The following is a 72,089-nucleotide window of genomic DNA, read 5'->3' as shown; positions in this document are numbered from 1 at the left end:
GACGAGCTGGCAGCGACGCGGATGGAAGGTGGGGACGCGGGCTGAAGAGGAAGGATGTGGCCTTGCTTGGATCACGGGAAGGAAGGAGACGCGGGCGTTGCGGACGAAGCAGGGACGCGTGAAGGCTGATCCGGCGGGAACACTGCGGGAGGAAGAAGAACATTAGTATATTTTTCGTAACACTGTTCATATGAACAGTGTTTTCTCGTAACACTGTTCATATGAGCAGTGTTTTCACGTAACACTGTTCATATGAACAGTGTTTTCACGTAAGACTGTTCATATGAACAGTGTCATCTCGAACACTGTTCATATGAACAGTGTTTTCAGCCATGAATAGAAATTTTGGAAATAAATAGTAATTTCAGCTTTTGTTCATGAGATTGGAAGTTAAAAAGTTCTTTTTCTTTGTGATGAAGTGAGAGTGGGAATCACCAAGTTCCGTCCAATCAGTCATATAGATAAAATAAATAATGTGATATGAAATTTGGGTTGTAGACGGATTCGTCACGGGTCATCTATTCTCACTGGAGGTCAATTGCAAATCTTTTAAGTCATGGGTCACCCAGCACCTTATAGTTATGATATAGCCAATTTAGATTTGCCCAAAATTATTTTCAAAAAGCACAAAAGAAATGGACCCGATTCGGACCCAAACCCGACTCGGACCCGACCCGATCTTCAACCGGGTCAGATCTGGGAAGGGATCCTTTTTTAGTCAAATTTGTACTTAATGTGCATTTTATCTCTAATTTATGAAAATCTGTGCCAAACCCAAATATAATATTAATCCAGTGAATTTATCATTATCGGTTAGAAATAATACTAATTTAGGTGACATGTAGGTCGCACTTTTGTGCTCTCATCACACCCCCCAACTAGCTTATTGCTAGTCTCTAGCAATTTAGTGTGAAAATGATAAAATGAGAGTGCAAAAGTGTAATTTATTATTTAAAAATAGTAAGATAAATACTCATTTTCGTAGAGCATTACGATTGCACTTAGCACGTGCAACAAGCCTTTAAACCCCTAGGTTACCCTAGTGGACGAGTGTTGTCTCGTGAGGGTTTGCAGTGAAGTTACCCACAAACTTCAATCCCAAAATAAAATTTATTTTATTAAATGAAAGTCTAATTTCAAGTACATAACTGATAAGAATTTCAAAAGCACACAAGGTTTTAATTACTAAGTAGCCCAAATTCTAGGTTAGTATGCAATTTAAGTTGAAGTCATTAAGTTTTCCGTTAGAGAGTTGTAAAACTTATTTATACTTGAGTGCTCAGTGAAGTTTGGACCATGCACAAGCTAAGGTTTTGGATCTCCAAAATATCGCTAATATTAGTAGTTTCCAAGAATTGGTCGGACAAGACCTATTTGCTGATTCAAAATCATCTTTTCTGCAGGATTTCGAGAGCTGTGGATGTTTACTTTAATACGTCATGGGCTTTATATGTAATATTCCAGTTTACTCGAATTTTTACAACGACGGCTTTCACACTATTGTCTTTTTTTAAGGTCAATATACATTTTTTTGTTTTTCATTTTTTTTTCTTCTCTCTTTTTTTTTTTTTTGAAAGAGAAATGATAATGTATATATTGTGCACTTTTACTCCTGTGATGATTCCTCCATGTAGCGAGCAATTAGTCGACAATTCTCACACCAGTTGGCATGAGGTGTCGGGCATCAAGACTCCCCTACGGACCTATGCTCGGGTTCTTCATCACAAGCCCGCTGACCTTTGACAATAGGTAGCCCTTTTCGATGTACCTGACTAAATCCTTTTTTTTTTTTTTTGGATCAGAAAAAGATGGTTCATCAGGATTCGAGATTGCTACCATATTCTCAACACAATGTCGAACCTATACCTTAGAAAGTGCAGGCCAGATGTGTTGTGAAATTCAAAGCACTAATTAGCTTACAACTCACTAAAAGGAACTTAATAAAAAGAACTCACTTTGCACTACTTCCAACTAGTCATTGGGCTCTTAGATTTTATATACCTTGTGTGTTGTAAATTTTTTTTTTTTCAAAAATTTTACCTAAAAACTCTTTTTTTTTATTTTTATAAAATTTAAAATGCTTAAAAATACCCCCAAACCTAAATCTAACATTGTCCTCAATGTTAAAGAAAATTTAAAGCAGTAAGAGGACAGAGGAGAAGTACCTGATATGGGTGGGTAAATTGAAAGTTGGGGCAAAATCCCCCAAACCTGCATGTTAGTAATTTATTGATGATTTTTTTTTTTAATAAAAGAAACTTACATGTTGGGTTGCCTCCCAAAGAGCGCTAAGTTTTATGTCTTCAGCCAGACAAAATGTAAATCTCCTTTTTTTTTCAACCATTATCTCAGAATGGTTTTGGAAGAGTCCGATGAAGAACAGTCGGCTGATGACGATCTATGCTCATAAGGGGAACAGAACTAAGAGGCGCATGCTTGACCCCTTCCTCGGAATGGGCAAGGTAAGCTTCTAAAGGGTCCTTATTATAAGTTTGTAAGAAAATCTCCTGAACCAGACTTTCAATCATGTCAACTTCATTGATTTCTTTATCGTCTGGTGGTTGTTTACTTATGTTGAAGACATTAAGCTTGACTTTCATGTTGCCAAAAGATAACTTCAGCATCCCATTTCGACAGTTGATCACAGCATTTGCTGTGGCTAAGAAAGGTCTACCTAAAATTATAGGTGTGTGACTGTCTGGATGTATTGCAGGTTCAGTCTCAAGGATAACAAAGTCCACAGGATAGTAAAACTCATTTACTTTCACTATTACATCCTCTACAATCCCCTTGGGGTACTTCACTGTCCTATCTGCTAAGGAAAGGGTAATATTTGTAGGCTTTAATTCCCCCAAACCTAATTTTTGGTACACATAGTAGGAAAGTAGGTTTACACTGGCTCCTAAATCTAATAGAGCTCTTTGGATGATCGTCTCTCCTATTTTTATTTCAATGGTGGGGCAACCAGGGTCTTTGAATTTCGGGGCAATCTGTTGTTGAATGAGAGATGAGGCTTGTGCAGCCATAACAGCTTGCCTAGGAATGCTGGTTTTTCTTTTGACCATGGTGAGGTCTTTCAAGAATTTTGTATAGGAGGGAATTTGTCTTATGGCATCGAGAAAAGGTATATTTATCCGAACAGTTTTAAAGACTTCCATGATTTCATCAAAGTTAGATTGTTTCTTGGAGTCCTGAAGTCTACTGGGAAAGGGAACCTTGGGTTTGTATGTTTCTATGGGTTCTTCCTTTTGGTCTGATTTATCCTGTTCTTGACCCCTCTTCTGAATAGGGTTCTTATCGGATTCAGTTTTATTTTCTTTTTCATTTTCAGGAAGTTGGACTTTATTGTCCACTTGCTTGCCAGACCTTAAAGTGGTAATTGCCTAGACTTCATAGGTCGGATTTCCATTGATTTGATACTGACCTCTTTGATCTTGATTTTGTTGTCTACTAGGGTTAGGCACTGGTTGACTAGGTAGTTCACCTTTCTTCCTATCCCCTAGAGAGTTAGCTATTTGGCTCAGACTAACCTCAAGTTTTGCAATTGCTTGCGCATGGAATTGGTTAGTCTGGGCTTGGGCTGTATTAGTCTGTTGTTGTTGCTTGATAAAATCTTGTTGTTGTTTCATCATATTAGCCATCATGGTTTCTAATTGTGAAGGTTGCTGTGGGATAGGGGCATTATAAGGCGGTACAGATGGAACCAAAGGTTGGATCATTTGTGGTGGACCTATCCTGGGGAAGTTGTTCTGAAAACCTGGTGGACCACCTTGATGCTGAATAGGTTCATTTTGCTTGTATGAGAAATTTGGATGGAACCTATTATCAGGGTGGTAGACTGGACTGAATGAATTGGGAGTGGGCTTTTTGAAGGCACTATATGAATTTAGAGCATTTGCTTGCTCGGCCTTTATGGTGGGTAAACTAGGACAACACTCCACTAGATGCTCAGAACTGTTACATAAACTTTGTAACTCATGATCCACTTTCATGATGGGATTTAACTCTTTATATGAACTTGAGCTAGTGGAAACAGTGAAAGCATCAAACTTTTTGCTTAAGTTGTTCATTCCAGTCACCAGATTGGACATGACATTTTTGAGTTCTGGGTCTGCTTTCATTTCATAATTACTTAGTTTTCTAGACCTGAACTCATCTCTATTTACTTCCTCACCATAGCTACTCCAATTTTGGGCGTTCTCGGCTAAGTCAATAAGAAATTCATAGGCTTGATCCGGGGTTTGGTCCATGAACCTACCCTTGTGCATGGACTCAATCATGTTTCTATGTGCCGGAGTTAGTCCTTTGTAAAAGAAATGTACTAGATCAGCCTTGTCAAGCCCATGGTGCGGGCACTTGACTAACAGATCATGGAATCTTTCCCAAAGTTGGGAAAATTCCTCCTCAGATTTTCCTCTAAAAGTTCTGATGGCATCCTTAATTTTTTCAGTTTTTACCATGGGATAGAACTTAGCCATGAACTTCCTAGACAACTGTTCCCATGATGTGATGGAATTTGAAGTAAGGGAATACAGCCATGCAGCCGCACGATCTTCTAAAGTCATGGGAAACAATCTTAATTTAATACCCTCTTCATCTAAGTTTTGATTTCTAAACGTTTGACATATTGTCAAAAATTTGTTTAGATGAATATAGGGTTGTTCACTCTCGAACCCATGAAACTTGGGTAACATGTTTATTGTTGCAGCCCGAATTTCAAATTGGGCTGCATTATTTATTGGCAATACTATACATGTAGGTGGACTAGCGGATGCAGGAGCGAATAATTCATTCAGGGTTCTAATATGTTCACCCATTGTAGAGATCGACGGTTGGTTTATAGTTCGCAAGTTGTGATGAAAAGTTCTATCAATCTCAGGATCAAATGGGGTTAACTTATCCCTTAATGACCTTCTACCATGCATACATTATCACAACTTAATTAGATTTGACTCCTACAATGAACGAAATCCTAAAAGAAGAGAAGGGCTAGACACAGATGACCACAACCAACACCACACAACAATTTGACCCTATTAGTCTTAGAACTAAGTGAGGTTTAGTAGCTTCTTAAATCTAGTTGCGCAGAGATGTATCAGGTTAAAAGGTTCCTGAAATTCTCTCCTAGATTAGACAGCTCCTAATCTCCCTTTCAGATTAAGCTTGAGCTTACTAGTTAAGCAATCCAGTAATCAGTGACCAGGAAAGTTCCGGGGTGTGTGGTGGTGCCAGAAGGGATACACCGATACCACAATACCCGTAACAGTTCTCACTGTTGTAAAACTTTCCTAGACATCACCAATTACTAAATTCTCACTGGAGTGGCTTTCAGCCGCTTCTTTCCAAGAGCCTAATTGAGCTCGAAAACCCTAAGGCCAACGTCTAATTTGATTTTAATTTAATTTGGCTTAGGATAAGTATGCAAGGTGGTGATTTTTGGGCTAAGGACAGGTAATGACTTCCCGACCTTATCTTTTTAGTGGGTTTTGCCCTTAATTACTTTATGCAAATGCTTAATACTAAATGCAGCAAATAATCAATATATTTTTTTGTTAGATGTATGCCCTAGAAGCCAATTTGGCTGACACATTGTTGATTCTAGGGACATAATTTTGTACTTGACTATTTATTATTGAATAAATAAAAGGCATCCTTTCATTCATATTGTTTATGTGTCTATGAATCGTCCAAAAAATTAATAAGATGATGATACATATTCTCAAGAGTTGAGAATTTGAGCCATGTATCATTGGTGATTAATTTCTAAATGCTCCTGATCAATGGATCATCACGAGGACGGTGATTGATCCGATCAGTGCACAGATCACTCTCCTTCTGGATGGACGAGACTTGAGTCCACAGTGTAGGGACACTGAAGTGATAGTGCAGGTGCTTGTTAGAGAACAAGGGTACTGAGCGTGACCAAGACAAGAAGTCACTTGGATGTCTATCCACTCGTCAGTGACTTGCTTGATGTTGCAGTAGTGTGACTGGTCCTTTGACCTGCGGTGCTTCGGCTACTCACAGTGAGGTTATTGTAGTTTGACTGCACACATACATGGTCTCTAGCCATATGGGTCCATGCAGTGTAGATTGGCTGCAGTAAGTTCACTGTAGGAGTAGGGTATGCACCTATAAGGAATCTATCGACCTTGATAGAAGAGGAGTGATCCTATGTGATTTGTTAGACTGAGTTCTAAGACCTTGGCCAGGGCAGTAATATAAAGTGGAAAAAGAGTTTTCCATTAGCGAACTCAAGTCGAATAAATCTTGACATATGACAGACGATGGGGTTTGACGAGTTGTCCATGACCTCCGTCCTGTAGGGATCCACGATAGTAGGACTGTATCACACGTTAACTGCACCTAGAGGTTCATCTTTCTATTCTACTGGGTAGCCACTACATGCTGCTAGGTGTCACTGGTGGATGGTGGGACTCATAGGGATTATCTTGATGATCGATAAACCCTAATGAGTTGAGTTGGAATCGTTCCAACCCATTGAAAGGAGTTTTCAATGATATTGAGATAGAGATCACAATATATCTCACTACCAGTCAGAGTAGAACCTATGGGGTCACACACACTAGAAGTATTGACCGATCCGATGGTTGAAATCGTGATTAGGAATCACAAGTAATCAATTTGATTGATAAGAAGTTGAAGAAGGAAAGGGAATTAATTAATTGGACTTGAAACAAGAATCCTACTTTGGGTAGGATTCCTAGAGTCCTAATTGGATTAGGACTGGGAATCCTAGTTGGAGTAGGACTGGGATTCCTACTTGGAATAGGATTCCTACAATCCTAATGAGATTAGGAACTTTGAATTAAAATTGGATTCCTACTTGGAGTAGGATTCCTAGAAATCCTAATTGGATTAGGACTTCAAATTCAAATAAAGTCCTAATTGGATTAGGACTAAAATTAAACAAATCCTAATTGGATTAGGATTCCTTAAGTCTAAATTAATTATTAATCTAATGAATCAACATGACTCCTAATTGGATTAGGATTGAAGAGTTCAATTAAGTCATGATTCATTCAAGTCCTAATTGGATTAGGACTAGCGTAGATTGAACCCAAATTTGGCTAATCCTAATTAGATTAGGATTAAACCATGAGAGAGGCACCTAATCCTCTTTGGAAGAGGATTGGGTTAACCAAGTAAGAGGGGCATCAGCCCCTCTTCACTTAGTTGGTGCGACATGAAGAGAGAAGGGGGCCGGCGCCCCCTCTTGGAAAGTAGTCAAGGGCTCCTAACTTGTAGGAGCCCTTCATCCTTATTAAAGGAGGACTAGGGCCGGCGCCCTAGATGAACCTTTCTCCTCTTCATCACGTGGCCACCCCCTCTCCATCTCTCCTTGGTTCAGCCGCCATCAGCAAAGGGAAAAGAAGAGGAGGCGTCTCCCTCCTCTTGGTCTTCTTCCTTGGCTTCAGCGCGTGTGAAGAGAAGAAGGCTGCGAAGGGATTTGATCTTCTTCCTCTTCTTCATCCTTCTTCTTCCTCCTCTCAAGTGCAATCAAGAGTTGATTGAAAGAGAGGACATCAGCCATCAAAGCTATCTCTGCAAGGGAGCTAGCACCCCGGTGAGATAGAGAGCTTGGATCGTATCCTGCTTCGTGTGGATACCCGTAGAGGCCGGACGTTTGAACGGCTTCAAGCGAACCCTCTTCCAAAACCACGAATTCAGATTTGCGGTGATCATCTACCCGCGCAAGGTGAAGATTTGATCTTCCTAATAGTTTTAAAAGTTTTAATTCTTACCTAATTACGAAAGGTCTCGAAACAACGTTCATGCGATGAACGTCGAACCCGTGCATGCCGATTCCGCTGCCATCTGATTTAATTTTTGAAATATCAGCGGCATGGGCGGGTTCCCAACAGTGGTATCAGAGCCTAGGCTTCGTAGATTAAGGTAAGAATTAAATATCCAAAGGCATATTAGATCTGAAAATTAAATGATCATGCATGCTGAAAAATTCTGCATGCAGATTTTTCAGGGGTGCTGATTTTTTTTTCATGCTGATTTTTATGTGATAAAAAGATGATTCTAATTGCATTGTTAATGGGATTACAAAGTTTAGAATCATGATTAGCATGATCAGCGACCTATGTCATGATATAATCAGTTAGTTTTCAGATCTGAAATTATAATTGTAGCATACGGTGATGATCATAGGATTCAAACCCTTTTGGTATCAAATGTAATGACCTGCGATGTGATCTGCGATGTCATGTAATTTTTTAGATGCTTGCATGCATCTTATTTGATGTTTTGAGAGGCCTGCATGCCTCCTAAAAGGAGATGTAATTTATTTTTATTTTTATTTTTACATCTGGTTGTATTTCTGTGATGTGATGTACATCAACGATCAAGTTGAAGCAAAGGCATGAGATGACGGTGATCTAAGCGGTTGATGGCGATGGGATCAAGAGTTGATCAAGGATCGAATCAAGGAAGCTTGGAACCAATTCAAGAGTTGAAGACCACTTGATCGACTGATGTGCATGTGCTTGTAATACGACCTAATTAGAATCCATGATCATCACCTAGTTAAAGTTTAGCTTTAATTATTGCCGCGATTATAACTGCCTGCAATGCGCCGTTTGCATGTGATGTGAATGAGAGTCGGGTAGATAGGTTTACATGTGATGTAGCAAACCCAATTGAGACCTAAATCAAAACCTCCTCAATCAAGTCGAGAGTGAACCGACATGAGCAAGTCATATTAGATTAATTGATCTAATTGGTGTCTAGGAAAGCATGAAAGGTGGTTACTTAATTAGGACCTTACTCTCTGAGTAAGGGGAGCCTCCCACCTGCTTACCTGGCCAATTGTTCGATTACCTCTTATGAAAGGCTCAAGTTGCAAACACTAAGACCTGATTAACCAATATTAAGTCAATAGGTCTTCCACTGTAGTAGAGCTGCTAAGGCCTTTCTGATGTTGACTTGTCTCGGCTGGATACAGTGGTCAAGTTGCATTGGGGGGTTGGACCTCTCTATAGACATGAGATGTTGTAGGGTAAAGGTGGGGTTGGGCACCAATAACTGTTAGGTGAGGACCCAATGACGACTTTATTCCTACGGTTATACGGTGGGTCTGACTTAACTAAGAAATGGGACCAATAACTGTTAGGTGAGGTCTTCATGGCTTAGAGACCAAGTTACACTGCAACATGCTTGAGAAGCATTGTACAAGAGTTGTACACTCATCCATCTATGTGTCACCAATAACTGTTAGGTGAGGTGGCATATAAATCGGTGGGACCGCAGTACCCACTAGAAACCCTAGTCATGTGGGATTTCCGTTTTCCTACCAGGGGAGTGTGAGGAATTCGAGAAAATAGTGGGAGTCACATTTGTTCTAAAAGACCTTAGGACAGATTAGGATCAAGTACAAAAGTCTAACTAGAATCTTTACTCTCTGCAGATACAATGTCGGCTTCAAACCCTTTGACCCGTATTCTTGAGACCAACCGACTGACCGGAACCAATTACAAGGACTGGCTTAGAAATCTCAAAATAGTTTTGGACTGTGAGAAGATAGGCTATATACTTGATTCAGATATCCCCACATTACCAGCACGTCCCACTGATGTTCAGCGTGAGATGCATAAAAAGTGGTTGGACGATGACATTAGAGTAAAATGCTATATGATGGCATCTATGTCTAATGAACTCCAATGCCAGCATGAAAATATAAAGACTGCTAGGGACATACTGGCACACCTACAAGAGTTGTATGGTGAGCAGAGTCGCACAGCTCGTTTTGAAGTGTCCAAGAGGCTTTTCAAAGCGAAGATGCGCGAAGGGCAGTCTGTCCATGATCACGGTCTGACCATGATCAAGGACCTAGAGGAGCTTGAGAAGCTCGGTATGGACATGCACAAGGAATTGCAAGTGGATTTGATCCTACAGTCACTTCCTGATTCATTTGGTCAGTTTATAGTAAACTACCACATGAATAAGATTGAATGCACTAAGACTGAACTAATCAACATGTTGGTAACTGCTGAGGGAGCCTTGAAAGGTTCAAGGGGCAATGTCCTCGCTGCTGAGTTGACTTCTGGTTCCAAGAGAAAGTCTACTTGGAAGAAAAAGAAGCCTGCTAAGAAGCAAAAGAAAGACAAGAAGCAAAAGAAGGAAGTTCAAAAGAAAAAGGCTAACGACAAAGGAAAATGTTTCCACTGCAATGTCGAAGGCCACTGGAAGAGAAACTGTCCTTCATACCTCGAGAGCCTAAAGAACAAGAAAGGTGACATACCTTCAGAAGGTATAGACTTGCTCATAATTGAAACTAATCTAACGGTTTCTTCTACTTCTAGTTGGGTTATAGATTCTGGTTCTAGTGCTCATTTGTGCACTACCATGGAGGGTCTAAAGAAAAGTAGAAGGCTGGCGGAAGGTGCGGTAACCCTTCGGGTTGGCAACGGGGCAAAAGTTGCTGCTGTGGCTGTGGGCACCTACCATCTACGACTACCGTCTGGATTTAGTTTAATACTTAGAGACTGCTATTATGTACCTGTTGCTAGCAGAAATTTGATTTCTGTTTCATGTCTAGCACAGGAAGGTCATGTTTTTACATTTGACAAAGACTGCTGTTCTATTTATTTGAGAAATAAAATAGTCGCACGTGGTTTCATGATTGACAGTCTCTATCATTTACATATGGATGTATCTGTGAATGTTACCGAGCAAGATGTGAGTGCCAAAGGATCCAAAAGATCCAGAGATGAGATAAACCAAAGATATTTGTGGCACCTCAGGCTTGGCCATATTGGAGAGGACAGAATGAACAAAATGGATAAAGATGGGCTTTTAGGCTCATTGACTTCCGAGTCATATCCAGTTTGCGAGTCCTGTCTTCAAGGAAAAATGGCAAGACTGCCCTTTGTAGGACATGGGGAGAGGACCACTGAATTACTTGCCCTAGTACATACAGATGTATGTGGCCCATTCGATGTGCTAGCCAGGGGACGTTATTCTTACTTCATTACCTTTACCGATGATTACTCACGGTATGGGTATGTGTATCTTATGAGACACAAGTCTGAGTCTTTTGAAAAGTTCAAAGAGTTCAAGAATGAAGTAGAAAAACAAACTGGAAAACCTCTTAAGGCTCTTCGATCAGATCGAGGAGGAGAATACCTTAGTAGGGAATTCCGGGACTATCTCAAAGAAAACGGCATAGTCTCACAATGGACACCTCCGGGTACACCTCAACTCAACGGGGTGTCAGAGAGGAGGAATCGGACCCTATTGGATATGGTCAGGTCCATGATGAGCTTCACTGATTTACCTATGTTCCTTTGGGGAGATGCCTTACTCACAGCGATTTATTTATTGAATAGAGTTCCCTCTAAATCCGTTCCTACCACACCGTATGAGATATGGCATGGTAAGAAACCAAGTCTGGGTCATCTCAAGATTTGGGGATGTCCGGCCCATGTCAAGAGACTACATGCGGACAAGTTAGAGGCTAGGACCATAAGTGCTCGTTTTATAGGATATCCTAAAGAGTCATTAGGATACAATTTTTACGTCTCAGAGGATCACAATGTGTTTGTGAGCCGTCATGCCATCTTCTTGGAAAATCAGTTTATCCTTGATAGAGGCAGTGGGAGGAAAATTGAGCTTGAAGAGAAAGTCTCTGAAAAGCAACGAGTCATGGATCCTATTGAACCTATTCATAAGGAGCCAGTACACGATGTCCCTCAACCACCTCGTAGATCTAGTAGAGTCTCCCATCCTCCCGATAGATACTTAGGTATACTTGAAGAGGATACTGAGGAAATGTTCCTAGTGGGAGATAGGGATCACATACAGGATCCCAAAACATACAACGAGGCGATATCTGATATCGATTCCGAGAAATGGCTGGAAGCTATGAAGTCAGAGATAGACTCCATGCATTCCAACCAAGTCTGGACCTTAGTAGATCCACCAGAAGGTATTGTACCTATTGGATGCAAATGGATCTACAAAAGGAAGATAGGTTCGGATGGAAAGGTAGAGACCTATAAGGCAAGGCTTGTGGCGAAAGGGTATAGTCAGCGCGAAGGCATTGACTATCAGGAGACCTTTTCACCTGTAGCCATGCTAAAATCCATCCGAACATTGCTTGCCATTGCAGCATTTCATGATTATGAAATCTGGCAGATGGATGTGAAAACTGCTTTCCTGAATGGATATCTTGATGAAGATATCTATATGGAACAGCCTTTGGGTTTCACTTCCAGTGATGGAGATCACAAGGTCTGCAAGCTGCAAAGGTCCATCTATGGACTAAAGCAAGCATCTCGGAGTTGGAACACTCGTTTCGATGACGCAATCAAAACGTTTGATTTCATCAAAAACGAAGAGGAACCATGTGTTTACAAAAAGGTTAGTGGGAGTGCTGTAGTTTTTCTCGTACTGTACGTAGATGACATTCTCCTGATTGGGAATGATATTCCCATGCTAACCTCGGTCAAGGTCTGGTTGTCAAAAGAATTCTCCATGAAAGACCTTGGGGAAGCATCCTATATTTTGGGAATAAAGGTCTATAGAGATAGATCTAAAAGGATGCTTGGCCTGTCACAGAAAATGTACATAGAGGAGGTGCTGAAGAGGTTCAGCATGGAAAACTCCAAGAGGGGTCTCTTACCCCTAAGGCATGGAATTCATCTCTCCAAGAAGATGTGCCCCAACACATCTGAAGAGATTCAACGCATGAGCAAGATTCCTTATGCATTGGCAATAGGAAGCCTCATGTATGCCATGCTATGTACACGACCTGATATAGCTCTTGCTGTGAGTGTCACAAGCAGATATCAGTCGAATCCAGGTGAAGAACACTGGACAGCTGTGAAGAATATTCTTAAGTACTTGAGAAGAACTAAAGATTTATTCTTGGTTTTTGGAGGATCATCAGAGTTAAAGGTAGAAGGGTACACAGATTCAGACTTCATGACTGATGTCGATGACAGGAAGTCAACATCTGGATACGTATTCTTGTGCAATGGTGGTGCGGTGAATTGGAAGAGTTCTAAACAACCGATCATTGCTGATTCTACTATGGAAGCTGAATACATCGCCGCCTCTGAAGCTGCTAAAGAAGGCTTCTGGTTCAAGAAATTCATTGCAGAGTTGGATGTGATGACATCAGATGCCATAACACTCTACTGCGATAATAATGGCGCCATAGCCCTTGCTAAGGAGCCAAGGTCTCATCAGAAGTCTAAGCATATAGAGCGGCGCTTTCACCTCATACGCGACTATGTGGAGAAGAAATATGTAGAGGTGCAGAGAGTAGACTCCGCGGATAACGTGGCAGACCCGTTTACTAAGTAGCTGAGTCAGCAAAAGACTGAAGCCCACCTTGAGAAGATGGGCCTAAGATATATGACCAATTGGCTTTAGTGCAAGTGGGAGATTGTTAGATGTATGCCCTAGAAGCCAATTTGGCTGACACATTGTTGATTCTAGGGACATAATTTTGTACTTGACTATTTATTATTGAATAAATAAAAGGCATCCTTTCATTCATATTGTTTATGTGTCTATGAATCGTCCAAGAAATTAATAAGATGATGATACATATTCTCAAGAGTTGAGAATTTGAGCCATGTATCATTGGTGATTAATTTCTAAATGCTCCTGATCAATGGATCATCACGAGGACGGTGATTGATCCGATCAGTGCACAGATCACTCTCCTTCTGGATGGACGAGACTTGAGTCCACAGTGTAGGGACACTGAAGTGATAGTGCAGGTGCTTGTTAGAGAACAAGGGTACTGAGCGTGACCAAGACAAGAAGTCACTTGGATGTCTATCCACTCGTCAGTGACTTGCTTGATGTTGCAGTAGTGTGACTGGTCCTTTGACCTGCGGTGCTTCGGCTACTCACAGTGAGGTTATTGTAGTTTGACTGCACACATACATGGTCTCTAGCCATATGGGTCCATGCAGTGTAGATTGGCTGCAGTAAGTTCACTGTAGGAGTAGGGTATGCACCTATAAGGAATCTATCGACTTTGATAGAAGAGGAGTGATCCTATGTGATTTGTTAGACTGAGTTCTAAGACCTTGGCCAGGGCAGTAATATAAAGTGGAAAAAGAGTTTTCCATTAGCGAACTCAAGTCGAATAAATCTTGACATATGACAGACGATGGGGTTTGACGAGTTGTCCATGACCTCCGTCCTGTAGGGATCCACGATAGTAGGACTGTATCACACGTTAACTGCACCTAGAGGTTCATCTTTCTATTCTACTGGGTAGCCACTACATGCTGCTAGGTGTCACTGGTGGATGGTGGGACTCATAGGGATTATCTTGATGATCGATAAACCCTAATGAGTTGAGTTGGAATCGTTCCAACCCATTGAAAGGAGTTTTCAATGATATTGAGATAGAGATCACAATATATCTCACTACCAGTCAGAGTAGAACCTATGGGGTCACACATACTAGAAGTATTGACCTATCCGATGGTTGAAATCGTGATTAGGAATCACAAGTAATCAATTTGATTGATAAGAAGTTGAAGAAGGAAAGGGAATTAATTAATTGGACTTGAAACAAGAATCCTACTTTGGGTAGGATTCCTAGAGTCCTAATTGGATTAGGACTGGGAATCCTAGTTGGAGTAGGACTGGGATTCCTACTTGGAATAGGATTCCTACAATCCTAATGAGATTAGGAACTTTGAATTAAAATTGGATTCCTACTTGGAGTAGGATTCCTAGAAATCCTAATTGGATTAGGACTTCAAATTCAAATAAAGTCCTAATTGGATTAGGACTAAAATTAAACAAATCCTAATTGGATTAGGATTCCTTAAGTCTAAATTAATTATTAATCTAATGAATCAACATGACTCCTAATTGGATTAGGATTGAAGAGTTCAATTAAGTCATGATTCATTCAAGTTCTAATTGGATTAGGACTAGCGTAGATTGAACCCAAATTTGGCTAATCCTAATTAGATTAGGATTAAACCATGAGAGAGGCACCTAATCCTCTTTGGAAGAGGATTGGGTTAACCAAGTAAGAGGGGCATCAGCCCCTCTTCACTTAGTTGGTGCGACATGAAGAGAGAAGGGGGCCGGCGCCCCCTCTTGGAAAGTAGTCAAGGGCTCCTAACTTGTAGGAGCCCTTCATCCTTATTAAAGGAGGACTAGGGCCGGCGCCCTAGATGAACCTTTCTCCTCTTCATCACGTGGCCACCCCCTCTCCATCTCTCCTTGGTTCAGCCGCCATCAGCAAAGGGAAAAGAAGAGGAGGCGTCTCCCTCCTCTTGGTCTTCTTCCTTGGCTTCAGCGCGTGTGAAGAGAAGAAGGCTGCGAAGGGATTTGATCTTCTTCCTCTTCTTCATCCTTCTTCTTCCTCCCCTCAAGTGCAATCAAGAGTTGATTGAAAGAGAGGACATCAGCCATCAAAGCTATCTCTGCAAGGGAGCTAGCACCCCGGTGAGATAGAGAGCTTGGATCGTATCTTGCTTCGTGTGGATACCCGTAGAGGCCGGACGTTTGAACGGCTTCAAGCGAACCCTCTTCCAAAACCACGAATTCATATTTGCGGTGATCATCTACCCGCGCAAGGTGAAGATTTGATCTTCCTAATAGTTTTAAAAGTTTTAATTCTTACCTAATTACGAAAGGTCTCGAAACAACGTTCATGCGATGAACGTCGAACCCGTGCATGCCGATTCCGCTGCCATCTGATTTAATTTTTGAAATATCAGCGGCATGGGCGGGTTCCCAACATTTTTAAAGTTTATGCAATGTCATTAGGTTGTATTGATTAAATGAGCAAGCAAATTTTTTTTTTATTTTTTTATATATTTACTATTTTCTTATTTTTTTTTTATATTTAAATTTTTATATAGCAATAACTTGAATGTAAACTAAAACTAATCCTTATACGTCAGTCAATCTCCGAATGCCCGTTGAATAAGCTCTGGAGATTACTCCGTGAGGAGTCCCAATAGAGGTATGATAACCTCGGGGGATTGCACCTTATCAATTACTAGCAAAAATAATAATTTTTTTTATATTTTTTTTTGATTTAATTAAAAAAATTTTCTTTTTAAACTTCAAATTTTGAATCTCAGAATTCAAATTTTGAATTTAGAAAATTTTTGAATTTTTGAAATTTTTTTTTATTTTAATTTTTTTTTTGAATTTTAAATTTCGAATTTCAAATTTCAGAATTTAATAACTACAAAATTATTAACTAGAAATTATCAAAATAAGGAAAATTAATAAAAATAAAAATAAAAACTTACTACCGGAGTACGTTCACTCCGGGCAACCAAAATTTGATTTGATCTTCGTGATCGTTCTTGCTTCTCGATTTGCCTCCCCGGCAATGGCGCCAAAATTCTGTTCGTCCCTTTCCTGTCTACCTAAAAATATGCTAGACAGATCGTTATTAGAACCGACAAACAAAGTTTAAATTTAATTCTACTCTTACCTTTCCTACTCGAAGAATAGTGGTTGTAAGAGGTCGATCCACAGGGAGGCGATTGGAGTTGCTTAAAAATAAAAACGTTCACTCGGATTCAAAATCGAGTTTTTGAATGATCAAAGGAAAACATTACGTCGGGGATGTTTGAATTCTCTAGTCTATCGGAGAATATTTTTTAATTGAAATTAACTAAAAGACAGGTATTTAAATTCGAAAAGCATTTATATATTTAACTAATCAAAGAAAAGCTTTGGCATGAATTAAAATGGATGGAAACAAGAAGATTGAAGTGAACACAAATTACATAAAGGAAGATTTAATGTATTGCATAAAAAGAAAAATTAAAAGATTTCATAAAAAGAAAACAGAAATTAACTTGAACCTAGAACAGGGATTGCATGAAAGAAAATTGCTAGGTTTCATAAAAAGAAAATTGATTACAAAAATAAAATGAGGATTGGAAACTTAATGCTTCCTCCCTTCTACAAAACAAGACATAAAAACAAAGAGAGAAAAAAAAGAATAACAAAACAAAACAGAGCTTTCTTCACTCCCCGTTCAAATTAAATATGCTTTCTTCTCCGAATGAAACAGAGCATGGCTCTGTTTCCCTTTTTTTTTCCCTCTCTCTTACAAACAAACAGAGCTTTCACTCCCCACCGAGAGCTCCCCCTTGGACCCGCCGGCCACCACCCCTCTCTCCCCTCTCCCCGATGGCCTCTCCCTCTTTTTATAGGCCCTTGGAAATGTGGTGGAGGCGAGATCAGCGGGATCGGCAGAATGCTTGATGCGGAAGGTGGGGACGCGGATCCGGGCGCTGGGAGGAGCCGATCACGGAAGAGCTGGCACGGACGTTTGGATGCGGAGGAATCCGGACGGGATGATGGCGGGATCCGAGGTTTGGATGCGATCTGTGAGGTGGCTCCTTGATGGCTGCTGATTTGGGAGGCTCGGGATTGACGGGATGCTTGAAGATGGCTTGAGATGCGGACGGGCTGATGCGGAAGGAAGGCGCTGGGATCTCGAATCCGGCTCGGCCGCGATGCTGGGAGCTGAGATTTGCTGGCTGTGAACGCGTTGATGGCGTGGGATAGCTGATGATGAAGCGGAAGAGGAAGATGGCTGCGTGATGCTGAGGATCCGACGGGAGCTGGCACGGTGGCTGGCACGGAATCAACGGGAGGACGTGGATCCGTGGGTGTAGAGGCGGAGGCTGCCGTGGGACCACCGCTAGCATCACGGGAGGGTGATCGACGGAGGAGGTGCTGGGATTTTGATGGCGTAGAGGAAGGAGATCACGGCTTTGGAAGGTGCAAGCGGACAGGATTGGAAGGAGTTGGGAATCCGGAAGAGGAACACGGATGGGATGAATCCTTTCTTCTCCCCTTCTTTCGCACGGGATGAAGCTGGGTGCTGTGCTGTTGAGGTGCGCTGATTGCGCGTTGGGGACGAGCTGGCAGCGACGCGGATGGAAGGTGGGGACGCGGGCTGAAGAGGAAGGATGTGGCCTTGCTTGGATCACGGGAAGGAAGGAGACGCGGGCGTTGCGGACGAAGCAGGGACGCGTGAAGGCTGATCCGGCGGGAACACTGCGGGAGGAAGAACATTAGTATATTTTTCGTAACACTGTTCATATGAACAGTGTTTTCTCGTAACACTGTTCATATGAACAGTGTTTTCACGTAACACACCAAAATTCTGTTCGTCCCTTTCCTGTCTACCTAAAAATTGCATTTATCGCTTTTGATCGCTCCCGGCTCGCTTTCGAGGCGAGCCTGCACTCTCGCTTGCTCATCCCATCCGTGTTCCTCTTCCGGATTCCCAACTCCTTCCAATCCTGTCCGCTTGCACCTTCCAAAGCCGTGATCTCCTTCCTCTACGAAATCCCAGCACCTCCTCCGTCGATCACCCTCCCGTGATGCTTGCGGTGGTCCCACGGCAGCCTCCGCCTCTGCACCCACGGATCCACATCCTCCCGTTGATTCCGTGCCAGCCACCGTGCCAGCTCCCGTCGGATCCCCAGCATCACGCAGCCATCTTCCTCTTCCGCTTCATCATCAGCTATCCCACGCCATCAACGTGTTCACAGCCAGCAAATCTCAGCTCCCAGCATCGCGGCCGAGCCGGATTCGAGATCCCAGCGCCTTCCTTCCGCATCAGCCCGTCCGCATCTCAAGCCATCTTCAAGCATCCCGTCGATCCCGAGCCTCCCAAATCAGCAGCCATCAAGGAGCCACCTCACAGATCGCATCCAAACCTCGGATCCCGCCATCATCCCGTCCAGATTCCTCCGCATCCAAACGTCCGTGCCAGCTCTTCCGTGATCGGCTCCTCCCAGCGCCCGGATCCGCGTCCCCACCTTCCGCATCAAGCATTCCGCCGATCCCGCTGATCTCGCCTCCACCACATTTCCAAGGGCCTATAAAAAGAGGGAGAGGCCATCGGGGAGAGGGGAGAGAGGGGTGGTGGCCGGCGGGTCCAAGGGGGAGCTCTCGGTGGGGAGCGAAAGCTCTGTTTGTTTGTAAGAGAGAGGAAAAAAAAAAAGGGAAACAGAGCCATGCTCTGTTTCATTCGGAGAAGAAAGCATATTTAATTTGAACGGGGAGTGAAGAAAGCTCTGTTTTGTTTTGTTATTCTTTTTTTTCTCTCTTTGTTTTTATGTCTTGTTTTGTAGAAGGGAGGAAGCATTAAGTTTCCTATCCTCATTTTATTTTTGTAATCAATTTTCTTTTTATGAAACCTAGCAATTTTCTTTCATGCAATCCCTGTTCTAGGTTCAAGTTAATTTCTGTTTTCTTTTTATGAAATCTTTTAATTTTTCTTTTTATGCAATACATTAAATCTTCCTTTATGCAATTTGTGTTCACTTCAATCTTCTTGTTTCCATCCATTTTAATTCATGCCAAAGCTTTTCTTTGATTAGTTAAATATATAAATGCTTTTCGAATTTAAATACCTGTCTTTTAGTTAATTTCAATTAAAAAATATTCTCCGGTAGACTAGAGAATTCAAACATCCCCGACGTAATGTTTTCCTTTGATCATTCAAAAACTCGATTTTGAATCCGAGTGAACGTTTTTATTTTTAAGCAACTCCAATCACCTCCCTGTGGATCGACCTCTTACAACCACTATTCTTCGAGTAGAAAAGGTAAGAGTAGAATTAAATTTAAACTTTGTTTGTCGGTTCTAACAACGATCTGTCTAGCATATTTTTAGGTAGACAGGAAAGGGACGAACAGTGTACTTTAAGACTTCACTAATGGTTTCTATTTATAGGTTTGAGAGGGCAAGAGACATTGGAGGGCATTTAAAGCTTGATTCCCATCAATCTTCAACCATAAGGCATGAATGGCTTGATTAGATTGATTTTTTCAATCAACATAAGCTCAAATTGATCTTGTTTTTCATAACTTGACATGATTTGAATTTTCCACATGTCTAAGTGTGGTTGACATGCTTCAGTATGTAGATTGAACATCTCCTTCTTGTGGCAAGATAATTTTTCAACATGACGAGGATGATATATAGCATTATCTAGACCATTCAAGCTTGATTTAGTTAATTTGCTTGTATTATTTATGCTTTTGATGGAATGGACGAATTTTTTTCTCTTCAATCAGCAAATACATATTTTTAAAGTTCTCTTACACTCCATTTAGAGAGATTTGACAAATAAAATTAAAATCACTTAGATTTTGCACATATGACAAAATTGGGTGTAACTAGTGGACCATTTAAGATATTAATCCCAAATTACCTTTAGGTGGGGCTGTAAATGAGAGAACACATGAACCCTCGACAAATAAACATTAATTAATATCATTTATAATAATATGATGACATAAAAATAAGATATGATAGCATAATTTTAAAGTTTACAAAAATCGAATTTAAAACTGATAGTGTGCAAAGATCATATTATTTTGTATTTAATTTTTATTCAAACTCTATCAATATTGGTATCATTAGAAAGCTTGTTTCAATAGCTTTCTAGTGATATAAGGTTTGTAATTTTTTAAAATTATTTGATTAGTCAAATATCCAAAATACACAGAGTAGTCTTTAAGAAACTTATTAAAAATAGAATTGCACATGTGTCTCATATATGCTCAAGTGTGTGCATAATTTGTTGTCATATTTCATGTTGGACAAAAATTATTAGAGACAATCCTAATTTAATCACAACCATTGATCTTTTGATTAATTTCTTAAATCTAAGCATACATTAAATCAATCAAATTCAAGTACACTTTTTAGCAAACACGTTATAACGTAATGATATGGCATATTGGAGCATATTTTATCTCAATGGGCTGGCCAAATCTCATTAGTGGGAAGATTAACTAATACTATGGATTAGTCTAAAATTATAAGATCATTAAACCCAGACAACTTAAACAATTTTTCATAAGACCGAGCTAAATGCATTACACATATAATATGCAATATTTGAACCAAATAATTTTGTGATCATTAAAACAATATAATACACATGGATAATTTTATTTTTCTCAATAGAATGAAACTAGGAATAGGATCTTAGTATGTAAACAAGCAATGATTCTCAATAAATTATTGTCTTGTAATTGCGGTTCTGGACTTTGATCTATGTCTTGTCCTATTTGTGTTCTCTTTTATTGATGATTCCATGTGTTAATGCCCAAATTTTGCCCGACGATGGTGGAGTCCTGGAGAGCGTTGGTCAACCTGCATACAAGGAGAAAGAGAAACAAAAGAGCTTGTTAGATTGTCTCCGATCAGGCCCTCTAATGCATAAGTTAAATAAGATATTAGAAACAACAAGAGAAAAAAGAGAGCATGTTGTAGTGTAACCTGTGTCCTTCGCATACCTGGGTTCTTAAGCCCTTCTATAGATGAAGAGTTTCTATCCAATCGGAGTTGGACTCTTCAGAGTTTAAATTTAAGTAAGAGACTACCTCTTAGTTTTTCTTATCTAGATCAGTCAAGAAATAAAGAGTCCTACTAAAATTGGCTCTCTGCTAGGCCATGAGTCGGCGTATGGTAGGCATGTCAGATTAGGCCACATCACATATGCTCCACTTCTGAGTCTAAGCTATTTTTTCAGCTTGGATAAAGGAAGTAGTCAACTTAACCAACTGTAGGCAGGTTTTGGGCCTATCTTGTCTCACCTAACTTTTAAATTCACGGGTCAAGAACATGATTAGGTGCATAAATTTTGGCTAGTTTGGGCCATTGGACTCATTTTATTTTGAGAGTCATCGGGGTTGGCTTCTTATACTGAAAGCCATTAAGGTTGGCTCTACAACCTATAGGAGATCAACTCTGCGACTTGTGTAAAGTCAGCTCTTTGACTTGCAATAGATCGGCCTCCTATAGATCACTTGCAAGAGGTTAGCTCATCGTACTTAGACCGATCCAGATCCTTCTTGTATGTAAAAAGTAAAACTCTTATAGCTGTGCAAAGTAATGCTAGAGGTCAAATTGTTGAGGATATAGTCCTTTGAGATTGGCTTAAGAGCCATTATGGCCTAAGATCAGCTGCTAAGCGCTTGCCCCCCATTCTGTCGGGTTACCCACGCACGCATTGCGACGATTGCAGCGGAAAGACACGCGCGGGGTCGTTCATCTTATGAACGTCCCTAGGAACGTAGATTTCAAAAAAATTTGGAGTTCTCTAACTCAGAAGATTATAAAATCTAAAGGATAGATTAAAATTAATTACTTGATTAATTTTCAGATCTACAAAAATAATCATAAAGATTAAATCTTTACCTTTGAGCGGGTAGATCTTCACCGCTATTTGATGACCGTGGAAATTGGGTTCGTTTGAAGCCACACAAGCGTCCGGCCTCTACGGGTATCCATACGAAGATCTGGATCGATCAAGGTCATGATCTCATCGGGGTGCTAGTTCCCTTGCAGAGATCCCTCTTTGATGGTTGGAACTCCTCCAAGCAATCAACTCTTGATTGCTTCCAAGAGGAAGAAGAAGGAGAAAGAAGAAACACTTTCTTGCCTTTCCTTTACCATGGATGAAGAAGGAGGGAAGAGAGGAACACCTTCCTCTCTTTATTTTCTTCCATGTAGCTGACCAAGAGGAGGAAGAAGACTCCATGCTTGCTGCCCCTCTTTATGCCTTGCGGATGGAAGAAGAAGAAGGGAGAGATGGAGGCCGCTCGCCTAAAAGGAACCACCAAGAATAATCCCAAGGGGGGCTGCCCCCCTTTTTATTCTTTTTCTTTGAAGCCCTAGGCGTGGACTCCTCCTAGAAGTTAGGAGGAGCCGCACCAAAGTTTGGCCAAAACGGGTCTCACGACCCAGGCATCCGGAATGCGAGTCCCGTCCATCCGGGTCGCGCATCCCGGCCATCCGGCATGCAGATCCCAGGAGCATCCGAGGAAGGGAGGGGGAAGAGCCCCTCCCTTCTAATCCTAATCAAATTAGAATTTAGGTGGTCCTTGGTTCATTGAATCCTAATCTAAGTAGGAACCAATTAGTCTCCCTTTTTGATTCACATGAATCCTAATCTAATTAGGAGTCATTTTTATCTATTGGACCAAAATTAATTAGGACTCTAGGAATCCTAATCCAATTAGGACTTTTAGAAATTCTACTCCAAGTAGGATTCTAATAATTTGAAGTTCTAATCTAATTAGAACTCTAGGAGTCCTACTTCAAGTAGGACTCTTGAACCTTATCAAATAAGATCGAGTCCAATTAATTAAGTCCAATTGATTCAATCAAATTGCAATCCAATTGCAATTAATTCCTTCTTCAACTCACTAACTCTTAGTGGGTTAAACCAATTATCAATCAAATTGACAAATACAAACTATTGTGATTCCAAATCACAATCCAACCATTAGATCAATCAGATCCTCTATTGTGTGTGACCCCATAGGTTCTATTCTGTCTGGTAGTGAGATATATTGTGATCCCTATCACAATATCATTGAAACTCCTTTCAACGGGTTGGAACAATTCCAACTCTTCTCATTCGGGTTCACTGATCATCAAGTGAATGCCTCTGAGTCTCACAATCCACCAGTGACACCTAGCAGCATGTAGTGGCAACCCAGCAGAATAGAATAGATGAACCTCTAGGTGCAGTAAGTGTATGATACAGTCCCTCTATCGTGGATCCCGACAGGATGGAGGTCATGGATAACTCGTCAAACCCCATTATCTGTCATATGTAAAATTTATTCAACTTCAGTTCGAGATTGGAAAACTCTTTTTCCAAAAACTATCTTGGCCAAGGATTTACGAACTCAGTCTCATAAATCACATAGGATCTCTCCTAATCTATCAAGATCGATAGATTCCATCTAGAGGCACCCCTACTCCTACAATGAGCCTACCGCAGCCAATCTGCACCACAAGGATCCAAATGGATAGGGCCCATATTTATGTGCTCGTTAAACTAGAGCAACCTCACTGTGAATAGCCGAGGCATCGCAAGTCAAAGGACCAGTCATACAACTGCAGCATCAAGTAAGTCACTGACGAGAGGATGACATCCAAGTGACTACTTGCTTTGGTCACGCTCAGTACCCTTGTTCTCTAACAAGCACTTGCACAATCACTCTAGTGTCCCCACACTGTGGACTCAAGACTCATCCATCTGACTAAGTGATTTATGCACTAATCTCAGCAGATCAATCACCATCCCTCATTATGGATCCATCGATCAGGAGCAATTCAGGAATTAATCACCAATGACACATGCCTCAAATTCTCAACTCTTAAGAATATGTGTCATCATCTTATTAATTTCTTGGACGATTCATGGATACATAAGAACATGAATGAAAAGAATGCCCATCCTAATAAATTCATTATTAGGTTAAGTATAAATTTATGTCCCAGAACAAAATAATGTGTCAGCCAAATTGGCTTTTAGGACATACTTCTAACAATCTTCCACTTGCACTAAAGCCAATCAGCCATAAATCTAAGCCCCATCTTCTCAGGATGTGCTTCAATTTTCTGCTGACTTAGCTGCTTAGTGGTCCACCATATTTCCTGTGGGGTCTACTCTCTGTACCTTTTCTTATTTCTTTTCGATGTAGTCGCGTATCAGGTTAAACCGCTGCTCTATGTACTTAGATTTCTGGTGAGACCTTAGCTCCTTAGCAAGTGCTATAGTGCCATTTTTATCGCAGTATAGTGTTATGGCATCTGATGACATTACACCTAATTCTGCAATAAAATTCTTGATCCAGAAGGTTTCCACTACGCCTTTAGAGGCGGCGATATATTTAGTTTCCAAGGTAGAATCTGTAATGATAGTTGTTTGGAACTCTTCCAAATTACCGAACCACCATTGCACATATTCTGATGTAGACTTTCTATCATCAATATGTGTGTAGCCTTCTACCTTTAACTCTGAACTTCTCCTCAAGACCAAGAACATGTCCTCAATTCTTCTCAAGTACTTAAGACTGTTCTTCACAGCTATCCAGTGCTTGTGGCCTGGATTTGACTGATATATGCTCGTGACACTCACAGCATGTGCTATATCAAGTCGTGTACATAGCATGGTATATATGAGGCTTCCTATAGCCGAAGCATAAGGGATCTTACTCATCCGCTGAATCTCTTCAGATGTGTTGGGGCACATCTTCTTGGAGAGATTTATCCCATGCCTAAGGGGTAATAATTCTCCTTTTAGAGGTTTCCATGCCGAACCTCTTCAGCACTTCCTTTATGTACATATTCTATGATAGGACAAGCATCCTCTTAGATCTATCTCTATAAACCTTAATTCTCAAAATATAGGATGCTTTCCTAAGGTCTTTCATGGAGAATTTTTTAGACAATCATACCTTGACCTTAGTTAGCATAGGAATATCATTCCCAACAAGAAGGATATCATCCGCGTACAATACGAGAAATACAATAACCCTCCCACTAACTTTCTTATAAATATATGGTTACTCTTCGTTCTTGATGAAATCAAACGATTTGATTACATCGTTGAAATAAGTTTTCCAACTCTGAGATGCTTGCTTTAGTCCATAGATGGATATTAGCAGTTTACAGACCTTGTGATTACCATCACAATATCATGATTTGCTGCAACAGCAAGCAATATTCGAATGGACTTCAGCATGGCTACAAGTGAAAAGGTATCCTGATAGTCAATGCTTTCGCACTGACTATAATCTTTCGCCACTAGCCTTGCCTTATAGGTCTCTACCTTGTTATCCGAACTTAATTTTCTCTTGTAGATCCATTTACACCCAATAGGTACTATACCTTCTGGTGGATTTACTAAGGTCCAAACTTGGTTGGAATGCATGGAGTCCATCTTTGACTTCATTGCTTTCAGTCATCTCTCGAAATTGATATCTAACATCGCCTCGTTGTAGGTATTGAAATCCGTACCTTAATTCCTATCTTCCATGAGGAACATTTTCTCTACATCCTCTGTAAGCATACCTAAGTACCTTTTAGGAGGACAGAAGATCATACTAGATTTATGAGGTGGAGGAGGTACTGCATTTACTGGCTCGATATGAATAGGTTCTATAGGCATAATGGATCGTTGCTCTTCAGAAACTTTCTCTTTGAGCTCAATTTTCCTCCCACTGCCTCTGTCAAGAAAAAACTATTTTTCATGAAGATAGCATGTAGGCTCACAAACACTTTGTGATCCCGTGGGACGAAAAATTGTATCCTAATGACTCTTAAGGATATCCATTAAAACGAGCACTAATTGTCCTATCCTCTAACTTGTCCGCCTATTGTCGCTTGACTTGGGCCGGACATCCCCAAATCTTAAGATAACCAAGATTCAGCTTCTTACCATGTCATATCTCATACGGTGTGGTAGAAATAAACTTTAGAGGGAACTCTATTCAATAAGTAAATAGCTAAAAATAGGGTATCTCTCTGAAGAAACAAGGGTAAATCAGTGAAACTCATCATGGACCTGATCATATCCAATAGGATCTGATTCCTCCTTTCTAACACCCCATTGAGCTAAGGTGTGCCAGGAGGGGTCCATTATGAAATTATACCATTCTCCTTGAGATAATCATGGAACTCTCCATTAATGTGTTCACCTCCTCGATCCGACGAAGAACCTTAATGAGTTTTTTTGTTTGTTTTTCTACTTCATATCTGAACTCTTTGAACTTTTCAAAAGCTTTAGATTTGTGTCTCATACGCATATCCATACCGTGAGTAATCATCGGTAAATGAAGTAAAAATTATGACCCCTAGCCTGCACATCAAATGGGCCACACACGTCAGTGTGTACTAGGGTAAGTATTTCAGTGGACCTCTTCCCATGTCCTACAAAGGGTAATTTGGCCATCTTTCCTTGAAGGCAGGATTCACAAATTGGATATGACTCGAAAGTCAATGAGCTAGAAGCCCATGTTTCTCCAATTTGTTTATTCTATCTTCTCCTAAATGGCCAAGCCTGAGGTGCCACAAATAGTTTAGATTTATCTCATTTCAAGATCTTTTGGATCCTATGGTACTCACTATTTGCTCAGATAATTTCACAGATACATCCAAATGTAAGTGATAGAGACTGTCAATCATAAAATCATGTGGAACTAATTTATTTCTCAAATAAATGGAACAACAATCTTATACAAATCTTTCTGTGCCAAACAAGATATAGAAATCAAATTTCTGCTAACAGCAAGTAACAGTTCTAAGTATCCTGAGCATATTTGACATACCTTCTTAAGGTGTGTCACCCTTTCATGCTTTTTATGCTTTCCATGTATGTAGGACAATTCCTCTTCTAATGGCCGTACATAATGCAATGGAAATACTTTTCCTTGCAATCAGCCTTTTTCTTGAAACTTTCTTACCTGGCCTTTTCTCCGTCTTCCGCTTCTTCGCAGGCTTCTTCTTCTTCTTCTAGGTAGACTCTCCCTTGGACGTAGAAGCCAACTCGACAGCGAGAACTATGCTCCTTAAACTCTTCAAGATCCCTAAGGTAGTTACCAATTTATTTAACAATTCTGTTTTGGTGCATACAGTCTTGTTCATATGATAGTTTACTATAAACTGTTCATATGAAGCTGGAAGGGTTTGCGGGATCAAATCCGTTTGCAATTCCTTATGCATGGTCATGCTGAGCTTCTCAAGCTCTTCTAAGCCCTTTATCATGGTCAAACCATGATCATGGACGGACTACCCTTCGCGTATCTTAGCTTTGAAGAGCCTTTTGGATACTTCAAACCATGTTACGCGACTCTGTTCACCCTACAACTCTTGCAGGTGATTCAATATGTCCCTGGCAGTCTTCATGTTCTCATGCCATTATGTAGCACATAACTTTATTGTCATCGTTCGTCTACTTGTCATGCATCTTACGCTGATCAGTGATCGGACAAACTGGTAGCACAGGAATGTCATGGTCTAGCATATACCCTAATTTCTCACAATTCAAAACTATTTTGAAATTGCTGAGCGAGTCTTTATAATTGAGTTTGGTCAAACAGTTGTTCTTTAGGATATGAGTTAAGAGTTTGGAAGCTAACTTTATAATCCTCAGAGAGTAAAAATTCTAGTTAAAATTTTGCACTTGAACTCTATTTGTTTTAGGGACATTTAAAACAAACACCTCCCACTATTTTCTCGAATCTCTTACACTCCTCCGGTAGAGAAACGAAAACCTGCGACTCTAGGTTTCAAGTGGGGTGCTATGGTCCCACCAATTTACATGTCACCTCACCTAACAGTTATTGGTGACATATAAACGATGAGTGTACAATTCCTTGTACAATGCTTCTCAAGCAAGTTGTAGCCAACTTGGTCTCCAAGTCATAAGGACCTCACCTAACAGTTATTGGCCCCGTTTCTTGGTTAAGTCAGACCCATCATATATCCCGCAGAAATAAAGTTGTCATTGGGTCCTCACCTAACAGTTATTAGAGCCCAACCCCATCTTTACTCCCACTACATCTCATGTCAATAGAGAGGTCCAGTCCCCCGATGCAACTTGCCCACTGGATCCAGCCGAGACAAATCAATGCCGGAAAGACTTAGCAGCTCTACTACGGTGGAAGACCTCTAGACTTAATATTAGGTAATCTAGTCTTAGTGATTCCAACTTTGAGCTTTTCATAGGTGATAATCGATCAATTGGCCAGGTAAGCAGGTGGGAGGCTCCCCTTACTCAAAGAGTAAGATCCTAATTAAGTAACCACCTTTAATGCTTTCCTAGATACCAATTAGAACAATTAATCAAATATGGCTAGCTCAATGTATCATTCACTCTCGACTGATTGAGGAGGTTTTAATCGATTTAGGTTTCGATTAGGGTTTACATCTTATGTAAATATGAAACTCCTTTCATATGTTATGCGTTTATATCTTATGTAAATGACATATTTGTTTAGGTTTATATCCAATGTGAACATGAAACCCTTTCATATGTTACGTGTTTACATCTTATGTAAATGACATATTAGTTTAGGTTTACATCTTATGTAAATAACCTAACCTATTTGGGTTTTATTTACATCCCATGTAAACATTGCTTAGCATATATATACATCTCATGCATATATTAATTTTCTTTTTAAGCACAATCCTAAACAAAATTATCCTTTAATAAACATGATTCTATGATTTGATCATATCTTATGCATATCATGAAAATATCAATTTCCTTTTAAGCCTAGGCATAAATAGAAATTTATCTTTTATTATCATGAATCTTTAATTGAATCTTATCACATACTTCTTATGTAATTTCAGATCTGGAAATTTTAATTAAATATGCCATCAACTGAAATTCTGATCATGCAAGATATGATTTTAATTATTGTAATCTCATTGTAATTAAAATTAATCATACAAGATCTAGATTTTCCAAACAAAAATCTGCATGCTGAAATCTGAAATTTCAGCACGCAGAAATTTCAGCAAGCATATAAATTTTTCAGATCTAAATTAAATCCTAATCAAGTCTATCAATTTTAATTTAAATCTCATAAATGTGGCTCAGATACTGATAAGTGCTAAATAATGTATAAATTAACCTACTTTACCTAGCACTTATTATTATTTTTATGCACAAACTTTGGATTTAAACATAGGAAAATGTGTTTCATTTATCATTAGACAAATTATTCAAGTTTGATTGATTTTTTTTATATTAATCTAGTCTAATGTGTGCAGGTCAAGTCACCCCATTCACGAATTAGTCCCAATCAGTTCCATGTGTGGATTGCTTTCTCCCACATGTGCATGAAGCTATCCATTCCTTTGTCCACGTCATATTTCCCCGTGTGCACCAAGCTTCCCAACCTAGCAAAACAGAGGCCTCTCCCATTTTCTCCACATGTCCAAACTTCCTCTATTTCAGATTCAGGACCAAGCCCTTCCAACCTACCCGAGTGGACCCCAACCACCTTTCAAAACAAATAATAATAATAATAATAATAATAAATATATATATATATAATATATAAATATATATAATAACTCTCACGCATTCATCTCCCACATCATATTTACTCTCTTCCCCTCCCTGTTTTGGAACATACCGAGTGATCCCCTCCGCATCCTCCCCCGCACGATCAAAGGAATTCCTCCCAGCATCGTCGTCTTCTCCTAATCCTCCTAGATCACTCCCTTCCGTTTACAGCCGCAGCATCCCAGACCGGCCGCTCGTCCCGGCGCGTTCACAGCAGGATAAAATTTCCACTGTTCATCTTCTTCCTCCCGCGGTGGATCACGGCCGAGAATCGAGTCGCCACCCGATGATTCTCCCGTTCCAGCCACGAGTCCCACGCGGTGCAGCCAGCGACCAGATCTCCCACCTCTTCTTCCGCCCGTGACGCCTCCGACCCAGCAATCGCCCATCACCCGAGCATCTGCGACGTCTTCCCTTCCGGATTCATTCCTAGCACCAAGCCGTGATCGGCTCCCAACAGCCGGTAACCCAGCTCGGCATCCATCTCCAGCTCTGTCCCCATCTTCTCCGAGATCCAGACATTCCGCATCATCCTCCCATCGATCCCGCGGCCATCTCATCTTCTTCCGTCCACCTCCCGTCGATCCAGCGGCCAGCTCCATTTTCGGCCATCTACAATCAATCCGGCGCTCCACAAATCACTCCCAAGATCCAGCCATTCCACGGATTAACGCCCTTCATCCTCTATAAAAGGAGGAGGGTGGCTATCGGCTTGGGAGAGCTCGGTTGAGAAAACAGGGGAGACCCCCTATTTCGGTGAAAAGAAGAAGAAAACCGAGAGGGAAGAAGAGAAAAAGAAATAAAAAAAGAGAGAAAGGAGGGGGAAAGAGAATAGTTTTGGATATTTTGGGAATAATGGGAGGTGATCAATTTTATTTGAAGATGGGAGGTCGTCCGGAAGCCATGCGCAGCTAAACGTCTAGTCTAGGGCTGGATGAAGCCCTAGCAATGTATTAGGGCATTGTAGTTCTTATTTTTTTTATTATTTTGGAGCTTGTTTAAATTCTTATTTTTAATGAAATATTCCTTTATGATATTTAAACTTTGAGCATGCTAGTTACTAATCATGTTTGCTAAAGTAGTTTAAGATGATCCATGCCTAGGAAGATGAAGTGTGCTGCATCCTAAATTAGCATACTTAGGTAGACACTTCATGCTACACCGAAGATGGATCTTCCTAACACTCTTTATGCTTTTATTTTAAAAGGCTTGTAGCCAATTTGCATGCCTCTCCAAAAGATAAAAATTAAGAACACAGTCCCTAATGCAATGCTACGCGGTGGATTCCAAACCCTAGATCTATCTACTTTGATAAATTTCAATTCGTTCTCATAGATTAATTTAGTTAAATCAAGTTAGCAAATTCTTCTTCGTGATTTATTTTTAAAAGAAAAATAACTTGTCTCCAATCCCTGTGGACCGACACCCGTAATCACTATCCTACAGGATACATGCTATTGCGTGGTTTATTTTTGAAATTGAAAGAACCGATCAATTTTTGGCGCCGTTGCCGAGGATTGCTTGCATAGTTATTTTTCCTATCATTAAAAAAAAATAAATTAAAAAAAATTTAAAATATATATATAGCTAAAATAAAAATATTTTCTATTGTTGTTACTTTTCTTATCTTTTTTTTCTCTCTTACTAATTTTTAATTTCCCTTTTGGTATTATTTGTTCAGGAATCGAAGAGAAAATCTGGGCTATCAAAAAGGAATGCTTTAGAGGTTTGCTTAAAAAAAAAAAATTGCTGGGAAAATTCCCTTTGGTAACTTCTAAACTTTTTTTTTATTTAAATTGATTATTAGCTTGAAATTTTATGGTGATTATTTGATTTTAATTTCAGCAAAAGTGTGAATGCATGCTTGATACACATACACAAATTAATCCGCACATAGTAAGGGCAATCACCCCAACAAGATAAGAGCCAGATTTCATCATCGGACTCTTGCCCAACTTAGGTGAACTCAATCGCACATAGTGTCAGCTTAATTAAAATCAATTAGACGTTGGCTCCTAGGGACATTCGAGCTCAATAGGACGAAGATCACCGAAAGTTGCACCAATTTCGCTCTGTGGCTTAGTTGATATCTAGGCAAGCTTTGTCCCTATAAGGAAGACAGTTCATCTGTTCGAGGCAAGTGGGTTTTAAGTGAGACCTTTGCGAACGCATCGTGACCCCTCCACTTACCTGGGAGCTTACCTGGTCAACTCGGTTCATTAGACCGGATTGGAGGCTTAGGTGCCCTCTTCAAACCAGTTAGGAGTTGTCGAGTGATTTTAGGACAAATACAAGGATTGATGTGTTTATCTTTTATTGCATGCTTGACTGATCAAGTACTAGTATATGCAAGGGAGTCGTTCTAGAGTATGTGACCTATTACCTTTTGACCCTGAAATAGAACGGACCCTTAGGAATATTCGAGCTGAGATCAGAACATTAGAATCATTCCCACCTCCTGAGATGGCTGAAGAACAACCCAAACTCCTGAGGGAGTACTTTACTCCCACCATTTACACTTCCCTATCTTGCATTCGATTACCTGAGGTAGCAGCGGTACAATATGAAATAAAGTCTAGTGTGATCCAAATGCTCCCATCTTTTTATGGGCTCACCAATGAAGACCCATATAAACACCTAGATGAATTCCTTGAGATTTGCACCACTGTCAAGATTCAGAACTTCACTGATGATGCTCTGAAACTTAGATTATTTCCCTTCTTCCTTAAAGATAGAGCCAAACAATGGCTGAATTCTTTAGAAGCCAACTCGATTCGTTCTTGGGATCAAATGCAACAAGAATTTCTTAAAAAATACTTTCCCATAGGAAGAACGAACCAATTTAGACGTGCCATTACAAGCTTCTCCCAAACTGAGGGAGAAGAATTTCATGAAACTTGGGAGAGATTTCGGGACCTAATTCGTAAATGCCCTCATCATCAAATACCTAAGTGACAGCTAGTGCAATGTTTCTATGACGGATTGATTGAACGAAATCGTCAGATGATCGATGCTGCATGCGGGGGGACTTTCATGCTTCGAAATGAGCATGAAGCATGGCAATTATTTGAAAATCTTAATGAAAACTCCCTCCACCATGCTTCCTGTTCTCGTCAAGCAACCCCGAGTTCTCAAAGAAAAGGGACCATTTGTGAAATAAGTCATTCCATGGACCTGTCTAGCATGGTAGATGCATTGTCCCATAAGATTGATCAATTGATGATAGGAGGATATATTGTTAGCTCTTCCCAAGCACAAGTGTGTGCTATCTGTTCTAGCCCATCGCACCCTATTCATGAGTGCCCCTCAGCACCCCAATTTCCCGAACTCGTACAAGAATACATCAATGCTGCCCAAACACAACCCAGACCGGGTAATGACCCATTTTCCAATACATATAACCCGGGATGGCGGAATTATCCAAATTTTTCTTGGAGGCAGCAAGCTTCGAATAATGCCCAACCCTACTCCCAAAATTTTCATCTCTACCGTCCCTCAACTCAATTTCAACACCCTCCTCCTCCAACCCAAAGAAATACAGCCTTTGAGGAGAAAGTGTTGACTGCCCTTCAAGGTTTGGAGGCAAACACACAACTATTGCACTCTCACACGCAATCAATTGCTAAGCTAGAATCCCAAATGGGTCAACTAGCCAATGCATTAAACAAGCGAGAGGAAGGTAAGTTTCCAAGTCAACCAATGAGTAATCCTAGGGGACAATACGTGGTTCAAGAAACTTGACTAAATCATGAGCAAGCCAATGCTTTGACTACCCTAAGGAGTGGACGTATAATAGAAAATAAGATTGGGGAGGGTAACAATAAGGAAGATGAAGAAGAGGAGAGGAATATATCACATGAAAACCTAAAACCTTCTTCAGCTAGTCCACCATCTGCCACAACCCACATTCCAAAGGCTCCATTCCCTGAAGCACTTAATGCACCCTCTCCCTTTGGCAAGAAGGGAACTTCATTAGAAGAGATGATGGAGGTCTTCAAACAAGTTAAAATCAACCTCCCACTCCTTGATGCCATCAAACAAGTTCCCTCCTATGCCAAATTTCTCAAAGACCTTTGCACCCAAAAGTGGAAATCTAGGACACATGTGCCTAAAAAGATCCTCCTAACTGAGCAGGTAAGTTCCATTCTCCAACACAACACCCCTCCAAAGTTCAAAGATCCTGGTGCTCCCACTATTTCCTGTGTCATAGGAAATAACTCCATCGACCGAGCACTTTTAGATCTAGGGGCAAGTGTAAATCTTCTACCCTATTTAGTCTATGAAAAATTTGGGATAGGTGAATTAAAACCTACCTCGGTGTCTTTACAATTGGCTGATCGATCTGTGAAGATACCACGGAGGATGATTGAAGATGTTCTTGTCAAGGTAGACAAATTCTATTTTCCAGTAGATTTTATTATCCTTGACATGGAACATGTGCCCAACCTAAAAAAACAAATCCCTGTGATTCTTGATCGTTCCTTTTTAGCGACAGCCAATGCATGTATCAACTGTAGAACTGGGGCAATGAATATATCATTTGGGAACATGAAAATTAAGTTGAATGTGTTTCATGCCACTGACCAACATGTGAGGGAAGACGAGTGTTGCCTAATTGATGAAATGGATGATCTTGTAGAGGAAGCCCTTCCCTATATCTTAGCAGATGACCCCCTAGAGGCATGCTTGGCCCATTTTGACATTGACAACTTTGACATAGACAAGACCATAGAAGAAGTCAACATCTTACTCGACAATCAATCTCCCATGAGTTCCCTTCCTTGGAAGATCCGACCTGAACCTCTTCCACCCATTGCTAGCACACCACTTTGTCCTTCCATTGATTCTCCACCTAAACTTGAGTTGAAGTCACTTCCGACAAATCTTAAGTATGCCTTTTTAGGATCAGAAGATAGCCTCCCTGTAATCATCGCAGCCAACTTATCTACTGAATAGGAGGATAAACTTTTAAGGGTACTAGAAGAGAATAAACATGCCATAGGATGGTCTGTAGCCGATTTGAAAGGGGTTGACCCCTCCATATGCATGCATCGAATCCATCTCGAAGATGATGCAAAGCCCACCCGAGAAATGCAAAGAAGACTCTATCCTAACATGAAGGAGGTGGTCAAGAAAGAAGTGGTGAAGTTACTAGATGTCAGAATCATCTACCCAATTTCTGATAGTAAGTGGGTGAGTCCGACACAAGTGGTACCCAAGAAATCAGGTATCACTGTGGTTGAAAATACGGAAGGAGAATTGATACAAACACGCACAACCACGAGTTAGCGCGTGTGCATTGACTACAGGAAACTTAATTCAATGACTAGGAAGGACCATTTCCCTCTACCTTTCATAGATCAAATTTTGGAACGGTTGGCTGGTCAAGTACCTGTTTACCCAGACGATCAAGAGAAAACTACTTTTACTTGCCCATTTGGGACATTTGCATATAGGAGGATGCCTTTTGGATTATGCAATGCACCCGCAACTTTTCAATGATGCATGATGGCCATTTTTTCAGATATGGTGAAAAACTTTCTAGAAGTGTTCATTGATGATTTCTCAGTTTTTGGCCTATCCTTTGACGATTGTCTGGACAATTTGACCTTAGTTTTGAAAAGATGTAAGGAGACCAACCTAGTATTAAGTTGGGAAAAGAGCCATTTCATGGTTCAAGAAGGCATAGTTTTAGGACACGTCGTGTCCAAGAGGGGCATTGAAGTAGATAAAGCCAAAGTCGATCTTATTTCCAATCTCCCTCCACCTAAAACTGTGAAACAAATCCGATCATTCCTTGGCCATGCTGGTTTCTACTGTCGCTTCATTTAGGATTTCAGTAAGATTTCCAAACCCTTATGCAATCTTCTTGCCAAGGACACTCCCTTTGTCTTTGATAAAGTATGCGAGGAGGCATTTGAAAATCTTCACTCGAAATTGACCACTGCACCTATCATACGGCCTCCTAATTGGACCCTTCCATTTGAATTAATGTGTGATGCATCCGACTATGCAATTGGGGCAGTTTTAGGGCAACGGCTAGATAAAGTACCTCATGTCATCTACTACGCTAGTAAAGCACTCTCAGATGCACAATTGAACTACACCACCACTAAGAAAAAATTGCTAGCTGTAGTATTTGCGCTAGACAAGTTTCGATCTTACCTATTAGGATCCAAGGTTACCGTATTTACTGATCATGCTGCCCTTCGACACCTTCTTGCAAAGAAGGACACCAAACCCCGTCTAATTCGATGGATTCTTTTACTACAAGAATTTGACCTAGAAATTCGTGACAAGAAAGGAACTGCAAATGTCGTAGCAGACCACTTATCTAGGATTCTTCTTGAGCCCTCTAAGAATACCTCATCCTTACATGATGCTTTCCCAGATGAACAATTATTTGAGGTACAAGGAATAAAAACACCATGGTTTGCAAACATAGTAAATTACCTGGCCATAGGATGAATTTCTGATGATTGGTCAACTCAAGACAAGAACCGATTCTTTTCACAAGTGAAATTCTATTATTGGGATGATCCCGATCTATTCAAGTATTGTCCCGATCAAGTAATCCGTCGATGTGTCCCCGAATGCGAATTTCAAAGTATTCTTTCATTCCGCCATTCATAAGCTTGTGGGGGACATTTTGGGGGTAGAAAAACTGCAGCAAAAGTTTTACAGAGTGGATTTTATTGGCCCACTCTTTTTAAAGATGCCCATAACTTTTGCCAAACTTGTGAACGATGCCAACAGATGGGTACCATCTTCCGTAGAGATATGATGCCTCTCAATCCTATTTTAATTGTAGAAATCTTTGACGTCTGAGGAATTGACTTTATGGGCCCTTTCCCACCATCTTTTGGTTTCGAATACATTCTAGTAGGGGTTGATTATGTCTCAAAATGGGTAGAAGCTGTCGCCACTAAAACTAATGACCATAAGGTTGTGGTTAAATTTTTACATGAAAATATCTTTTGTCGTTTTGGCACACCCAGAGCCATCATCAGTGATGGGGGATCTCATTTTTGCAACCGGTCTTTCGAGGCTTTGGTTCGCAAATATAACATCACCCACAAAGTTGCTACCCCATACTATCCCCAAATGAGTGGACAAGTCGAGGTGTCCAATAGGGAGTTAAAACACATCTTAGAGAAAACGGTACGTCCCGATAGAAAAGATTGGTCTCAAAGGATAAATGATGCTCTCTGGGCATACCGTACTGCCTACAAAACTCCTATTGGCATGTCCCCCTACCGATTAGTTTTTGGAAAAGCTTGTCACTTACCGGTAGAACTTGAACATAGAGCTTTCTGGGCTATCAAAAAGTTTAACTTAGACATGGCAGCAGCTGGTCCTAACCGAAAACTCCAACTAAGTGAACTTGAAGAGTTGCGCAATGAGGCCTATGAAAATGCTAAAATTTATAAAGCAAGGATTAAGGCTTTTCATGATAAAAACATTAACCGTAAGTCCTTCGAACCTGGTCAAAATGTTTGGCTATTCAATTCCAAGTTGCGACTCTTTCCGGGTAAACTTCGCTCTAGGTGGGATAGACCATTCGTAGTAAAAAAGGTTTCTCCTTGTGGTGTAGTAGAGATCCAACACCTCAATGGTGGACATGTTTTAAAAGTCAATGGCCAAAGATTAAAACCTTATGTGGACTGTGTTGCCAACGGGCAATTGATCGAATCCCTTAATTTGACGAACCTTGTTTATCAAAATAATTAAGGATCCACTGTGTCTGGCTGAAGACAATAAACTTAGCGCTTGTTGGGAGGCAACCCAATTCTTTTAATTTTCTTTAACATTGAGGACAATGTTAGGTTTAGGTTTGGGGGTATATTTTTAAATATTTTTAATCATTTTTGTTTTGTTTGCATCTCTTGCATTCGTTTTCACTTCACAATGTCAGGTTTAGGTTTGGGGGTATTCATCTTGATTTTCATCCAAAAAAAAAAGAAAAAAATATAAAAAAATGTGTGTTCATTTTTATTTTTTATAAAATAATAATAAATAATAATAATAATAAAAATTTAAATTTTTTTTTGTTTTTTTAAAAAAAAACTAATTTCTATACATTTATGCGAGAATGATAAATACACAAGGTATATAAAATCTAAAAAGCCCAATGACTAGCCGGAAGTCATACAAATTTAAGTTCTTTTTATTAAGTCTCTCTTAGGGAGTTGTAAGCTAATTAATACTTTGAAATTTCACTACACACTGGCCGACCCTTCTAAGGTCTAGGCTCGACAATATGTTGATAGTATAGTAGCCACCTTGGACCCTGATGAATCATATTTATCGAATCCAAAAAAAAAAAAATCATCAATAAAAATAGATTTAGTCAGGAACATTGAAAAGGGCTATCTATTGTCAAAGGTCAAATGGGCTTGTGATAAGGACTCCGAGCATAAGTCCGTAGGGGAGTCTCGATGCTCGACACCTTATGCCAACTGGTGTGAGAGTTGTCGACTGATTGCTCATTACACGGAGAAATCACCATAAGAGTAAAAGTGCATAATTTATATATTTAAAAAAAAAACTCTGTATTGACCTTGAAAAAGATAATAGTGTGAAAGCCGTCGTTGTAAAAATTCGAGTAAACTGGAATATTACAGATAAAGCCCGTGAGGTACTAAAGTAAACATCCATAACTCTCGAAATTCTGCAGATAAGATGATTTTGAATCAGTGAGCAGGTTCTTTCGACCAATCCTTGGAAACTACTAGTATTAGCAATATTTTGGAGATTCGAACCCTTAGATTGTGTACGGTCCAGATTTCACCGAGCACTCCAGTATAAATGAGTCTTACAACTTCCTAAACGGAAACTTAATGACTTTAACTTAGATTGCATACTAACCTAGAATTTGGGCTGACTTAGTAAATAAAACCGTGTGAGCTTTGAAATTCTTATCATTTATGTATCTTAAATTAGATTTTTATAATAATAATAAAAAAAGAGTTTTTGAAAATCTTAGCTAGTATGCATTTGGAATTTAATCTTCATAGATCAATCGATCTAAAAAAATAAAAAAAATAAAAAAAATAAAAAAAATAAAAATAAAAAAATAAAAAAAATATATAATAATAAAAAAATTAAATGATTTATTTTAAGATTGAAGTTTGTGGGTATCTTCACTGGAAACCCTCATGAGACTATAACTCGTCCACTAGGATAACCTAGAGGTTTAAAGCCTTGTTGCATATAGTAAATGCAATCGCGATGCCTGCGAAAGTGAGTTAGAGTTTTTCTTTTGTAATTCTATTTTGCTCGAGGACTAGCAAAATGTAGGTTTGGGGGTGTGATAAGTGCTAAATAATGTATAAATTAACCTACTTTACCTAGCACTTATTATTATTTTTATGCACAAACTTTGGATTTAAACATAGGAAAATGTGTTTCATTTATCATTAGACAAATTATTCAAGTTTGATTGATTTTTTTTATATTAATCTAGTCTAATGTGTGCAGGTCGAGTCACCCCATTCACGAATTAGTCCCAATCAGTTCCATGTGTGGATTGCTTTCTCCCACATGTGCATGAAGCTATCCATTCCTTTGTCCATGTCATATTTCTCCGTGTGCACTAAGCTTCCCAACCTAGCAAAACAAAGGCCTCTCCCATTTTCTCCACATGTCCAAACTTCCTCTATTTCAGATTCAGGACCAAGCCCTTCCAACCTACCCAAGTGGAGCCCAACCACCTTTCAAAACAAATAATAATAATAATAAAAATAAAAAATATATATATATAAAATATATAAATATATATAATAACTCTAACGCATTCATCTCCCACATCATATTTACTCTCTTCCCCTCCCTGTTTTGGAACATACCGAGTGATCCCCTCCGCATCCTCCCCCGCGCGATCAAAGGAATTCCTCCCAGCATCGTCGTCTTCTCCTAATCTTCCCAGATCACTCCCTTCCGTTTATAGCCGCAGCATCCCAGACCGGCCGCTCGTCCTAGCCCGTTTACAGCAGGATAAAATCTCCACTGTTCATCTTCTTCCTCCCGCGGTGGATCACGGCCGAGAATCGAGTCGCCACCCGATGATTCTCCCGTTCCAACCACGAGTCCCACGTGGTGCAGCCAGCGACCGGATCTCCCGCCTCTTCTTCCGCCCGTGACGCCTCCGACCCAGCAATCGCCCAGCACCCGAGCATCTGCGACGTCTTCCCTTCCAGATTCATTCCTAGCACCAAGCCGTGATCGGCTCCCAACAGCCGGTAACCCAGCTCGGCATCCATCTCCAGCTCTGTCCCCGTCTTCTCCGAGATCCAGACATTCCGCATCAGCCTCCCATCGATCCCGCGGCCATCTCATCTTCTTCCGTCCACCTCCCGTCGATCCAGCGGCCAGCTCCATTTCCGGCCATCTACAATCAATCCGGCGCTCCACGAATTCTCCTAAGATCCAGCCATTCCACAGATTAACGCCCTTCATCCTCTATAAAAGGAGGAGGGTGGCCATCGGCTTGGGAGAGCTCGGTTGAGAAAACAGGGGAGACCCCCTGTTTCGGTGAAAAGAAGAAGAAAACCAAGAGGAAAGAAGAGAAAAAGAAATAAAAAAAAGAGAGAAAGGAGGGGGAAAGAGAATAGTTTTGGATATTTTGGGAATAATGGGAAGTGATCAATTTCATTTGAAGATGGGAGGTCGTCCGGAAGCCATGCGCAGCTAAACGTCTAGTCTAGGGCTGGATGAAGCCCTAGCAATGTATCAGGGCATTGTAGTTCTTATTTTTTTTTATTATTTTGGAGCTTGTTTAAATTCTTATTTTCAATGAAATATTCCTTTATGATATTTAAACTTTGAGCATGCTAGTTACTAATCATGTTTGCTAAAGTAGTCTAAGATGATCTATGCCTAGGAAGATGAAGTGTGCTGCATCCTAGATTAGCATACTTAGATAGACACTTCATGCTACACCGAAGATGGATCTTCCTAACACTCTTTATGTTTTTATTTTAAAAGGCTTGTAGCCAATTTGCATGCCTCTCCAAAAGATAAAAATTAAGAACACAGTCCCTAATGCAATGCTACGCGGTGGATTCCAAACCCTAGATCTATCTACTTTGATAAATTTTAATTCGTACTCATAGATTAATTTAGTTAAATCAAGTTAGCAAATTCTTCTTCGTGATTTATTTTTAAAAGAAAAATAACATGTCTCCAATCCCTGTGGACCGACACCCGTAATCACTATCCTACAGGATACGTGCTATTGCGTGGTTTATTTTTGAAATTGAAAGAACCGATCAGATACCACTGTCGGGTTACCCACGCACGCGTTGCAACGATCGCAGCGGAAAGACACGCGCGGGGTCGTTCATCTTATGAACGTCCCTAGGAACGTAGATTTCAAAAAAATTCGGAGTTCTCTAACTCAGAAGATTATAAAATCTAAAGGATAGATTAAAATTAATTACTTGATTAATTTTCAGATCTACAAAAATAATCGTAAAGATTAAATCTTTACCTTTGAGCGGGTAGATCTTCACCGCTATCTGATGACCGTGGAAATTGGGTTCGTTTGAAGCCGCACAAGCGTCCGGCCTCTACGGGTATCCACACGAAGATCTGGATCGATCAAGATCATGATCTCACCGAGGTGCTAGCTCCCTTGCAGAGATCCCTCTTTGATGGTTGGAACTCCTCCAAGCAATCAACTCTTGATTGCTTCCAAGAGGAAGAAGAAGGAGAAAGAAGAAACACTTTCTCGCCTTTCCTTTACCATGGATGAAGAAGGAGGGAAGAGAGGAACACCTTCCTCTCTTTATTTTCTTCCATGTAGCTGACCAAGAGGAGGAAGAAGACTCCATGCTTGCTGCCCCTCTTTATGCCTTGCGGATGGAAGAAGAAGAAGGGAGAGATGGAGGCCGCTCGCCTAAAAAGAACCACCAAGAATAATCCCAAGGGGGGCTGCCCCCCTTTTTATTCCTTTTCTTTGAAGCCCTAGGCATGGACTCCTCCTAGAAGTTAGGAGGAGCCGCACCAAAGTTTTGCCAAAATGGGTCTCGCGACCCGGGCATCCGGGATGCGAGTCCCGTCCATCCGGGTCGCGCATCCCGGCCATCCGGCATGCGGATTCCGGGAGCATCCGAGGAAGGGAGGGGGAAGAGCCCCTTCCTTCTAATCCTAATCAAATTAGGATTTAGGTGGTCCTTAGTTCATTGAATCCTAATCTAAGTAGGAACCAATTAGTCTCCCTTTTTGATTCACATGAATCCTAATCTAATTAGGAGTCATCTTTATCTATTGGACCAAAATTAATTAGGACTCTAGGAATTCTAATCAAATTAGGACTCATATAATTTTAGTTCTAATCCAATTAGGACTTTTAGGAATTCTACTCCAAGTAGGACTCTAATAATTTGAAGTCCTAATCTAATTAGAACTCTAGGAGTCCTACTTCAAGTAGGACTCTTGAACCTTATCAAATAAGATCGAGTCCAATTAATTAAGTCCAATTGATTCAATCAAATTGCAATCCAATTGCAATTAATTTCTTCTTCAACTCACTAACTCTTAGTGGGTTAAACCAATTATCAATCAAATTGACAAATATAAATTATTGTGATTCCAAATTACAATCCAACCATTAGATCAATCAGATCCTCTATTGTGTGTGACCCCATAGGTTCTATTCTGTCTGGTAGTGAGATATATTGTGATCCCTATCACAATATCATTGAAACTCCTTTCAATGGGTTGGAATAATTCCAACTCTTCTCATTCGGATTCACTGATCATTAAGTGAATGCCTCTGAGTCTCACAATCCACCAGTGACACCTAGCAGCATGTAGTGGCAACCCAGCAGAATGGAATAGATGAACCTCTAGGTGCAGTAAGCGTATGATACAGTCCCTCTATCGTGGATCCCGACAGGATGGAGGTCATGGATAACTCGTCAAACTCCATCATCTGTCATATGTAAAATTTATTCGACTCCAGTTCGAGATTGGAAAACTTTTTTTCCAAAAACTATCTTGGCCAAGAATTTACGAACTCAGTCTCATAAATCACATAGGATCTCTCCTAATCTATCAAGGTCGATAGATTCCATCTACCCTACTCCTATAATGAACCTACTGCAGCCAATCTGCACCACAAGGATCCAAATGGATAGGGCCCATGTTTATGTGCTTGTCAAACTACAGCAACCTCACTGTGAATAGCCGAGGCATCGCAGGTCAAAGGACCAGTCATACAACTGCAGCATCAAGTAAGTCACTGACGAGCGGATAGACATCCAAGTGACTACTTATTTTGGTCACGCTTAGTACCCTTGTTCTCTAACAAGCACTTGCATAATCACTTCAGTGTCCCCACATTGTAGACTCAAGACTCATCCATCTGACTAAGTGATCTGTGCACTAATCTCAGCGGATCGATCACCGTCCCTCGTGATGGATCCATCGATCAGGAGCAATTCAGAAATTAATCACCAATGACACATGCCTCAAATTCTCAACTCTTGAGAATATGTGTCATCATCTTATTAATTCCTTGGACGATTCATGGACACATAAGAACATGAATGAAAAGAATGCCCATCCTAATAAATTCATTATTAGGTCAAGTATAAATTTATGTCCCAGAACAAAATAATGCATCAGCCAAATTGGCTTATAGGGCATACTTCTAACACATTCATCTGCTAGCTTTGCTTAAGACCAATGAGGTTAGGCTTGCTGATTTTGCTCACACCTCATTGTGTTTGAGTATTTGTTTTTTTACTAGAACATCTAAGGTTGTCCTATTAACATTGAGGTCAGCATGCTAGATTTTAGGCAGCTCGAAGAATCTATGGCCAGCTCTTCCTAAGGTGTAAGGGACCGCTTTTTGCATATCTCAGCACTATTAAGCCAAGATTGAGAACTTCGATTCTCTACGAGTGTAGGCATGTAGGTGGGAGTTCCATGAGGTTTAGCTCCCTAGATGCCAAGGCTTGTGGGTTATAGATTTGTTGGTAGTATTTGTGAGCCATGGAACTTGTCAGGAAGGCCTTTAAATATTTGGGATCAGCTCGAACCTTGGTCCCCCCATTCGTCGATACTTTCAGGTTGGTGGGTTGTGCCCACTTTGTCATTGCTTTGAGGTCAACTTCTCATCCTAGGGTCTCTATTCCCAACTTGAAAAGGTTGGGTTACTAGAAGTTTAGGTCGCCAGGTCTTCAGCCAGTTAGGTTCTCTAGATAGCTAGCATCCGAATGATCAGGTCGAGCATGACTCCTCCCATCTAAGCCTAGGTTTTATTAGATCTCTTCATCAACACTTGGCCAGTTGAACGGAGGTCCTAGTTGCTTTTGGGCTATCTCCATTGGAGGAATGAGGTATGCTCTCCCAGTTGCTCCCTAGCCTCATTAGCTTGTAGGCCAGTGGCCTCTTAGGAGGCTCATCCGACCTATGACGCTCGAGTATGATACCGTTGATAGTTTGTGAGATGCATTCGACTTATTGTCCGTGGTCAGTAGTCTTTGAGAGATGCTTCCGACTTGTGGGACTTGCAATATGTGGTCTTTGAGAGACTTGTCCAATTTATGACATTAGAATTTTGTGGTCGGTGATCTTTGAGCGACGCCTCCAACTTGTTGTACTTTTGCAGCTTGGTCCAGCCACCATTACTTGGTTGTCCCCGCTTAGGTTTTAATCTTAAGTTATTGAGCTCGGCAGATTTGGCAATTTTGCATGCTAATAAAGCTAGTTGATGTGTTGAATCCATCCAATGTAGTAAAAATAGCTAGAGAAGCATCATATTCATTCATAATCGCAAGTATGCAATGATGAACCAAAGAAATAGATGCAAAAAAAAAAAGTATGGAGGTAGAATTAGGGTAAACAAATGCTAAAAATGCAAAGAAAATACTTGAAAATATAAGAAACCAGTCTGAACCGATCTAAAATTGATTTAAAAATGAATGAATCTGGCAGTCAATGTAATTAGACTGATTTGAACCGATCTGGCTAATTTTACTGAGCTGGACCAATCAGCTCCAGATGTTGTCGTGGTAGGACATGCTGACGTAGTAGTTGACATGGCAGATGGCATGGACCAATTTTGCTGCACCTACTGATATAGTAGATAAGATGCTTGTTGACGTGATGGGTGGCACTTCAAACTGTCATGGCTTGAGGCCCTACTGGCACCTACATAGTGGTTGACATAGCTAATAAAGGGTCTACTTACATGGCAGAAGTGCTAAGGTGTCACTACCGATGTGTCGCTGCTAACATGGTAAGTAGAACTGGCTGGTGAAGGTAACATGGTCGCTGACATAGCAAATATTTGATAACATGGCAATTGACTGGACTAGGCTTGATTTAAGTTAAACGAACTCGATTTCGAGTTGGATATTTCCTTCAGACCTGCTTGAGGCAAGTGTGACCTAGTCTCCTTCTTCCTTCTTGCAAGGGCTTGAATCAAAGCCCTAATCGCAATGATGGTGGTGGCGTGGAACCTATCGACGAAGAGAGAAGGACAACGACGCAATGCCTCTCAGTAGGGAGAGGCAGACGACAACATGGGATCTCTCGGTGGCGATTAAGAAGTAAGCCCTGATATAAGAGGTAGTGGTGACCGACAATAGAGGCAGAGCCCATCGAGGATCTCGAAGAGGATGGTTGGAGATCGCTATGGAGCATGACAAATCTGATGAAGGAGGAGCGCATCTTGCTAGAGAGCATGCGGCAGACTTGATAAGCCAATTCTAAAGAAGGCCTTGCTTCGTGCAGGATCTATGGTGGCGGCCTACAAAAATGGCCTATGACTGTGGTCTGTAGCTCCACGACCTACTACGGCGGCTTGCAGCCATGATGGCTGTACCCAATCGAACCCAATCTCAACAATTGAGTCCTGATCAAGTTCAATTACATTAATTGAAACTTGATTGATCCGAAATACAGACTTAATTAGTTACTCATCCATGAAATTTAGCATGTACCTCATGTTCAGTGCTAGCTGAACATAGACAGAACCAAATTCCAAATGACCCATAATTTAATCCTTAATTAAATTGGGTCAAGACCTTCCTACTTAGCTTGACTGATGTGTGTGACTCCAATAGGTTCGAACACTAAGTCGATAGTACATGGACTACTCCATACACTAATCGAGGTGACCATCTAGCAATGATACCCGACGTCCGGATAGGTCGAATATGCAAAGCAACATTCAAGAACCTAAATGTATGGTTATTGCATAATTTATCCCTATGACCATCGATGCTCAAGATGACCTCAGAGTGGACTGTCGAACTCTGGGTCTGGTCATTCATAGTGTATTTCAATTAATCAAATCAAGTGACCTATCACTTGGTTTACCCTGGCCAAGGTTTTACTGAATTGAAATACAGCAAGACATCAACTCGTATAATCTGGAGTGGTCAATCCCATCTTGACTCATACATAGACTTCGCGAGTACTTGACTGCACCCAGCATTCTTCCAATCCCTGAATTAGAAATTCAGGTCGTCCAGTGCCTAAGTACAGTGAGTTGCTTGCAAGTCACCGTGATAGTCTTAGGTGTAAGGGTTACTTATGCCCATACGCTTCGCGGGCTATCTCTCGACAGTGGAGTGCTCCGTAGGTGAGTCATTGTTCAGTGACGATGTACTGCTACATCTCACCTGTATGCCATACAGTGTCTCCACACTTCTTGGTTTAAGAGGACAACCAACTAAATGGTACACAACGATCTATGCTTGACATAGCTATCGTCCAATTGACAGCTCATCATTTGGTCACGAACTGGTTTAAGGACTAAATGATAAAACCTCCTTTATCCACTAAATTAGTCCTAAGGACTTCATCACAATACACAGGAGTTCAATTTGAAGATCTATCACTTGTGATGAATAGAAAAATGCTAGAATAAATTTTTATTCATTTTAATAAAATATATACATAATCCAATTTCTTACAATTAAAAAATTAACTTTGGGACACAATTCCCAACAACTTCCATTTGGACTAAAGCCAATTTGTACAGTATCTTATATCCATCTTCGATTTGTGATAATCGAACTCCTTTACAGAAAAGGCTTTAGTGAATGGGTTAGCTAGGTTCTCCTTTCCATTGATCTTCTGAAGATTGACGTCACCTCGTTCCACGATCTCCCATACAAGGTGGTAGCGACGCAGAATGTGCTTGGTCCTGTGGTAAGACTTTGGCTCCTTTGCTTGTGCAATGGCTCCAGTATTGTCACAATATAAAAGAACTGGACCGTTGATTGAGGGAGCAACACCAAGTTGATTTACGAACTTCTTGATCCAAACAGCTTCCTTTGCGGCATCTGATCCAGCAACATGTTCTGCATTGCATACGGAATCAGCTGCTGAATGCTGCTTGGAACTTTTCTAGCAGACTGCTCCTCCATTTAGGATAAACACAAATCCTGACATACTCTTACTGTCATCATGGTCTGATTAAAATTAGAGTCTGTAAACCCCACAAGTTTTAACTCAGATTCTCCATAGATTAACCATTGGTCCTTAGTATTTCTCAAATACTTAAGGATGGTTTTCACCACCTTCCAATGGTTCTCACCCGGATCAGACTGATACCTACTCGCTACTGCTTGTGAGTAAGCAACATCCGGTCTCGTACATGTCATGGCGTACATGATAGAACCTACTGCAGAAGCATATGGGATTCTACTCATACGCTTTCTCTCCTCGAAAGTTATCGGATAATCTTTCTTACAGAGAGAAATTCCTTGGCCTATCGGAAGATAGCCCTTCTTGGAATTCTCCATGTTGAACCGCTTCAACATAGTGTCGATGCACGTGGATTGGAACAATCTAAGCAACCTCTTAGATCTATCTCTATAGATTGTCATCCCTAGGATGTAGGATGCTTCTCCCAAATCCTTCATGAAGAACTGTGATGACAGCCAGAGTTTCACATTCTGTAATGCAGGAATGTCATTCCCAATTAAGAGAAAGCCATCCACATACAAGACAAGGAATGTGATCACTGAACCGTTAGCCCACTTGTAGACACAAGATTCTTCTTCGTTTTTAATGAAGCCATACGTTTTGATAGTTTTATCGAAACGTATGTTCCAACTTCGAGAAGCTTGCTTAAGTCCATAAATGGACTTTTGTAGCTTGCAGATTTTGGATTCGTCTGTGGATGTGAATGTTAAAAGAATGCCCATCCTAATAAATTCATTATTAGGTCAAGTATAAATTTATTTCCCAGAACAAAATAATGCATCAGCCAAATTGGCTAGCTATTTACTTATTGAATAGAGTTTTCTCTAAAGTCCGTTTCTACCACACCATATGAGATATGACATGGTAAGCAGCCGATTCTTGGTTATCTTAAGATTTGGGGATGTCCGGCCCAAGTCAAGCGACAATAGGCGGACAAGTTAGAGGATAGGACAATTAGTGCTCGTTTTAATGGATATCCTTAAGAGTCATTAGGATACAATTTTTCGTCCCACGGGATCACAAAGTGTTTGTGAGCTGACATGCTATCTTCATGAAAAATAGTTTTTTCTTGATAGAGGCAGTGGGAGAAAAATTGAGCTCAAAGAGAAAGTTTCTGAAGAGCAACAAGCCATTGTGCCTATAGAACCTATTCATATCGAGCCAGTACATGCAGTACCTCCTCTACCTCGTAGATCTAGTATGATCTCCCGTCCTCCTAAAAGGTACTTAGGTATGCTTATAGAGTATGTAGAGAAAATATTCCTCATGGAAGATAGGGATCAAGGTACGGATTCCAATACCTACAACGAGGCAATGTTAGATATCGATTTCGAGAGATGGCTGGAAGCAATGAAGTCAAAGATGGACTCCATATATTCCAACTAAGTCTGGACCTTAATAGATCCACCAGAAGGTATAGTACCTATTGGGTGTAAATGGATCTATAAGAGAAAATTAAGTTCGGATGGCAAGGTAGAGACCTATAAGGAAAGGCCAGTGGTGAAAGGTTATAGTCAGTGCGAAAGCATTGACTATCAGAATACCTTTCCACTTGTAGCCATGCTGAAGTCCATTCGAATATTGCTTGCTGTTGCAGCAAATCAGATATTGTGATGGTGATCACGAGGTCTATAAACTGCTAATGTCCATCTATGGACTAAAGCAAGCATCTCGGAGTTGGAAAATTCATTTCAACGATGTAATCAAATCGTTTGATTTCATCAAGAACGAAGAGTAACCATGTATTTATAAGAAAGTTAGTAGGAGGGTTATTATATTTCTCGTATTGTACGCGGATGATATCCTTCTTGTTGGGAATGATATTTCTATGCTAACTAAGGTCAAGGTATGATTGTCTAAAAAATTCTCCATGAAAGACCTTAAGAAAGCATCCTATATTTTGGAAATTAAGGTTTATAGAGATAGATCTAAGAGGATGCTTGTCCTATCACAGAATATGTACATAAAGGAAGTGCTGAAGAGGTTCGGCATGGAAACCTCTAAAAGGAGAATTATTACCCCTTAGGCATGGGATAAATCTCTCCAAGAAGATATGCCCCAACACATCTGAAGAGATTCAGCAGATGAGTAAGATCCCTTATGCTTCGGCTATAGGGAGCCTCATATATACCATGCTATGTACACGACTTGATATAGCACATGCTGTGAGTGTCACGAGCATATATCAGTCAAATCCAGGCCTCAAGCACTGGATAGCTGTGAAGACCAGTCTTAAGTACTTGAGAAGAATTGAGGACATGTTCTTGGTCTTTAGGAGAAGATCAGAGTTAAAGATAGAAGGATACACACATATTGATGATACAAAGTCTACATCAGAATATGTGCAATGGTGGTTCGGTAATTTGGAAGAGTTCTAAACAACTATCATTATAGATTCTACCTTGGAAACTAAATATATCGCCGCCTCTAAAGGTGTAGTGGAAACCTTCTGGATCAAGAATTTTATTGCAGAATTAGGTGTAATGTCATCAGATGCCATAATACTATACTACGATAAAAATGGCACTATAGCACTTACTAAGAAGCCAAAGTCTCACCAGAAGTCTAAGCACATAGAGCGGCAGTTTAACCTGATACGTGACTACATCGAAAAAAAATAAGTAAAGGTACAGAGAGTAGACCCAACAGGAAATGTGGTGGACCCATTCACTAAGCAGCTAAGTCAGCAGAAAATTGAAGCACATCCTAAGAAGATGGGGCTTAGATTTATGGCTGATTGGCTTTAGTGCAAGTGGGAGATTGTTAGAAGTATGCCCTAGAAGCCAATTTGGCTGACGCATTATTTTGTTCTGGAACATAAATTTATACTTGACCTAATAATGAATTTATTAGGATGGGCATTCTTTTCATTCATGTTTTTATGTGTCCATGAATCGTCCAAGAAATTAATAAGATGATAACACATATTCTCAAGAGTTGAGAATTTGAGGCATGTGTCATTAGTGATTAATTCCTGAATTGCTCATAATCGATGGATCCATCACGAGGGATGGTGATTGATCTGCTGAGATTAGTGCACAGATCACTTAGTCAGATGGATGAGTCTTGAGTCCACAATGTGGGGACACTAGAGTGATTGTGCAAGTGCTTGTTAGAGAACAAGGGTACTGAGCATGACCAAAGTAAGTAGTCACTTGGATGTCTATCCATTCGTCAGTGACTTACTTAATGCTGCAGTTGTATTACTGGTCCTTTGACCTGCGATGCCCGGCTATTCACAGTGAGGTTGCTGTAGTTTGACGAGCACATAAACATGGGCCCTATCCATTTTGATCCTTGTGGTGCAGATTGACTGTAGTAGGTTCATTGTAGGAGTAGGATTGCATCTAGATGGAATCTATCGATCTTAATAGATTAGGAGATCCTATGTGATTTATGAGACTGAGTTCATAAATTATTGGCCAAGGTAGTTTTTGGAAAAAAAGTTTTCCAATCTCGAACTGGAGTCAAATAAATTTTACATATGACAGATGATGGGGTTTGACGAGTTATCTATGACCTCCATCCTGTCGGGATCCACGATAGAGGGACTGTATGATACGCTAACTACACCTAGAGGTTCATCTATTTCATTCTGCTGAATTGCCACTACATGTTGCTAGGTGTCACTGGTAGATTGTGAGACTCAGAAGCATTCACTTAATGATCAGTGAACCAGAATGAGAAGAGTTGGAATTGTTCCAACCCATTGAAAGAAGTTTCAATGATATTGTGATAGGGATCACAATATATCTCACTACCAGACAGAATAGAACCTATGGGGTCACACACAATAGAGGATCTGATTGATCTAATGGTTGGATTGTGATTTCGAATCACAATAGTTTGTAATTGTCAATTTGATTGATAATTTATTTAACCCACTAAGAGTTAGTGAGTTGAAGAAGGAATTAATAGTAATTGGATTGCAATTTGATTGAATCAATTGGACTTAATTAATTGGGCTCAATCTTATATGATAAGGTTCAAGAGTCCTACTTGGAGTAGGGCACCTAGAGTTCTAATTTGATTAGAAATTCAAATTATTGGGGTAGGATTCCTGTCTTAATTGGATTAGGACTAAAATTGTATGAGTCCTAATTGGACTAGGACTCCTAGAGTCCTAATTAATTATTGGTCTAATAGATGAAGATGACTCCTAATTAGATTAGGATTGAAGAGTTCCATTGAGTCATGATCCAATTGGGTCCTAATTAGATTAGGACTAATATGGATAAGGATTGGATTCACCTAATTCTTCTTAGAGGAGGATTTCAACATCCAATCAAAGGAGGCCCCATGCCCACTTGATTTGATCAAGTGGGGCGTGCTCCCCGGATCCACATCCCGGATGGCCGGGACGCGCGTCCCAGGTGTCCGGGATGCGAGACCCGGCTGGGGCATGGCTCCTCCTAATTTTAAGGAAGAGGCCACGCCTAGGGCATCAAGATGAAAAGAATAAAAGGGGGGCCAGCCCCCCTTGGAAAAAAGACTCTTCTTTTCATCATGGCGGCCATCTCTCCCTCTCTTCCTTCTTCCATCCGCAAAGGCAAAGGAAAGGGGCAGCGAGCATGGTTCTCCTTCTTTCTCCTCTTCATCAGCCACATGGAAGAAAACATAGAGAGGCAGGTGTTCCTCTTTTCCCTCCTTATTCTTCCATGGTAAAGAAAAGGAGAAAGCGTTTCTCCTTCTCCTTCTTCCTTCTCTTGGAAGCAATCAAGAGTTGATTGCTTGGAGGAGTTCCAACCATCAAAAAAGGATCTTTGCAAGGGAGTTAGCACCCCGGTGAGATCATGATCTTGATCGATCCAGATCTTCATGTGGATACCCGTAGAGGCCGGACGCTTGTGCGGCTTCAAACGAACCCAATTTCTACGGTCATCAGATAGCGGTGGAGATCTACCCGCTCAAAGGTAAAGATTTAATCTTTACAATTATTTTTGTAGATCTGAAAATTAATCAAGAAATTAATTTTAATCTATCCTTTAGATTTTATAATCTTCTGAGTTAGAGAACTCCGAATTTTTGAAATCTACGTTTCTAGGGACGTTCATGAGATGAACGACCCCGCGCGTGTCTTTCCGCTGCGATCGTCGCAACGCGTGCGGGGGTAACCCGACAGTGAAACCCTCAGTTTGTATCATATACACCTCTTCTTCCAGCTCTCTATTTAGAAAAGCTGTTTTTACATCTATTGCCAGATTTCATAGTCCATATATGCTGCTATAGCAAACATGATCCGAATAGATTTTAGCATTGCCACAGGGAAAAAAGTTTCGTCATAGTCGATACCATAACGTTGACGATACCCCTTGGCAACCAGACGGGCTTTATAGGTCTCCATCTTTCCGTCTGCGCCTCTCTTTCTTTTGAAGATCCATTTGCACCTTATGGGTTTTATCCCTTCGGGTGGATCAACTAGTGTCCATACACTATTGATTTTCATGGATTCCATTTCGAATCTCATGGTGTTAAGCCATAACTCAGAGTTGGACCTCTACATAATATCCATATAGGTGATCGGATCCTCATTGTTCTCATCGAGCTCAATAGGATCTGCGTCTTGGACCAAGAAACCGTAGTATCTGTCCATCTGACGCGGTACTCTACCTGATCACCTTAATTGTGCTTCTACATTGGGCTCCGAGTTTGATCTAATCGAATCCGGTTATGTGGGTTCAGTAGATTATGTTAAATCTTCCACCTGCTAAACTTCACTAAGTTCAACCTTAGAGGCAACAATTCCTTCACTAAGGAATTTCTTTTCCAAAAAGGTTGCCTTAAGTCCTACGAACACCTTTTGTTCATTAGGAAGGTAGAAGTAATAACCCCTATTCTTGGGGTACCCTACAAAATAACACTTATCGGACCTAGGACCAAGTTTGTCAGTTTGAGAATATTTAACATAAGCTGAACATCCCCAAACGCTAAGGTATGAAAGTGTCGGCTTACGCCCAGTCCATATCTCATATGGAGTCTTTTCAACAGACTTACTTGGAACCTTATTTAGGATTATACATGCAGACTCTAAAGCATAACTCCAAAATAATAGAGGCAGACTAGTAAACCCCATCATGGATCGAACCATATCTAACAGAGTTCGATTCCTCCTTTCGGATACACCATTGTGCTGAGGTGTTCCTGGAAGGATCCATTGTGAGAGAATTCCATTCTCCTCTAGATAAGTCAAGAAATCACCGAAGGGTATTCTCCTCCTCGGTCTGACCGAAGGATCTTAATACTCTTTCCAGTCTGTTTTTCTACTTCATTACGAAATCGTTTGAACATTTCAAATGATTTCGACTTATGCTTCATCAGATAGACATACCCATATCTGGATAGGTCATCTGTGAAGTTTATGAAGTAGGCATAACCACCTTTGGCACTTATGTTCATAGGTCCACATACATCAGTATGTATGAGGCCAAGAACATCACTGGCTCGTTCACCCTTTCCAGAAAAACGTGACTTGGTCATCTTACCCAGAAGACAGGATTCCCAAGTTGGCAATGATTTACAATCATTGATTTCTAAAATGCCCTGTTAGGCTAACCTGTTTATCTTATTTTTATTTATGTGACCTAGTCGGCAATGCTACAAATAGGCTTCATTGACATTATCTAACTTAGGGTGTTTATTAGAAGTGTACATTACATTCACAGGCAGTGATAGAGTATAAATATCATGTTTCAATTGTCCATGAAAAAATTTAATACCATTCAGAATGATATCACAAAAAAAAATTTTTATTGATAAACAATAACCATTTTTGGCCAAAAGGCCTACAAAGATGACATTCATCAAAAATGCTGGATAATAATGACAATCATCTAATATGACTACTCTAGATTCAAAAACAAGCTCAATGACTCCTAAAGCTAGGACTGGAACTGATCTTCCATCTCCAACGTTTAGGAATCTTTTGCCATTCTTGAATCTTCTACTAACTTGAAATTCCTGCAACGAATTGCAAATATTAATTAGACTTCCGGTATCCAATACCCAAGCAGGAGACTCATAAACAGAAAAATTATAAGGTGTTATCATATAATTATCTTGTGCAGCAACTGTTTGCTGCTTTTTCTTCTTAGGCCTGTTTGGATCAAGGGACGCTATGTAAGCCGGACAGTTTTGCTTCCAATAACCCATCTTCTTACAGAAGAAGCACTTTGCCTTACTTTTATCGACTTTATGCTTCTTAGTCTGGCTGGGCTTAGAGATCCCAGCACGAGCTTTCTGCACCTTCTTCTTCTTTCCTTTCTTAAAGGAAGAAAGTCCTGCAGAAGTCCCACCTACCATATTCACCGACTCCTTTTTGAGTTGGTGATCCTTCTAATAGGTCTGCAGTAAACCTAGCAAACCATGATAGGATACTTCAGGTTTAGTCATTCTATAATGACTAAGGAAGGTCAGGTAGGACTTGGGAAGTGAGTTCAAAATGGCGTCCTTGCCCAATTGCTCGTGCAAAACAAAGCCAAGTTTACTCAGGTGATCGATTTGTTCGACCATGTACAATACATGATCGGTGACCGATGCCCCTTCCCTCATGCGGGCATTGAATATAATGCAGGAGGTCTTATGTCGTTCGACATCATCAGGTGTGCCGAAAGACTTCTTCAACATTTGAAGGATTTCCACTGGCTGCGCTTCCTCGAATTTATGACTAAACTCGTCATTCATCGAGGCCCTAATGATGCAGCACACTATAGTGCGATCGTTGAGCCACTTCTGATAAGCGTCTCTGATTGCACGTGGTGCATTGGCTGCAGGTTCTTCAGGTGCAGGTCCGATATCACATACAGGATCCGCTCATGCTCTAATACTATTTTCAACTTTCGATACCAGCTATGGAAGTTAGGTCCATTAAGCTTATCATTGTCTAATAGTGTTTGGAGGGACAATGAGTTAGCCATATCTGAAAAATAAAGGAAAACCCAACTAATCAGTATATGATTTATTTAATCCTAAAGACTTGGACTTTAGTCTAAAGTATTCTCCCACTATTTTAATCGAATTAATAGCCTCTACCTTTAATTCGAGAAATTACTTTAATTCCTAAGTGGGTACTAGAATCCACATAGACTGCATACGAGCCTGAGGAAGGCTCGGCCAACCTATGTGCATCTAAGAGTAGGTACATTACCAATTGTTTCTCTAAACAATTTCAAGTAATCAATTTTGCCCCAGGTGGTAATCAGTAGGCGGAGGCCTCTACTGAAAATCCTGGTTAGGTCCAACCATTAATGAACTAACTCGATGACACTACCTAATGTATGATCAGGCCCGAGGAAGGCTTGGCCAACCTAATCACAATTAGATAGCTCAAAAAGCTATTATATAATGAAGGATAATTCCAGTATTCAGAGGAACACTAGACGAAGCGTCCTGCATGTTCAACTGTAATATTGGACCCATTATCATTCACCTTAATGGGAGGCTATGATCTAGTCTATACAACTTTATCATTTTAAGAACCTAATAATTTAGAGGATTTTAATTGATATGTGACACTGACTGATAATTCAAAATTCTCCCACTGACTTCACCAAGTCATACGGAGGACTAGCTCTTATTGGTCTATTAGACACCTAAATCAGTCACACTGATTTTTCTTAATGGCATGGGTGAGTAACAAGTCTCAAGGTACCTTAATCAAAACTTGATCGACCAAATTGGCCAGGTAAGTGAGATCATGGGAAGGTTATGAAAGTGCATCCTAGGTTCTTCGGTGTTTAGCATGCTGAATTTTTTTTTTTTTTGAAAACCATGGCTGAACCTGATCGGGTTGCCTACGTACCCCTTCACAAGGGGGATCAAGCCACACGAAGTTCTTTTTAAGTTTCAAAAATGCAGCAGAAAAATGAATCAAACAATTTAATTCATGCATGCTTACAAGATCAAATCTAGAAATCAGCACATTAAGAATACATAGGATTATGTCGGAATCGTTTAAACAATTATGCTAAAATTTTGATGCATGATTAACTATCAGATCTGAAACTTAAGAACTCTATTCCAATTAATCTCCAAATATCCATCGAATGGATTCTGGAGATATCTCCGTGAGGAGCCCCAAAAGAGGGTAAAACCTCGGAGAATCGGACCTAGACCTTGACACTATTATAAATGATTAATGCTAGATTAATACCTTTTATGATGGATGAAATTTGTGGATCTGATTCTTGACTTCGCAGCCACGCACACAAATGGTCTCTACGAGAAGTACACGCGAAGCCCTGAAGAATATTCTTCCGCAACAGTGCTAGCAGCTGTAGAACACTTGAAAGCTGAAATCTGCTCGCCGGAATTCAATCAACTCTTGATCAATCGTCTTGAAGCAGATTGAGATTAGGTTTGTAAGGAAAGTAGAGGACTCAGATCTGATCTTGAATCTTCTAGATATTCGCCCTGAAAATCCTATCTAAAATGGAGAAGAAGAGGAGGAGGAGGCGTGTGAGGAAGAAGGCTGCAATGGATGTATTGCCGGTGCCCATATTTTACCCTTTTTAATGGCCTCCGAATTTCATTCAAAATTCAAAAATTATCTTTAGAAAATCTTCTTTAGTTGGCGCATGCAATGGAATAGGAACAACCCAAATCAGATCTCAACCAAATCTGATTTAAATTCAAATTTTAAACACATGTGCAAGAGGGGAGGAATTTGAAATCCATGCGGCAGAATTTTTCTTCCTCTTGTCGCATATATTTCATTTGAAATTTGAATTTAAATGATTCAGAGCTTCACACGCCAGCTAGAAAAGTTATTTGATGTATGAAATCATTTAATATATTGCTTAATGTTTGAATTCAAATTCAAACAATAAACAATGTCGCCATGTGTCAAACAATGGGTCCATGCGCCATGCAATAATTTTGGTTTATTTAAAATACATGAAATCCAATTGCATGTCACCAATAATTGCCACATCATCTGAGCCTAATCCTCTTGGGTTGCACTTAATCAAATTTGGTCAAACCTGGATTAAAACAAAGCAATTTGGTTGAACCCAATCTAATCAGGTCAGATCCTGATTGAGCTCAAATTGAATCCAATTCAATTTTTGGCTCATCCAAACTCAATCAAATTGAATTAATTACTTTGTGTTGGACCTAATCCAATTAGGTCAATCCCCAATTAAGTGCAAATTAATTTAAAATTAATTTGATCAGCTTAAGTCCTTTTTGATTCCAACCTAATCCAATCAGGTCAAAATCCTAATTGAGCCAAAAGTTGAATCCAATTCAATTTGGCTCATCCTTAGCACAATTACTCAATCAAATTGAGTTTATTAGTAAGTTAATTACTAATTAATCCTCCAATAATTACTTTAATTATTTTATAAGATAATTTGCCAATCAAATTGACCAAATTATCCCTGAATGATTCTTAATCATTCATCAGCCTTCTTGATCAATCAGAAATCTTCTATGCGTGTGACCTCATAGGTTCCAACCTAGGCCGGTAGTATAGGAACGACTTCCTACACTAATCGATGTGACCATCTAGCAATGGTACCCGACGTCCGGATAGGCCGAATATATGCGAAGCGAATATTTTGGAAATTTGGACTATGGTTACTGTATAATTCAATCCCTTTGACTCCTAATGGCAAGATGACTTAGAGCTTACTGTCAACCCTATAATTAGTACATCCATTATATGATTAACTTTAGATATCTCGTGGCTCCTTACTGGGATTACCCTGGCCAAGGTTTTGCTAAATTAATCATAAGACATTATTTTCTATTTTTAGGAGGGGTCAATTTCATCTTGACTCACAACTGACTACGCAAGTACTTGACTGCACCCAGTGACCTTCCGTCACTGAATTAATTTAGGTAGTCTGGTACCAAAGTATAGTGAGTTGCTTGCTAGTCACAGGTTGCGGTCTCAGGTCAGAGGGCCAAACATATACCCATATCCACTCGGAACATCTCTCGATAGTAAAGTGTTTCGAAATTGATCACGTTCAGTGAAATATGAAAGTGAATCCTAGGTTCTTCGGTGTTTAGCATGCTGAATTTTTTTTTTTTTTTTGAAAACCATGGCTGAACCTGATCGGGTTGCCTACGTACCCCTTCATAAGGGGGATCAAGCCATACGTAGTTCTTTTTAAGTTTTAAAACGCAGCGGAAAAAACCGAATCAAACAATTTAATTCATGCATGCTTACAAGATCAAATCTAGAAATCAGCACCTTAAGAACATATAGGATTATGCCGGAATCGTTTAAACCATTATGCTAAAACTTTTATGCATGATTAACTATCAGATTTGAAACTTAAGAACTCTATTCCAATTAATCTTCGAATATCCATCGAATGGATTCTGGAGATATCTCCGTGAGGAGCCCTAAAAGAGGGTAAAACCTCGGGAAATTGGACCTAGACCTTGACACTATAATAAATGATTAATGCTAGATTAATACCTTTTATGATGGATGAAAGTTGTGAATCTGATTCTTGACTTCGCAGCCACGCACACGAATGGCCTCTACGAGAAGTACACGCGAAGTCCTGAAGGATCTTCTTCCGCAACAGTGCTAGCAGCTGCAGAACACTTGAAAGCTGAAATCTGCCCGCCGGGATTCAATCAACTCTTGATCAATCGTCTTGAAGCAGATAGAGATGAGGTTTGTAAGGGAAGTAGAAGACTCAGATTTGATCTTGAATCTTCTAGATATTCACCCTGAAAACCCTATCTAAAATGGAGAAGAAGAGGAGGAGGAGGCGGGTGAGGAAGAAGGCTGCAATGGATGTGTTTTTGGTGCCCATGTTTGACCCCTTTTAATGGCCTCCGAATTTTCATTCAAAATTCAAAATTTATTTTCAGAAAACCTCTTTTAGTTGGCACATGCAAAGGAATAGGAACAACCCAAATCAGATCTCAACCAAATCTGATTTAAATTCAAATTTTAAACACATGTGCAAGAGGGAAGGAATTTGAAATCCATGCGGCAAGGTAAAACACTTCATAATTTCGAAATCACCTCTTGAAATTCGAATTTAATCCATTCAAAAATTCAGACGCCACCTTGGCTGATGGTTTGAGTGATTAAAATCATTTAACACATTGCTTAATGTTTGAATTTAAATTCAAATAACAAACAATGTCGCCATGTGTCAAGCAATGGGTCCATGTGCCATGCAATAATTTTGGTTTATTTAAAATTCATGAAATCCAATTCCATGTCACCAATAATTGCCACATCATCTGAGCCTAATCCCCTTGGGTTGCACCTAATCAAATTTGGTCAAACCCGAATTAAAACAAAGCAATTTGGTTGAACCCAATCTAATCAGGTCAGACCCTGATTGAGCTCAAATTGAATCCAATTCAATTTTGGCTCATGCAAACTCAATCAAATTAAATTATTACTTTGTGTTGGACCTAATTCAATTAGGTCAATCCCCAATTAAGAACAAATTAATTTAAAATTAATTTGATCAGCTTAAGTCCTTTTTGGTTCTGACCTAATCCAATCAGGTCAAAACCCTGATTGAGCCCAAACTTGAATCCAATTCAATTTGGCTCATCCTTAGCACAATTACTCAATCAAATTGAGTTTATTAGTAATTTAATTACTAATTAATCCTTCAATAATTACTTTAATTATTTTATAAGATAATTTACCAATCAAATTGACCAAATTACCCCTGAATGATTCTTAATCATTCATCAGCTTTCTTGATCAATCAGGAATCTTCTATGCGTGTGACCTCATAGGTTCGAACCTAAGCCGGTAGTATAGGAATAATTTTCTACACTAATCGATGTGACCATCTAGCAATGGTACCCGACGTCCGGATAGGACGAATATATGCGAAGCAAATATTCTGGAACCCTGAACTATGGTTACTGTATAATTCAATCCCTTTGACTCCTAATGCCAGGATGACTTAGAACTCACTGTCAACCCTATAATTAGTACATCCATTATGTGATTAACTTTAGATATCCCGTGACTCCTCACTGGGATTACCCTGGCCAAGGTTTTGCTAAATTAATCACAAGACATTATCTCCTGTTTTCAGGAGGGGTCAATTCCATCTTGACTCACAACTGACTACGCAAGTACTTGACTGCACCCAGTGACCTTCCGTCACTGAATTAGAAATTCAGGTAGTCCGGTACCAAAGTACAGTGAGTTGCTTGCTAGTCACAGGTTGCGGTCTCAGGTCAGAGGGCCAAACTTATACCCATATCCACTCGGAACATCTCTCGACAGTAGAGCGTTCCGGAATTGGTCACGTTTAGTGAAATGTACTTCTACACTTCACTTGTGTGGCATACCAGTGTCTCCACACTCCTTGGTTAAGAGGACAACCAACATATATGTCACACAACGACCTAATCTCGATAATGTTGTCGTCCTAGTAACAACATATCATTTCGTCGCAAACAAGTTTAAGGACTCAAAGATAAATCCTTCTTTATCATAACATAAGTCCTAAGGACTTCATCATATAAGAGTTCATTTGAAGATGAAATGATGAATAATGCCAAATAACACTTTATTAATTTGTCAATTCATTTACAAAATTCAATCATCAATATGCTGACGATTGACATTTAGGATACAAATTCCAACAACTCCCACTTAGCCTAATGCCAATCGGCACAGTATCTAATACCCATCTTCGACTTGTGTTCGTCGAACTCTTTGATGCCGAGGACTTTGGTAAATGGGTCAGCCAGATTTTCTTTTGTGTCAATCTTCTGAAGATCAATATCACCTCGATCGATGATCTCTCGAACCAGGTGGTAGCGACGTAGAATATGCTTGGTCCGCTGATGTGCTTTGGGTTCTCTTGCTTGAGTTATGGCCCCAGTATTGTCACAAAATACAGGCACTGGACCATCAATGGAGGGTGTCACTCCAAGCTCGGTGATGAACTTCCGCAACCATACAGCTTTCTTGGCGGCATCAGATGCTGCGATATATTCTGCTTCACATGTAGAATCTGCCACTGTATGCTGCTTGGAACTCTTCCAGCAGATGGCCCCACCCTTAAGAGTGAAGATATATCCTGACATGCTCTTGCTATCATCTTGATCTGACTGAAAACTTGAATCAGTATATCCCTCAAGTTTTAAGTCAGAATCACCATAGACAAGCCACTGATCTTTAGTATTTCTCAAATACTTAAGGATGGTTTTTACAACCTTCCAGTGGTTGCTACCTGGATCAGACTGGTATCTGCTCACTACTCCTAGTGAGTATGCCACGTCTGGTCTAGTACATGTCATGGCATACATTATAGATCCCACTGCCGAAGCATATGGAATTCTATCCATACTCTCTCTTTCTTGAGGGGTTGTCGGACAATCCCTTTTAGAGAGGTTAATTCCATGGCCCATCGGAAGATAGCCTTTCTTGGAATTAATCATACTGAACCTCTTCAGTATAGTATCAATGTATGTGGATTGGGATAATCCAAGCAATCTTCTAGATCTATCTCTATAGATCTTCATCCCTAGGATGTAAGATGCTTCTCCTAAATCCTTCATGGCAAATTGAGATGATAGCCAAACCTTTATTCCTTGTAATGCAGGAATGTCATTCCCGATTAAAAGAATGTCATCCACATACAAAATAAGGAATATAATAACTGAACCATTTGCCCATTTATAAATGCAAGGTTCCTCTTCATTCTTAATGAAGCCATATGTTTTGATTACCTTATCAAAACGTATATTCCAACTCCGTGAAGCTTGCTTTAATCCATAAATGGATTTTTGAAGCTTGCACACTTTAGACTCATCTGCAGATGTAAAACCTTCAGGTTGTATCATATACACTTTCTCTTCTAAATCTCCATTTAGAAATGCGGTCTTTACATCCATTTGCCAGATTTCATAGTCTAAATGTGCTGCTATCGCAAGCACAATCCGAATGGACTTGAGCATTGCCACAGGAGAAAACGTCTCGTCATAGTCAATACCATAACGTTGACGATAACCCTTGGCAACCAAACGGGCTTTATAGGTCTCTACCTTTCCGTCAGCGCCCCGTTTCCTTTTGAATATCCACTTACACCCTATGGATTTAATTCCTTCAGGTGGGTCAACTAATGTCCAAACATCATTGACCTTCATGGATTCCATTTCGGATTGCATGGCTCCAAGCCATTTATCAGAGTCATACCTCTGCATTGCATCCATATATGTGATCGGATCCTCATCGTTTTCATCAAGTTCGATAGGATCCCCATCCCGGACCAAGAAACCGTAGTATCTGTCCGGCTGACGTGGTACTCTACCCGATCGCCTTAATGGTGCATCTAATATGGGTTCTGGATCTGATCTAATCAAATCCGACTCAACTGGTTCAGTAGATGGTGTCGGATCTTCTACATGTTGAACTTCTCTAAGCTCAACATTAGAGCTATTTGTTCCTTCACCAAGAAATTTCTTTTCTAAGAAAATTGCTCTATTGCTTACGAACAACTTTTGTTCTTCAGCAAAGTAGAAGTAATATCCTTTAGTTTCTTTAGGGTAACCAACAAAGAAACATTTGTCAGACTTGGGTTCAAGTTTGTCTGTCTTCAAACGTTTGACGTACGCCGGACACCCCCAAATCCTAAGGTGAGAGAGCATCGGCTTACGTCCAGTCCACATCTTATGTGGTGTTTTATTTACAGACTTACTTGGAACCTTATTTAGAATATAGCAGGCTGACTCAAGAGCATATCCCCAAAAGGATATGGGCAGATTAGCAAACCCCATCATGGATCGAACCATATCTAACAGAGTTTGATTTCTCCTTTCTGACACACTATTATATTGTGGTGTACCAGGAGGAGTCCATTGGGAGAGAATGCCATTTTCTCCTAGATATGTCAAAAATTCACTGGAGAGGTATTCACCTCCTCGATCTGATCGAAGAGTTTTAATACTCTTTCCAGTTTGTTTTTCGACTTCATTACGATATAATTTGAACATTTCAAATGATTCAGATTTATGTCTCATTAAATAGACATAACCATACCTAGAAAGGTCGTCTGTAAACGTAATGAAATATGAATACCCACCTCTAGCATCTGTGCTCATTGGCCCACATACATCAGAATGTACAAGGGTCAATAAATCACTGGCTCGTTCACCTTTTCCGATAAAAGGTGATTTGGTCATTTTACCAAGAAGACATGATTCACAGGTTGTCAATGATTCACAATCATTAACATCAAGGATTCCCTCTTTACTTAACCTGTTCATCCTATTCTTGTTAATATGACCTAGCCTATGATGCCAAAGGTAGACATCCATGACATTATCTATTCTAGGGCGCTTATTGGATTTATACATTACATGAACAGGCTGTGACAAAATGTAAATGCCATTACTCAGAATTCCATTCATTACAACAACACCATTCCAAATGACATTGCAATAATCCTTTTTTATTGATATTTCACAACCATTTTTGGCCAAAAGGCCTACAGAAATGATATTCAATAGAAAACTTGGACAATAGTGACAATCACTAAGGACATTTACATGAGAGCTGAATTCAAGTTTAAGAATTCCTAAAGCTAGAACTGGAACTGGTCTTCCATCTCCAACATTCAGGAACCTTTCTCCTTCTTCAAACCTCTTACTGACTTGTAGCCCCTGCAACGAATTGCAAATATTAAAAGGACTACCGGTATCCAATACCCAGGTCGAATTATCACAAATAGAAAAATTGCAAGGTGTTATCATATAAGTACCTTGATTGGCAACTGATTGCCCACTTTTCTTAGGCCGGTTCGGATCGAGGGATGCAATGTAAAGAGGACAGTTCCTCTTCCAATGTCCTTGCTTCTTGCAGAAGAAGCACTCCGCCTTGCTCTGATCAGCCTTTTTATTCTTTTTCTGACTAGGCTGAGCATGGTGCACCTGTTTCTTTTGGATTTTATTTTTCTTTTTCCCTTTCTTAAAAGAGCGATCCTTGGATGAACCTCCCACTAAATTCACCGTCTTCTTAAGAAGTTGGTGATCATTCTCAAACGTTTGTAGTAACCCCAACAATTGGTGATAATTCACTACAGGTTTCGTCATACGAAAATGAGTGAGAAAAGGACGGTATGATCCAGGCAATGAGTTTAGTATGGCATCCTTCCCCAATTGATCATGAAGGGGAAAGCCAAGAGAGCTTAGACGCTCGATCAACTCAATCATGTACAGTACATGATCAGTTACCGAGGTCCTATCTTTCATTCGGGCGCTGAAGATGGCACAACTAGTTTTGTGCCTCTCAACGTCGTCAGGAACGCCGAATGATTCATTCAACACTTGAATGATATCTTCCGGCTGCGTATTCTCAAAACGCCTACTAAACTCATCACTCATTGCTGCCAACATGATGCATCGAACAGTGATCCGGTCACTGAGCCACTTCTGATAAGTGTCTCTGGCCGATCTTGATGCATTAGCAGCGGGCTGCTCAGGTGCTTGATCCGTTATCACATAAAGGATCCTCTCATGCTCTAGCACTATTTTCAGTTTCCTATGCCAATTATTGAAATTTGGACCAGTCAACTTGTCATTGTCCAACAATGAGCGAAGTGATAAATTAGTGGCCATTTCTGCATAAAAAGAAAATTTGGCTATTAGTATATGAATTGACTAAACACAGTAGACTTGGACTTTAGTCTAAAGATATTCCTACTATTTTATACAAATTAGTAGCCTCTACCTCTAATTCGAAAAATTACTCCTAATTCTTTAGTGGGCACTAGAACCCAATAGATCCCATATAGGCCCGAGTGTGGCTCGGCCAACCCATATGCACCTATTGATAGGTTCTTAACCAATTGCTTCACCAAGTAACTTCTAGTGATGATTTTGCCCTAAGATTTCCGGCAGGCGTGTGGCGCCTCCACCGAATACCCTAGTCAGGTCCAACCATTAAATGATAGGGTTAAGTCTAATCAACTAATAGACGACCAAGCCCGAGTGTGGCTCGGCTCACCTGACCGCCTATTGAAGGTACACTTAACTCATCATATATTGAATGACAATTCCAATGCTTGATAAGTACCAGGCGTGTGGCGCCTCCAATAATTATCAAAACATTGGACCCATTATCACCCAACTTAATGGGAGGCCATGACCTAGTTATCTCCATAACCATTTCATTTTAAGGACCTAATAATTTTAGAGGATTTCATAATTAGGATAGATGAGAAGATCCGGTTAGTCTAATTTCTCCCACTGACTTCACCAAATCAGATTAGACTCAAACCGGTTAAGGAGACACCTAAATCAGTCATACTGATTTTCCTTAAGGCATGGGCTAACTCGAATCATTAAGTGATCCAATCAAAATGTGATTGACCATGTCGGCCAGGTAAGTGAGATCGGTGGAAGGGATATGCCATTAACTCGACAAAGACGAATCAGTGCGAGTAGCTCCCAATTAAAAACCACCGGTCAAAACTGCCAAACTTACCTTAGACACCGACTGGTTAATCAATTTCGATTTGATTACTCAAATGACTCGGGCTACACCTCTGAGCCTAAATCAAGTTCCATCTTGGTCTAATCAAAGACATGGAATTGATCAATCTACAACTATTGTATTTAACCTAGAGTTTTCTTGACCTAATCTAGTTACTACTTAATTAGATTTGATCAATTAACTCTAATTAGACCATGTTTGATTCTAACCTTAGGTCTAACCCAATCCTAAGAACTTGATTCAAGCTAACCCATATGCCCAAAGAATTATGCAATGTCAATTAATTGAGTTACAATTCTATTTCATAACACTTAATTCTCAATTAAGTTTACACTTATGAAAGTTTTGATCATTGCATATTTCTTTTTAATTACATATTAATTACAATCTTTCAGTTCTTAAAACACATTTTCAGATCTGAGTTTTTGTAATTAATCACATGTAATCAGATTTAATTCATGTTTAAGTCATTATGTTTTATGTTCATGCATCACATATACATAACAACATGAATTAATACAAACAACATACATCTTATGTATTTGTTTTTTCACTTTTATTTTCAGATCTAATTTGTTCATTAAAATCAGAGATCATATGAATCATAAACTTTATTTAGATCTAATCTAAACAATATTATGATTTCAGATTTATTCATGTTACTAATCCTAACACAAACATGCATCATATGCATCCAAAATTTCAGATCTACTTAATCATGCATAATCAGCAATTAAATCAATCATAAAAAGTACTTTAGATCTAATCTAAACATGTTAATGATTTCATATTTAATTGCAAGAATTAAAACATAAAAGTTTAAACATAAACCTGGCTCTGATACCACTAAAAGTGAATCCTAGGTTCTTCGGTGTTTAGCATGCTGATTTTTTTTTTTTTTTTGAAAACCATGGCTGAACCTGATCGGGTTGCCTACGTACCCCTTCATAAGGGGGATCAAGCCATACGTAGTTCTTTTTAAGTTTTAAAACGCAGCGGAAAAAACCGAATCAAACAATTTAATTCATGCATGCTTACAAGATCAAATCTAGAAATCAGCACCTTAAGAACATATAGGATTATGCCGGAATCGTTTAAACCATTATGCTAAAACTTTTATGCATGATTAACTATCAGATCTGAAACTTAAGAACTCTATTCTAATTAATCTCCGAATATCCATCGAATGGATTCTGGAGATATCTCCGTGAGGAGCCCCAAAAGAGGGTAAAACCTCGGGGAATTGGACCTAGACCTTGACACCATAATAAATAATTAATGCTAGATTAATACCTTTTATGATGGATGAAAGTTGTGAATCTGATTCTTGACTTCGCAGCCACGCACACGAATGGCCTCTACGAGAAGTACACGCGAAGTCCTGAAGGATCTTCTTCCGCAACAGTGCTAGCAGCTGCAGAACACTTGAAAGCTGAAATCTGCCCGCCGGGATTCAATCAACTCTTGATCAATCGTCTTGAAGCAGATAGAGATGAGGTTTGTAAGGGAAGTAGAGGACTCAGATCTGATCTTGAATCTTCAAGATATTCACCCTGAAAACCCTATCTAAAATGGAGAAGAAGAGGAGGAGGAGGCGGGTGAGGAAGAAGGCTGCAATGGATGTGTTTTTGGTGCCCATGTTTGACCCCTTTTAATGGCCTCCGAATTTTCATTCAAAATTCGAAATTTATTTTTAGAAAACCTCTTTTAGTTGGCAAATGCAAAGGAATAGGAACAACCCAAATCAGATCTCAACCAAATCTGATTTAAATTCAAATTTTAAACACATGTGCAAGAGGGAAGGAATTTGAAATCCATGCGGCAAGGTAAAACACTTCATAATTTCGAAATCACCTCTTGAAATTTGAATTTAATCCATTCAAAAATTCAGACGCCACCTTGGCTGATGGTTTGAGTGATTAAAATCATTTAACACATTGCTTAATGTTTGAATTTAAATTCAAATAACAAACAATGTCGCCATGTGTCAAGCAATGGGTCCATGTGCCATGCAATAATTTTGGTTTATTTAAAATTCATGAATTCCAATTCCATGTCACCAATAATTGCCACATCATCTGAGCCTAATCCCCTTGGGTTGCACCTAATCAAATTTGGTCAAACCCGAATTAAAACAAAGCAATTTGGTTGAACCCAATCTAATCAGGTCAGACCCTGATTGAGCTCAAATTGAATCCAATTCAATTTTGGCTCATGCAAACTCAATCAAATTAAATTATTACTTTGTGTTGGACCTAATTCAATTAGGTCAATCCCCAATTAAGAACAAATTAATTTAAAATTAATTTGATCAGCTTAAGTCCTTTTTGGTTCTGACCTAATCCAATCAGGTCAAAACCCTGATTGAGCCCAAACTTGAATCCAATTCAATTTGGCTCATCCTTAGCACAATTACTCAATCAAATTGAGTTTATTAGTAATTTAATTACTAATTAATCCTTCAATAATTACTTTAATTATTTTATAAGATAATTTGCCAATCAAATTGACCAAATTACCCCTGAATGATTCTTAATCATTCATCAGCTTTCTTGATCAATCAGGAATCTTCTATGCGTGTGACCTCATAGGTTCGAACCTAAGCCGGTAGTATAGGAACAATTTTCTACACTAATCGATGTGACCATCTAGCAATGGTACCCGACGTCCGGATAGGTCGAATATATGCGAAGCAAATATTCTGGAACCCTGAACTATGGTTACTGTATAATTCAATCCCTTTGACTCCTAATGCCAGGATGACTTAGAGCTCACTGTCAACCCTATAATTAGTACATCCATTATGTGATTAACTTTAGATATCCCGTGACTCCTCACTGGGATTACCCTGGCCAAGGTTTTGCTAAATTAATCACAAGACATTATCTCCTATTTTCAGGAGGGGTCAATTCCATCTTGACTCACAACTGACTACGCAAGTACTTGACTGCACCCATTGACCTTCCGTCACTGAATTAGAAATTCAGGTAGTCCGGTACCAAAGTACAGTGAGTTGCTTGCTAGTCACAGGTTGCGGTCTCAGGTCAGAGGGCCAAACTTATACCCATATCCACTCGGAACATCTCTCGACAGTAGAGCGTTCCGGAATTGGTCACGTTTAGTGAAATGTACTTCTACACTTCACTTATGTGGCATACCAGTGTCTCCACACTCCTTGGTTAAGAGGACAACCAACATATATGTCACACAACGACCTAATCTCGATAATGTTGTCGTCCTAGTAACAACATATCATTTCGTCGCAAACAAGTTTAAGGACTCAAAGATAAATCCTCCTTTATCATAACATAAGTCCTAAGGACTTCATCATATAAGAGTTCATTTGAAGATGAAATGATGAATAATGCCAAGTAACACTTTATTAATTTGTCAATTCATTTACAAAATTCAATCATCAATATGCTGACGATTGACATTTAGGATACAAATTCCAACAAAATATACTCCTACACTTCACCTGTATGGCATACCAGTGTCTCCACACTTCTTGGTTAAGAGGACAACCAACGTATATGTCAAACAACGACCTAATCTCGATAATGCTGTCGTCCTAGTAACAACATATCATTTGGTCGCGAACAAGTTTAAGGACTCAAAGATAAATCCTCCTTTATCATAACATAAGTTCTAAGGACTTCATCATATAAGAGTTCATTTGAAGATGAAATGATGAATAATGCCAAATAACACTTTATTAATTTGTCAATTCATTTATAAAATTCAATCATCAATATGCTGACGATTGACATTTAGGATACAAATTCCAACAACTCCCACTTAGCCTAATGCCAATCGGCCCAGTATCTAATACCCATCTTCGACTTGTGTTCGTCGAACTCTTTGATGCCGAGGACTTTGGTAAATGGGTCAGCCAGATTTTCTTTTGTGCCAATCTTCTGAAGATCAATATCATCTCGATCGACGATCTCTCGAACCAGGTGGTAACGACGTAGAATATTCTTGGTCCGCTGATGTGTTTTGAGTTCTCTTGCTTGAGCTATGGCCCCAATATTGTCACAAAATACAGGCACTGGACCATCAATGGAGGGTGTCACTCCAAGCTCGGTGATGAACTTCCGCAACTATACAGCTTCCTTGGCGGCATCAGATGCTGCGATATATTCTGCTTCATATGTAGAATCTGCCACTGTATGCTGCTTGAAACTCTTCCAATAGATGGCCCCACCCTTAAGAGTGAAGATATATCCTGAGACGCTCTTGCTATCATCTTGATCTGACTGAAAACTTGAATTGGTATATCCCTCAAGTTTTAAGTCAGAATCACCATAGATAAGCCACTAATTTTTAGTATTTCTCAAATACTTAAGGATGGTTTTTACAACCTTCCAATGGTTACTACCTGGATCAGACTGGTATCTGCTCACTACTCTTAGTGAGTATGCCACGTCTGGTCTAACACATATCATGGCATACATTATAGATCCCACTGCCAAAGTATATGGAATTCTATCCATACTCTCTCTTTCTTGAGGGGTTGTCGGACAATCCCTTTTAGAGAGGTTAATTCCATGGCCCATCGGAAGATAGCATTTTTTGGAATTAATCATACTGAACCTTTTCAGTATAGTATCAATGTATATGAATTGGGATAATCCAAGTAATCTTCTAGATCTTCATTCCTAGGATGTAAGATGCTTCTTCCAAATCCCTCATGGCAAATTGAGATGATAGCCATACCTTTATTCCTTGTAATGCAGGAATGTCATTTCCGATTAAAAGAATGTCATCCACATACAAAATAAGGAATATAATAACTGAACCATTTGCCCATTTATAAATGTAAGGTTCCTCTTCATTCTTAATGAAGATCTTATCAAAATGTATATTCCAATTCCGTGAAGCTTGCTTTAATCCATAAATGGATTTTTGAAGCTTGCACACTTTAGACTTATCTGCAGATGTAAAACCTTCAAGTTGTATCATATACACTTCCTCTTCTAAATCTCTATTTAAAAATGCGGTCTTTACATCCATTTGTCAGATTTCTTTGTCTAAATGTGCTGCTATCGCAACCACAATTCGAATAGACTTGAGCATTGCCACAGAAGAAAACGTCTCGTCATAGTCAATACCATAATGTTGATGATATTTCTTGGCAACCAGACGGGCTTTATAGGTCTCTACCTTTCCGTCTGCGCTCCGTTTTCTTTTGAATATCCACTTACACCTTATGGGTTTAATCCCTTCGGATAGGTTAACTAATGTCCATACATCATTGGCCTTCAAAAATTCCATTTTGGATTATATGGCTCCAAGCCATTTATTAGAGTCATACCTCTGCATTGCATCCATATATGTGATCGGATCCTCATTGTTTTCATCAAGTTCGATAGGATCCCCGTCCCGGACTAAGAAACCGTAGTATCTATCCGGCTGACGTGGTACTTTACCCGATCGCCGTAATGGTGCATCTAATATGGGTTCTGGATCTGATCTAATCAAATCCGACTCAATTGGTTCAGTAGATGGTGTCGGATCTTCTACATGTTGAACTTCTCTAAGCTCAACATTAGAGCTTTTTGTTCCTTCACCAAGGAATTCCTTCTCTAAGAAAATTACTCTATTGCTTACGAACAACTTTTGTTTTTCAGCAAAGTAGAAGTAATATCCTTTAGCTTCTTTAGGGTAACCAACAAAGAAACATTTGTCAGACTTGGGTTTAAGTTTGTTAGTCTTCAAACGTTTGACGTATGCCGGATACCCCCAAACCCTAAGGTGAGAGAGCATCGGCTTACATCCAGTCTGCATCTCATGTGGTGTTTTATTTACAGACTTACTTGGAACCTTATTTAGAATATAGCAGGTTGACTCAAGAGCATATCCCCAAAAGGATATGGGCAGATCAGCAAACCCCATCATGGATCGAACTATGTCTAACAGAGTTCGATTTCTCCTTTCTGACACACCATTATATTGTGGTGTACCAGGAGGAGTCCATTGGAAAAGAATCCCATTTTCTCCTAGATATGTCAAAAACTCAGTGGAGAGCTATTCACCTCCTCAATCTGATCGAAGAGTTTTAATACTCTTTCCAGTTTGTTTTTCTACTTCATTACGATATAATTTGAACATTTCAAATAATTCAAATTTATGTCTCATTAAATAGACATAACCATACCTAAAAAAGTCATCTGTAAACGTAATGAAATATAAATACCCATCTCTAGCATTTGTACTCATTGGCCCACAGACATTAAAATGTACAAGGGTCAATAAATCACTGGCTCGTTCATCTTTTCTGATAAAAGGTGATTT

The 72,089-nt window shown here is 39.9% G+C and overlaps 1 non-coding gene across 1 annotated transcript; it reads right to left on the bottom strand.

The window, feature by feature from the left end:
• Window positions 1-32,735: 32,735 nt before the first annotated feature.
• LOC120106784 (small nucleolar RNA R71) lies at window positions 32,736-32,841 on the bottom strand. Its single transcript, XR_005508816.2, has one exon. It is a non-coding gene; the product is annotated as a small nucleolar RNA R71 (small nucleolar RNA).
• Between the last annotated feature and the right edge of the window lie 39,248 nt (window positions 32,842-72,089).

The sequence above is a fragment of the Phoenix dactylifera genome, chromosome 14, assembly GCF_051530095.1.
Source record: "Phoenix dactylifera cultivar Ajwa chromosome 14, Ajwa_hap1_PhDact_Kaust_v1.1, whole genome shotgun sequence".
Taxonomy (NCBI): Eukaryota; Viridiplantae; Streptophyta; class Magnoliopsida; order Arecales; family Arecaceae; genus Phoenix; species Phoenix dactylifera.
Note: the sequence above shows the minus strand (reverse complement) of the source record. Positions and strands in the feature narration are given on the sequence as shown.